The sequence below is a fragment of the Varroa destructor genome, unplaced genomic scaffold (assembly GCF_002443255.2).
Source record: "Varroa destructor unplaced genomic scaffold, Vdes_3.0 BEIS01000001.1, whole genome shotgun sequence".
In the NCBI taxonomy this organism is placed as follows: Eukaryota; Metazoa; Arthropoda; class Arachnida; order Mesostigmata; family Varroidae; genus Varroa; species Varroa destructor.
Window position 1 is genome coordinate 29,569,484 of NW_019211454.1, and position 72,089 is coordinate 29,641,572.

A 72,089-nucleotide genomic window follows, 5' to 3' on the forward strand; every position below is an offset into this window, starting at 1 on the left:
TGGTAAAACAAATTTTGGCAGTAATGTCAACGAGTTGACACCATTCCCTATACTGTCAAACAATAAGCATTCAGATTTCCTACTTTTTCTACGACACACGGTATGTATTTATAAAGATTCATAAGTTTTTTGATATAAAATTAAATTGAGATTCAATTCAATTTGAATATATGAGTAAGCAGCTTCTTTTCGAATAATCTCTAACAGGAATAATTCATTAGTAATGAATAACCTCTAGTTTGACTTTCATTAAATGGAACTAATTTTTAGTTATTTCCAACTTACTTTCTACTCAATCGTAGCTGTTTATCTAATTTTTGACTTTATTAACACATCAACACGAAAGGCCGAAATTGTGTCTTGAAGATTATCTATAAAATATTCTAAAATAGCATTGATGTTGGTCTTGGTTGTGTCACATATCTATTTTTTATACGAGTGGAGCAAACCCCTTCTAGCACGGGAGAATACACTCCCGTGAACTCTCGCGGCCATAACATATGTAATATGATAAAACCTATTTGTCCTTCGCGAAAAAATGAGACTTCACTGCGATTTACTCTGAGCTTCCCAGCGAAGCTTGCTCGGCAGGCACAATTATAATTAACGTCAAATGCTCCTGTACTTTTCCCCGAAGACCCTTACAATCAGAAGTTCAGCCAAATGCCAGTGTGAGACAGATCGAGTCCTCTAGCTCTTCAGCCAATTGACAAACTAAGTTTGGCAATACGACCTTAATTGGAAGGATAAAGCAGTTTCTTTAGGAGGTTTACAAGTTATAAATCCTGCATAGCTACCTGTCACAAGTAGAGTAAATGGAAAACACGAATATCAGTATAGTCGTAGTTTAGCGGTAGAGCCATCCTTAGTTTCAGAAAATAGGAGAACGTGTTATATTTGCTAAATACGTTTCCTACAGTGGGTATTCTAAGCTCGCAATAGTTTAGCTATTTGGAAGTTTCAGTTCAGCTGGCTCCAGTAAATGAAAAACACTATATATATATATATATATATATATATATATATATATATATGTATATATGTAAGATGGTTTTGGTAAATCTGGGTTTACCACTATTAAATTTGTGTGAAGCGATATTTTCAAGACGTATATTAGTAAGCTGTTATTTCATTTTTTCTAATTTAAAAAAGGTTTGTTTAGGAAATATGCACATGGCTCGAGAAGCACTCGAGTCAAAGTACGATTTCTTTCGGAGTCTAGTCATTCCCTTACCCATTGTACAATGCGTTACCCTGGTCCTGAGTCACCGGACTTGGGAACCATAAATGCGGCAATAACCTATGATTTCGTTTCATTGAGACGAGGATGGCAATTCCGACTCAACCTACAACCTGCATAGCTTGAGAGTATGAGGAAGCGATGTGTTCCTCTCATTTCTGGCCTGTTCTGGCCTTGTTCCATTCTTAGTTGAAGTTGAATTCAAAAAATCGTTTGTTACCTAGGATTTTACTTGATTAATATAACGGAAGACACCGTAAGCAGTAGCAAAAGCAGGGAGTACGCTAAAGCTAAATGAGAAAACACACTTCTCCATTACGGATTGCACATTGAGATGATGGCTGAGCTTATCCTGTTATATATTATGTTAAATATAGAATAGAGTGTTCGCGAATAAGCAAAGCAATTAGCTGAAGAAAAGCTCAACCTCAATCATGAGGACCAATTGTAAAAGATTGAAGACTTTAATGCCAGCAGCACGGCAGTTTTACCTTCGAATGTAGCCCTGAACATAGTAATGCAGGCCAAAGGTTGTCTCCGGCAAGTAAGCAATGACCAGCATAAAATAGCAAATACGAACCGCCATATGGAAACATAGTTGGTTCATAAATGTATTCGAACTTCGGTGTGAGTTCGCATTGAGATGAGAACAAATATCATCGTACTTGGATAAAGCTGAAATAATTATCGCTTGTGTATTCTTGGCAGTTTCTTTTACACTTGATCTTCATTAACGTACGTAATCTTTGGCTTTGTGTCGAGATATATAAACATGTTCAAGTTATTCACCATGCTCCATCTAAGTTAAGGTTGGAACCCAGGCTCCGGTTTTTGAAGCTGCGGATCTGTGAACATCCCGCAGAGGCTCCGTGCGATGAATGCAAAGTTTTGCTTCGAGGATCAACTGAGCTGGTCGCACAGAATTCACAGACAGTCAAGCAGGGCCTGCCGGCACCTAAAATTACTCGTCTGAATAGGATGTAACGCGATGCACCGAAAAGGGACAAGGAGGCTACTCTTGAATACGTAGCAAGGAATGAAGATGGGGAGAATGAACTCAGATTCAAAAGCTCAGAGCTGTCTGAATCGTCAACAGCGGCCGCCGTACAGAGTAAACGTGGATGTATCTGACTCGCTTTGCTGTAGGAGAAGTGATACCAGAAGGCTCAGAACGTCAGCGAATTGTAAGAGACACAAGTGAACAGAACGTAGTACTACCGACGATGTCATGTGTGGTTATGTAGTCTTATTGAATTTATTGGAAGAGTTTCCCTCGAATTGAAATTCATAGAATATGTTTTAATGGTACCACATTTAATATCGATACGTTTATGAATGAGTTGTCGTGTCTTCAAACGGAATATTATTTTCTTACTCGCGTCCTGCATCCTTGCCCACTAGGCTTGCTAGCCTTATTGACTATTAGAACGACTACAGTTGTGCCCTGTGGAGATATTAACAAGTGTAGGGAAATAATTATTAGGTCTTGGTAAAAACGAACTGTGAGGGTTAAATGCGTAAATCGCGAAACAGCACCTAAACTACAGTAAGGCTATAACTCAAGATAAAGTATTTATCTCACGTAACTGTTGATGATCGAGAAGGGACTGCTTCCTATTGAAAACAGGACCTGAAACCTATGCTCTTTTTCGGATTGATGCCACGCTTTGCTAGAAAAGAACCGCTGTATATAAACTCACAAAAGCAACGTTGATATTGAAATAGGATTAAAAAAAAACCCGCTTCGTTCAGAAGGGAAATGGTTAATTATGTTGCTTTAAAAACCCTTAACCCTTATGCATCATAACTTTCCATTTGCTTGATGTGTATCTGCTATGCTTCTGCCTTGGAAGGCCTTTAAAAATAAGGAACGACCGCTGAGCTTGATATTGTCAATGAAGGCAGCAGTGCGTTCATATGGGGATGCTCGATGTGGCATATGGTAGGTCTGCTCAGACCTTACAGTTACACTCATCCCCTTGCCGATAGTTTTTCTTCTTCGTAGGTACTTCGAGGTGAAGATCCTGCGATCACAGTGATAGTAGCTGCAGACGTGGCAAGAACGCAAGCAACGCTTGGTATTAGCTATCTTCGAAAGCAAGTACAATCCCAGTTGAAGGAGTCGTTTTGCTTGCCCAGCCATCGTGCAATAAATGTCTTACACCTAAACCTTTGATAAAAGGAAATCTTGTCACATAAATTACGAATTATATAAATCAGTCGATAAATCTTTTATGACTAAGATTTTCATAGGCCTGTTTATGAACGGACTTCATTCCATTGCAGCGATTACCTGAGCCTTGAATTATGACAGAATAACGTTTAATATCATTAACTTGAGATCGTGCCAGTGAACGCTAGCATTACGCTAGGGCTACCGTGTTATTAGCTAATCTGATTTTCAACGGGGAATATGAATCGACAGCCGATGAAACTTGTATAGTACGCATGTCCTTTGCTTTACCTCGTTGCTATTCCTCGTAACTACGAGTTCTAACTCTAAATTTAGGTCAGAAAACGAACGTTGAATAATTTTAGCTACAAAAGAGTAGCCACGCCCAACGAGTGTTACGACAATTATACGTAAAGTTAGCGTGAAACTGGATGTTACGGAAGCGGATTTGAACAAACTTTTTCGACACATTCGTTTATTGAATTTTAAAAAGTACCAAAAAATAATTCAGCTCTTCGCTCATATAGTGAGAAGACACTCTATCCGCAAATTAATGTAATAAATGAAATTAAATAAATAAATAAATAAAAATAAAACAAATAGTCAAAAGGCAAACTATGGTCTTTCTCTCAATGGCTGCAAAAAAGACTGGTTCGACAAAAAGCATAATATTTAGCTGCGTGAGACGAGCATGTAGCTCACGAGCTGTGAGAGATGAAAAAATATTATCGAGATAAACTGGCTTTTCGAAAAGGTTCATAACCAAATTCCCTATTGCAAATTTATGTCCCAGAACAGATACATATAGTCCAGGGAACGGTGAGGGTAGTTCATTTAAGTGCTTCGTAAGCAAGTATCTGCGTGCATCTATCTCTCTTTATAAGGATCAATTTCTAGAAACAACGGGAAGCCTTTTGGATAAAACCTCGTTTTCATCTCACAAGGGCCTGTGCAGCTGATGGACAAGAGATGTCGCTCCCCATGGAAATAATCAATCCTTCAGATGGTGCCATAGATTATAATTTACACATCAAGCTTAGAAGAAACATGTAGGCTCAACGCGCAATGAGGTTTTCCACGATACGAATGAACTCTAACGAACGAGCGAGCTTCCTGCATCCGACTGTAAATAGCCTGCAGCGCCCACTCGAAATAAAGCATTGTGCTGACTATGGGGAGGTGTTATCTAGATCGCAGATGAATGGCGTTTGCATGAAGCGTTGCAATGAAGCGATCTACCTTGTTGCGGACCTGTACGTGCACACCCGTGACTTACATACTGCAAATTCTATTCGTTCTACAGATAACTTAATATAGCGTCTGTGTTCGCTCGGTATACAACGTAGAGGGCATAGTTCGGGAAATGTACCGTAATGTATATGATATTGAGTGATGCTGATAGATCACGTTACATTAGTGGCCTCGTCGAGCCAGCGGCGTCATTACGGTTGTGTCATCGCGAGAAGACTACAACGAAACGTAGGTCTTTCTCTGCGTACATAGTTACAGAACATGGCTAATTTTCGAGAACGTAAGGAACATAGCTCGACCAGTGCTAGACAAAATTTAGTTTAGCAACCCGCCTTTACCATAATAATGTGCATTAACCCTTTCCTTACCCCAATGCTTCGTGGGCCCCATTTTTGACAGTATAAAAGTTTTATACTACTACAACTCAGTATTGGCGTACATGAGAAACGTTATAAATGATATTACTGTTGTTGGCTTCCCATTCGCCGGTAATATCCAAAGCACTCAGATACTCGTATCAGTACTAACGATCGTTAAACGCAAGATCAATTACGTTGTTAAGCAATTAAGCAGGGGCAACTCAGTATCGTCTTTATTCTTTTAGGGGTCTAACTCACTAAGAGCAGGCAGGAATCTCTGCTGGTCTTGCAATTAAGCTAGGCAGCACTTACCTCGAGCTGTCAAATAAATGAAACGATTTAAACAATTTTAAATTTAAAAAATAAGCTTCCTCTATTCGATTAGTAATTCTGGTGACTTCCCGGTTTATCTTTCCTTTCCATACTTGTGCAGATTCATTAATGCCTTCAAAGTTCTATGGTGATTTTTTTCTCCGTACCACTGTTCCGACAGCGAAGCACTCGCCATATGGGCATAATGATTATGATAGGGGCCTGCCAATGGGGCGCCGTGGGATAGTGAGCTAGACTGTAATTTCGTGTCCCGAAGAACGGTTTCGCACTTACTGTTGTATACGATAAATGCGAGTTGGATGCTACAAGGAGCGAAATTAATAGAAACGTCGCGGGAATCTTTCATCCTCATCGGTAATTCCTATTGTTAGTATGCTATTTTTTAGTATCGTACTTTTGCGTTTGTATCGGTTTTGAATCCATCTTGTTAAAATGTATCAGTTCATTTCCGGTTACGTGGTATCTCACAAAAATAATACATCATGCCCCGCTGAATAATATTGAATCTCTGTTCAATCCGATGCGTACAAACAAATGGTTGCTTGCCATGAGAGGCAAACGGTTCTAACTTAAGACAACTACGCACCTACTTGTACGAATTTGCTAAATCTAGAAATAACAAGCTTGTACGAATATTGGATCGAACCTAACAGAGGCAGAGAAACAAGTATGAAGCAGAGAGAGCTTCGAGGAGCGTTAAGCCCAGCTTTGGACAATACCTCGCTGTTGTGTAACGTGTATCAAGTGAAGAAGCGCAAGATGTAACGACAGCGAGTAAGTTTGGCTGCAAACGTGGACACGGTGCTAGCTTTGTGCGATCCTGCTAAAAGGAAAACGCATAGCAAGGCAAAATTTGAATTTATCTTTTCCCAAACATTTATCGCCTTTTCCATTCTACACCACACAATGCGTCTGACATCCCATCTCCACCCCACCCAATCCAGCCACTCGGCTCCCACATAGCAGCACTGCACAGCATACCCCTAATCTAGCTCATGCTCTTCTGCTTCCTTTGAGCGGCCGTATATCCTTTTTCAAAGAAAAAATCCTTCCTCACTCCAAAATCCTAGAATCGTTCTGCTACACGCACTCAAATAGAGAACGCTCTAACTTCTCAGGGTTTGTTCCGGCGCTTGGCCTCTTTTCTTCTTTCTCGGCAGACCAAAATAACTGTTTTAGCTGAGGGTTTAAGAGGATCGGGGTATCGCAAAATAATGGGATCAAGGGGTAAGGCACTCCTTTAGTGACAGCGGCAGCGTCTTGGCAAGTGCAAACAAGGCGAACAACGTTATGCTGGAACACGAGTGTATGAGAATGTAGGCCGGGTCATGGACGACAGTTGTTTGGTAGAGGGCTTGAGAAGCTCGGCATCTGTCTTCATTTCACTGGAGTCTGTCTACACTTTGCCTTTCCTTCAGCCATTTCGTCGTCTCCCAGCGCCTCCTGTTCTAAGTCGGGACAAAAACCAGATCCGTTGAATTTTGACTCGATAAGGAGGTCATGAGTCGAATACGTCACTCTTACTAGCTTCGAACAACTTCTCTTTTCGCTTGCTCAGTCGGATTTTAAGCCTGGTTACCCTGGCCGACAAGAAGGATGAGCGGACGAGGTGTCCACTGCCCCCCGCAAGTGTGGTTAAACATATTCTTAAATAAAATGTTCCGCCTTCGTACGTGAAAGCGATAAGCAACGGAATCATCTCCGTTCCGTCCATTGCCAGCGCCAATTGCTATACCGTTGATAATGCGTTCTCAAACCTTACCTGAACGTATATGCGCAACGAAACAAGTACAATGAAACCCTTTTTGTCGTGACGATACTAAATAGATGTTTTGCATTTTACGCCCGGTACTGGCGTTGCTTGAGAAACCTAAACGATACTACAGGTTTTCCTGCCCTGGTGCGTACGCACTGGACACACGAGGCCTGCAGACAGATAAAGAGGAAATTAATAGTGTTTTAGATGTTATTTTATATTTTACGTAATATTGATTTAAAATAGCCTTGACATTAACCAAACGAGACCGTAACGTTATAAACCATAACGAGCCGTTGTTTTGCAAAAGATACTTCATCGTGATCTCATTGTGAGCGTCTTCATTGAGCGTAACTGTATATAGTCGGGAAATAGTGCTGTATCTTCCCGTCGTTACGTTAGGAATATGGAAAGTATCGATAAGCCTAAACAGAGTCTGTATGAAAGACCAAAGGGGATACATCTTTATCTTGTTTGACATTTCTCCTTACAGATATCAGGATCAATTGTTACGCTGTATAGTATCGTTTCTCCTCACTTGTCCGTAATGTGACCACTCGAATGCTAGAAAAAAACCTAACCTATAAGCATTTTGCTTTTCTGGGCGTTTGTCTAATACTGATTTATTATGAAATCACATTACTAGATATGACCAGAAAATTTGTTAAGTCTCCTTCATATGGATGCAGGAATAACGCACCAAATTATTTGGTGTGGCAATAACAGTATGCAAGTACTAAACGCTACATAATAAACCACAAGAAAGAATGAAAGGGCAATTCAAATTTAATTTTAAGCTATTAAATTATTGGTAAGGTAATAAGGTAAATATAGAATTTGAAGGTAGCGTTGAGTGGCATGCATGCATGCTCGTTCATCGCATACTTTAATCAAGAGGGCAAACAATGTGCGATGCTGCAACAGTCAAACCATAGGGACTGATCTTTATATAGACGGAAATGCCTCCTTTAATGCCATATCTTTTATTCAGCTATCAAGGCCAGCGTGCTTCGAAGGCTTTTGGTTATTTTTACTACAGCGTCTTACTTACTATCGATTAAGCCTGTTTTTGGCCCGGTATTTTTCTAATCAGCGCAGTTGTGCAGGAGCTCACCTGGCTGAATCACTTAGCGCATGACTACCGTACTTACCAGGTTTCCTACTCAGACTCACACCCACCAAGCGGGGTTCTCTAGAGGCTATTTCATTTGGCACCGACCTGGGATGGCGCACTCACACTATTTATCCATATATTGATGATGATGTTACTGGTAAAATCCAGATATTGCTTGATCCCAACATGTTATATTATACATATATGATTGAAATGATAGGAAGGCCGTTTTCAGGCACATGAGAAACGGACGAGTATACAGCTTTCGTTTAACACTACGAAGCCCACAAATACGAATAGCAAATAGGTAATGGAGTAATTACTGTGTGTGGTGCGGACCGGTCTTGGCTTATGGGGCATGAAAAAATGCCATTATGTATGTAACTGATCAGGCAGAAGTTCAGATATTGGAATAGTATTTGTGTTAAATACTTAAGCTTTTAAAGCTACAATTGTTCCTCAGTGAGAAAATCTTCTAAAACTTTTGCGGATTAATTCTAAGTGACTACGCCAAGAACAAGACCATCTAGCTTTGATCGTCTTAAAATGAATTACGTTTAGTATGACTCTTCATCCATATTTTAATTGTTCACTGATGTACTTCAAAGTGACGCCATATGTATTCCAAACACTCTGCTCGTTTTCAGTAAGTGGCAACTACATAAACACGGCTGCTTTTACTTCTTGGCAAGATTTATGTTTACTAATCCAAATAAAATTTCGACAATATTGTATGTGCTCATTTCTAATAAAAACACGGACGAACTAGAGTAGCGTGTAGGGCGTCGCAACTTAATTTCGACAAAAAGTAAGGTGACCTTCAGAATGACCGATCAAAATTGAGAATTTTTTGTAGATCAATTTTTTATACTCTCCATAATTGTGTATAAGCTAACACATATTTTAACTAAACTTTGTGTTATTCATGAGGATCATGTTTATTCAATATACCCACTACCCACTGTGATTATAGCCCCAGCTCGAGACCCCTACTTCTAGCTAGTCATTTTCGTAGTGTTGACTCTTTATTACGCAACTAAATTTTTGAGAGAGAAAATTCAAAATTTGAAAAAAAGCGCAAAAAGTATTGAAAAGGCTAGTCAGCTAGAACTTATCTGTACAGTCCTCTGTGTCTGGAGTTCTACACCTTCAAACCTAGACCACAACGTGTCCCTAAAATTAGCAGGCAAATACGTTACCCGTTGAGCTTCCATGAGAACTGTGCGGTCCTATTAGGGATCAATACTCTTCTAGCTAAAACGGCCATTAGTTTCTACATCAAAAACTAAAATGTATCACAAATGCTCTTAAGCCGTGTTGGTCAATTTGCAAGTCTTTTAAATCTAAAGCCTACTGAGGATCTTCGATTTACTTAGGAGATTTAGCCTTGGATTTCTTCGAAAACGCATAAAAAGTGGTAATAACGTAGATTATCGATTTAAAGTGAAAAAAGAAATGTTGGAATTTTCTAGCGCAAAACTGGATAGTAACCCCCCAAAAAAATAACGCACTGTTGTTTGTCATAACGAACTTGTTGTTGTTACTTTCTTTTGATACAAAGAATCGCAGATGAATGCACACCTGCTACGTCATACAGCAAACATGTTTGTTCGAATTCAAATTTTCTACACTGCATTTAATGAAGTCCAGAGTAAATTGAAACACTTGATGTTTTAATTTTGTTTGTCAGTAAAAACAATGAATAAAGCCAAGTGCTTCTGCTTTGATCAGGGCTGAAGCTTTTCAGCATCGAAAACCCCCCTCGTTAAGAGTTCCCTTACTCTAGTGGTGCAATGAAGAGCGTTTAAAGCAATGAAGAACGACATGCACGCGAATGTACGCGGTCTCCTGGTATTATATTACTAACGTACATAATTCAAAACTATTGGTAATCGAACCCTATACGTCGTCATAGTGAGTCCTTCGTTGCGCGGCACAGTAGTACTCGATCCAAGAATATTTCTCCAGAAATGTTTGATTGTTATCTTCAATACACGGTACTCACATGAACGACTAATATGACGTATCCTTTAGGAGTTGACATACTTAGTCAAGTTCGAATAATCGATACGAATGGCTCGCACTCAAAGGGTTCTCTCTACTTCTGTTCTGCCTCGAAGGAATTATGTAATCATGCGTACCAGTTCTGCTATGTTTTTGCTCAACTGATTTAACTTAGTGCCGGCAAGTTAGTTATTCGATCTTGTGGAAAGCAGTGAACCTTTCTTTGGAAAGTCTAACAAAAACATGCCAACTTCCTTGTCGTCAGTGCAATAGATCTGTGTATGCGATCAGTCTGAGAGTCTTCGGACACAACTCAAAACTTCAACTATTAATTCAGATGTGAAATGGAGATTCGGTGGCTAAAAAGTATGTTAGAAGAACAGGGCAGTGAAAAGAGAAAATATGACTGACATAGCGTATACTCACAATGTGCTCAACCTTTCGTCTAGTAGGTGAATAAGAAAATCGACTGCGGTATAGTCTACCACATTGGTTTTACGCGTCAAACACTTACGACTGGCAATGTATACGATGGCCTGCATGCGCAGCAAACATTGAATACAAATAAAAACAAAATAGTGCTCGTATTTTACCGAAAACAATACTAAGAATAACTACGAAAAGAGAACTCAGGCTCAATTTCGAAATTAGTCTACTAGTTATAATGAGTGAACCTACAACCGAATACGTTTTCCCCATTAAAGTCAATAATTGTTCAATGGCTGATGTCACAGATTTTCGAACTTAAGTAATACATGTGCAACACGTCATATAGAAAAACCTAATTGTCACATCGACGGCACACGATCGAATATCATATATATATATATATATATATATTTGAGAAAACAATATCATGTCGATGCTTTTAGCGGTTTCACTTTCGAGATTAACTTACAGCCGTCAATTCTCTTTGGATTAATGCAGAAATCTGATTCGTCTGTGGTTCGCTTTTTCCGTTACAAATGAATCCTTCATGCTTATAAGACGGAACCCTTAGAGACGTCTCAATATAAAGCAAAATTTTCTTTAGACCAACTACGATTGTATTGAATGGACTCAACAAAGCGGAGGCATCTATTATGAAATTTTCTTTCCCCAATTATATATATCGATACGTATACATACGATAATATGTAGTAATTTTTACACTGATACGGTTAGTCAGTTCTTCAAACGCATAGTGTGCCAAAGGAGTGTGCTGTCCACAGTTGTCCGGTATCGCCGTTAGGCGTTCCATCAGACGACTGGCTCCAAACCCAAAACGAAGACAGCCTGTTTACTTATGCCCGGGTTTGAACCTAGACCTTAATCTGTTTTTAAACTTAGCAGCTACATACGTCACCCCCGAATCTAGAATAGCAAGTAAGAAAGAGCTTTCTAAGAGTAAATAACAACTACCCAAGGCTATTAGCGCTATCAAAGGCAGCCGTCTGCAACCCATGCGCTGTACTCATAGAGAAAAAGAGAAATATGAAGAGAAGGTTGCTTTTTCTCTTACGCTCGTGCCGCCGGTGGTGGACATGCTATGGCGCGCTCACCACGCATCACTGCATACTTGTTAGCCAAAATTATTTTCTGAGTACTTCAAACAATTCTAGTGGTATATGTGCGCGTGCGAGAATTGCGTGAGTCGACTAAACTTTAAACTAAAAGTTACGCTACCGGTAACATTCGACGCTACCCTCAGCCATTACTAGGGTCTAGAAAGCCTTTCAGATGATACTTTCTTTGTGTCTGACTTTGAAGTGCAACGTTGCACTTTACATCTACTCTGTCATTTGTAGGGCAATTCGTAACCATGGTAGACGCCTTAGCAGGACCCACTTAAACTGTGTAAGAACAAAGCGATTTTGCCTTGATATAAGCAGGCCAAATGTGTGTTATCGCATTATTTACTGACACGTCTGGAATTCATCATAAAAATTCAAGTTTTCTTTCCGGCATAACAGTTAAACTTCCATACTTTCGAGGAAGAGAGCAGCTCAAAGGTGATTGCACCGGATATGAGCAATGAAACTTACAATCAAGTTAAACATTCTTACTTTACTGTAAAGAACATAAAAGGCATGCATGCAGTTTCGCAAACACAGCAATTGAGCTAAGGTTTTGAGAAAAGACGAACAAAAGTCTAGTTCAATCTCAGAGACACGATAAATATCACCACTGGCGCAGGAAGCGGGGACTGTTAGGAGAAGGTTTGGCAGAATCAGGAAGAACAGGTAAGAGTACTCAGAACCTCATGACATCTTTCAAACTCAAACGATCTCGGGCGCGAGCAGTTGTGGATGGAGGACAAACACAGATACGAAAAGATGATTCACTATCGAACCTACCTGTCCAACTCAAATAGCAAATATCGGTTTGGAAAGTATAGCTGGGTGACTTGCATGGCTTGAATCCTATAGGTGTGTTTATAAAAGAAAAATGAAATAAGTTTAATTTTATAGTATCATTTATTACCGAACCCACGGGATATGCGAAAGCATATGCCCTTACGTCAGATTCAAGTTTGCCATCATAAAGCTTGTACAACAGCCACAACGGGGAGGGCAAACAATCTAAGTACCTCGGTTTTATGCGTTTGATGTCGAATGGCTTCACTCTTTTTATGCGTGTGTTATATGCTAACATGCAGTTATGCCGTTCATATTAATACACCGGTCAATATCTCTAGACTAGATCAATTTCGGTTTTATTTTTGTCCGGCAACAAAGGAAGCAAGGTGAAATGTTAGGCGACAATAAAAAAATCAAGGAAATTGATGTAGATGCAATAATTATTTAGCGCGCGAGTTATCTCTCTTAACCCACATCCTATGCGACTGTAATCTCAGATGTTCCCAGAATCTTCTGCTGCAAATAGCCTGAGCTAGAACTAAGCAACGCGCGAATAGCCCTTCTTAGCTTATTGACATCAGGGGCAGCATTAAAGAGAGCACATTCCTTCCTCTAATGGTCCTTTCGATAGGACGAATGCTCTTCCAGCCTTGTTAAGCACAGGCCTTGTTAAGTCATTACCCTGATGGTGTAGTCTACCTCAGATAGTAAGCGTAAGAAGCTGGAAGCAATATATTACACAAAACAAATGAGCTCCATGAAAGTCTGATCTAGATTAATTTATTAGTTAACATCTTAACTTTGTAAAACGGTATATGGCCATGTTCTTCGAGTCGTAATCGTCGGAATAAATATCAATCAAGTGGTCTAGTGAAGAGATCGAATCTTTCGTTTGAGCGATATCGTATTTTCGCATATGATCAACACCTATTATTGTTGTTATAGCTTTTCTAGGCTCTAGATTAAATAGTTACTTGGAAAATAAACGAATCAATGTGATACAGAACGTCACACATTGGCGACTTTACAATCGGTAAGTAGCATAACGCTCAGGTCGTTCTCGATAGGCATAACTTGAAGTGTTTGAGGAAGAACGTGACTGGCGTTGCGTTCAGCCGAAGTCGTGCGTACTGTCTTTTCGTTGAATTGATTTCTACAATGACGGTTACACGAATACTTCTGTTTTTATTCGTTTGCACATGCAGAAGTGATCTGATTGAGAAGTGAGACACGTCACGCGGAATAGGAAGACGATATTCTGACGCATGCGACGTGTTTGGCTTACTACAAAGACAGATGGGCAAAGGAGAATACGCGAAATTTTATTTCTGAGAACAACGAGACGTGTGAGAAGACTGCCAGCTGGTTGAGAGTAGAAGTTCGTAGGTAATCTGTCAGCTCGATCTTTGTCTTGCAGTTGGCGATCGCCTATTACGAAACAAAAACAAACGCATTGCAGTTTCGGTGCTTCACCCGGCAGCTGCAGGCCTCGTTCCAGAAACTAAGGGCATTTAGGACAATTTGAATACGTGGATAACTTTTGTTCACTCAGGTTAATTAGAAAAAAATGCTTATACATGCTAGTGAACGGATACTCTAGGAATAGAAGAGCATACAGAGTGTCACACGGCTCCGAAATGGGACAAAATACAGCACCCTTTTCATTTTTTAGTTATACTAGAGAACTATTATATTGTACGTGATCACTCTGCAGGCGGTGGTTGTTTTACGCAAGTGTCAATTTTAGCCCTTAGCGACACTTCTCCTTTTTTGCGCTCATTTATTGATAGAATGATGCGAGATATATCTAGCAAAATTTTGAAGTCCAGTTCTATAGCCATTGTTATCATCACAAACAATAGTGTCTCTCGAAGTCAGTTTGCATAGTTTTTCTTACTAAACTTATCAACACACGGTATTCTATATTGTAGGCCGGGCGAGCTTCGTTTCGTACCCGCCAAAACAGCCGTTCGACGTAATGCCGAATGGCTTGGCCGAAGTATCTGACGTAAATCGATAAATGCATTGTAAATATGTCCTTTAAGTTTTTTGATTGGATGCAACTTATTACTAGAAACACCTATTTTAAGGCAAAATAAGAGAAGTGCCCTATTAACGGTCTCGAAACCAAGCAGTCCTTCATTGCATTCAGACAAGCTGCTTATACTAATTTTATCTGACAGTACAGCTTTGACCAAACGCATATGAAGTGTAGACTGAGCTCGCTGAAGTGGAGGACCCAGAAGCCTGTCGCAGAACTTATTAAATAGCAGTGACCCTAGCACCAAGCATCGACTTGAGGAAAAATATTTTAGACGTTTGGCGTCAGTATCGTTGCGAACATGCTTTTGCATATGACCGCCGGAAGCGATTCAACGATACTAGAAATACTTGCTAAAATACTGTTCTTCAGAAAGCACAGCTTGTTGATAATTAAGGAAATATAATATAATAATGATAAAGCACAGAGATTGTGCTTAATGTTACCGCGACTCCTATTGACGACACGCTTATTGGTCATTTGTCTTCCAATTACCGATTAAAGTTGCAAATAATTGAATAAATAGCGCCATTAAAAGCTTGAGCAGAGTAATTGCGGGCCTGGCACCACAGACGTTAAAAAACGTCTGTGCTGAGTTTTCTTCACAAGACGACGTATATTGAATGAATTTATCTAGTTTGCAAGTTGCTGCTTTTTGGTTGTGGTTAGCTTCGTCTTATACTATACTAAGAATCACTTTATGCCGCTAACTTGAAGTATCCCTAATGAAAACGCAGCGCGAAAAGGAATACCTATAGTAAGAATTACGTAAAATACGGCTCATAGCGCTATGTAACAATCTACTCGGTCCATCAAGACAAACATAATACTAAGTTCCAACTTCCGTGAATGAACCGCGTGGATCGTAGAAGATGGATGGTTTTACTTTGTAATCGACTCAAACTTTCGCCAGGTCGTCTGTTCATTTCTAAAATGCAGTGATAGCTTATGTCTGCATATATGTAGTTTTCTCCATATTGTATGTGATATGTTCTAGACAGAATCAATGATCTTATACGGTTATTTAAATGCTAAATGTTCGTAGCATTCAAATGTAATCTTCAATCTTCGGCGCAATCGACGAACGTGTACAAATATCTTTGTAGATACATGATAAAATTATTCGAAATACTGTAGAGAACTTTTGGTTGGGTGCATATATATTGTAAGAAGGGTTGTCAGTAAGAAAAGAGTTTATATTCCAGCTTATAACTCTTCATTTCTTCTAACGGGAGATTATTACTTTTTTTTTCTGCTCTAGTACGCTAGGTTATAATGAAGTGCCTTAATTTAATGACTTATGTTAGCCTAAGCTAAATCTCTGGTTAACGCCGGAAGCGCTGGAATCAGGTCGTGTATCCTTTTCTGCCCTTTAGAAAAAGATCAAAACTACAGACTTCGTAGTGACTAAGAAACGTAGAGCTTTCGTAGTGAGATAGTTTATCAGGATGTAAAGGATGCGTAGCGAGAATAATAATATCTAATATCGTAAGTGAAGAAGTCGCAGATACTAGCGCTTAGAGGTGTGGTCGTCAACGATCACTGGATTTCGACAGTAACAAGAGACTTACATGAGCAACGCATTAAGCTAAAAACTTTTGTTGGATCTATCACCGGTCCGACGTCGATATTGGTCCTAGGCTTTGATAGGACGCTCCTATATCTTTCACACTAAGACTGTCCGTTATCGGTGAAATCAGTTCGTACCTACTTAAATAATTGATATCAGGTCACATAGTGTACTCCTTGCTTTGGGACGCTGACTCGAAAAAAGATCACTAAATATCTGATAGGGCTTTTATTTGTGTAATATAACTATCAGTACACATATAAACAACAGGGCCGCTGTGATTATAGAATTATTATGGCAGATGTTGTCCTTAATCTACTGTGGTAACTGATAATCACATTATTCTCCTATTAGACGTACTTATTAGTTAGGCAAGAAAGGTGATCCATTACGTAGGCATGAATAAAGGTGTTTGTCTTTAGCCTTTATGCTTTTAAGTTCTTCGGCGCGTTCATAGGCCATGTAGGTACACGTTCAAAACCCAAACGAAGAAATATAGGTTAAGAACAAACGCCTTGGAGCGTAACTATGTGAATTTACGTCGAATAAAAATTCATGGGTCAGTAAATTGTGCTCCCAAGCGTCTAAGCAAACATATTGATTTAAACAACTATCGTAATTTGAAGTGGTTTATCCGTTCTTTTGTATTTCACCCTGTTTGTCCGTACATTCAGCTAAAATATTTTTTTTTTTTGTAGAAAATAATGTAAAGTTAAAATCAAGAGCTTTGACCAATGCTAAGATAAGATACGCAAATGGCGATGGAAACGACTCTACTACTTGTGTGAAATAGAACTTTACTCAGAAGGAAGTAAATACATTTTGGGAAGCGATACAACGATTTAGATTTCTACACAACAAAAACCTTATAAACTGCGTTCATATGTATTATGTTGGGAAGCGTCCGCAATTACAAGTTGTAGACTTGTACAACAAAAAAAAAAAAAACTCTCTTTTTTGCTCAACTTATGTAGACAATGGGCAAAATAACCTGTACTATATACATCTAATAAAGTCTAAAGATATGGATAGCGTGGTTCTTAGACCCATGTGGGATACAGGAAGAGGATGCTGTGGAGTTGTTGACAAATGAGCGACAAGTACGACTAACCGACTATATCTCAGCCTTTCAATCAAACAGCTCCAAAGTCTAATGTATTTTAAAATTCTATCGTACGCTGCCTACCACTAAGTAAAAATTGGTTTTTCTGCCTTTACTAGTCAATATACTCGTTTTGTTGGTTTTAAAATAGCCACTATCTGTTTACTGACTCCCGTCTAATCGCAACAACGATTGACTCTTCAAAACCCATTCATGATTTAGAGCTTCTGGGTCAGAAAAATTGAAGACACTGTTTTACGCCGGTGTAACTTGGACGTATAATCATTGATTGAATTTTTTCATGTTATAGGAATAATTAGCTACCTTGTGTAAAATAAGTTCTGTGTATGCGAAGTGATGCGGGCTATTGTGCTCTGGTACACTGCTAAGTTTGTACATAGAGAGGCATGAAGGAGGAGTGCCTTAACGTATAAAGCTGATGCAACAATCAGTGTAACAAAGGCAGATTTAAATTTATTATAGGACATTTTTGTGTTCAGAAAAAGTTAAGGATGGCTCCACACTTATTAACAGAAAATAGTAATAAATACCACATGCGTATCAGAAGCTCACAGATCAGTCGCTCAAGGTACGATTCGTTCGCACTGCAACGATAGAAAAATCATGGCATTATTTACTTACGGGCTCAAAAACGTTTTCGCTGGATACATATCGAAATCTAATATTATAAATTAGAAAAAAAAAAAACGCCACTATGCAAAGTAAGCAAAGTCGACGTTAAGACAGCTAGGTATATCTACTACGGTTAGGCTATTGATAACTGAAGCACTACGACAGATAAACTTGCATTTGCTGGGTGACTCAATAATAATGTATTCGGATCTGCTTAATAACAGTCGTTATTAAGTCGTTAACAAATGATACTGGCTAGAGTCTATATAATAATAATGGCAGTAGTCAAAGCTTTATAGACTTCAAAAACAGTCTTATGTGGAGAGAATAATGAACCTGCAATGACAATCTGTATTGTTGTCAATGTACCGAAAGCTTCAAAGGTTCCGTGGACTTCATAGAAGTGGGATCAGCACGTTTATCTGTTCGTAAAGCACTTACATTTCTAACCTCACCTCGCTGTAAGCCTTTCTTCCCAGTTTTCAGGATTTCGACGACAACAACACAAATCACCAAAATCGGTTCGTTAACGCTATTCTATCCGCAGAGGACATCTTGCGTAACTCCTACATTGCCTCAAAAAGGCACACTGAATGCGTTCGAGTATGTCTGGTAGTTTCTGCGGTACAGGAAATACGGCTTTCTAGCAAGCTATTACCAAGGCTAATTAGTTCTATCATTTTCCACCACCAGAGAAGTAGTTTATTAAAACGGCAAGTTGTTGGTCGGAAAGGGATCTTGGAATGATGACAGTCCACACTTAGAAGGTCTCGTAACTCAATGGTGTGATCAAGTTCTATGTATACATCCTAATGTCGCATGTAAACCAGACGCAGAGGTCGCGTCTGGGACGCGGAGCGGGACCCTTATTGTTACTTCCGATCCTGACGTTAGCTATCTCTATAGACGGACGCATGTAAAGGTGGTAGTACGAACTAGAACAAAGCCTTTGTTACTACTGCGTCACGATAACTTTCACGACGAAAGACCGCCTTGACTTCTTTTGGACACGATTTAGGGATGATTTCACTGCAGCCCGAGAGCTTGTGCCACTGGTAATCGAACGAATCTTTTTACACTATAGTCGGGTGTTTCCCATCCACAGTCCGTCAAAAGAGCGTCATGGCTCCCTATGGATGGCTAATTACAGCAGTTCCTACGAACTAATTTACAGTTAGGCAGGCCGAGTGCTATTCAGGCTAAGCAGCTACGGATCAAGCTAGAAATGGTCATTAAGCGTGTATTTCATTTTGGTTAGGTTAGGTTAGGCGCGCTGCATTCAGAATTATGTGGCCTGTATTAAAGAGCACACAACACAACAACGAAAACAGGCCAAGTTGAATCTTCATGCCACTACTAGCTACATATTATTGTTTTTCTTTATTCAGTTACACCGATTGTGTAGTATATATGCCATTCACGTACGTTGGACCAATGACTCGGATTTCTTCTAGCTAAAGCCACCGCACCGACTACGTTGTTTATAGATAATTGGATGTGTTAGATAATTGGACAGAAACATTGCGTAGTGATAAAACTTCGGACGATTTGCAGAAGTGAGGTTTACGAAACTGCAAATTTTTTAAAGGATCGAAAAGGCTGTACTGGCAGTCATGTAACGGCATCGTGTTAACAATTTATTACAGCAGATAAATTAAGGAAGCAGAGTAATAAAAATAAGATGAATGCATTTGAAGAAGATACGGCTTTTATTGGCACTTTATGTACGTATGGTGTAGTGTGTATGTGAAGTTATAGAACGACCCAATCAACGATGTTCCAAGGGCACTACGATCACCAGATCTACCCGGGATTGGCGCTATTTGTTGAAACGAAACGTCCCCAGTTTCTACTAAACTGAAATAAATTTAGTTTAGATATAGATAACTAATCTTATAGGCAGCTGTCTGGAGGATCTTCAAGCACCTTAGATCTGCAGTATATTAGGGTTTTTACGCTGCTTTAAACGAACCTTTTTAAGATTATATTTTTAATGAAATCCGATAAAAAAAAAAAAAAAACAATGTATAGGTTCTACTTGATAGTACAGAATAAATAGATCGCTCTAATTAACGATTCTGACGAACACATGAACCTATATGCATACACATTAGTTGGTTTTTAAAGTTCGGTTTCCCTTTTCTCGTTATGTTGAAGCGTTCCACGACAGCTTTCCGCCGCCATAGACTTACTGGTATCGTTTTCTTCATGGGAATAACACTAATTACCACTTGTGCTCTAGGTGAGAGCCTTTAAAAACTTTCGAAACAATAGATTGTTCAATAAAATGGACTGGCAACTGGTCTGACTAATAGTCGGTTGTAAAAGAGAGCACCAAAAAAGGACACACAAGAACCTAAGGACAATTCAATTAGGGTAGGTTCTACAAAACACATTTCGTTGAGATGGGAGTGAATATTTTGAACTATCAATAGCTGGTTTAATGAGTTCTAATAGTAAAAAAACGAGCCTAATGATAAGGTGACAATAAAGGTGTTTCGAGATTTGTTTGGTTCTCAAATACTTGCGGCAATCAGATCCGATTTCCGACAGTAAAAGTGTGTCCTTAGACGAAATTCATTTTCTAAATATAATTACTAAATGGTTTCTGTCACATTAACGTGCGCATTGAAGAGACTGTGCAGGTAACAGTGTTTATCTAATTTTTACAAATCGATATCAACGCACGTTATCAGCTCGCCAAACGTCGATTATACGTAACTACAATTAGGGTCATGTTTATCGTTGGCTAACTTTCTTTTGTTACTTTCAGTCCACTCCATTCGTACAGAATCTTAAATGCGAAAATCCAATGGTAAACATACTACGACTGCTGCTGACGACGCAATTAGTCAGAGTTTATTTCATTTAGACATCTTTGTCTTTTGACCACTATTACGTCATATCTTGTTCGTACGTAAGCAGTAGCGTAGTTCCACCCGAGTGGAACGCTGCCGTGCAGTGGATTAGCGTGCATCGACAACGAAGTGTACCAAGCTCAGGCAGCGATGAGCGCCATTGCTGTTTTCATCTGGACAGCCTATTCCGTCTCTGCAGTCAATTGGGAACAAGGCGTATTTAATTGGACGAAAGGTGCGACCCAGGTAGAGGCTCACGAGTATCCATGGAAAGTGTCCATACAGGTACTTCAATCTTTATTCAACGCGTTTTTTTTTCTATTATTAATTACTGCTACTGATGAAGCTATTTGCCTATTTAACAGAAACATAGTTCGAGTGTACGATACAGAATTCGGTGAAAGACTCCAATTCATAGGTCTAGACGTCGATGTAAATCCGTCTAGGCAGTTGAAATCAGGCTTCCTGAACCTAGCGAATGAGGAGCCCGTTTCAAATTAATTTTGATGTCCATTATACCACTGACTTGTTCTGCTGGTGTTTGCTTTTTGCTTCGTTCGTACGAATCATAAAGACAAAGTTCAGCCTTTACCTTTGGTACATTTCGGAATCGCGATTGCGCTTCTGAATCAATTGGTGTTTGTTTGAAAACAACTGGACGCTCATGATATTTGTTGTAATCTACATACAATAAAAAAATATCTTTATTATAATACGTTATTGCTCTGCGAGAATCGTATACTATTAAAAAATAAGTTTAGTTTAGGCAGGCTACCGAACACTCGTTCCTCTTTATGTGCCTTCTTTATTAAACATGGATGATTGCTTGTGCGTTGCGCTAAGAAAAGTTGCTACGTTATGGGACCTTGTTTCCGTGATCGCCGTTCAGATTTTAAAGCTCTGTTTCGTATTCTGCAGCAGTCCGAAGAATACATTGCAAACGTCCCACAGATCCCAACAAAGCTGCTTGACAAATTAGTAAGTGAGATGTATTCTATGGTCCCCAAACCAGACGCTATCTGTTACCATCCAGAAATATGCGCTTGATGGTTTTTCGTCACTAGTGAACGCCCCGCCTCGAACGCGTTCATTTTAAACGCGGACTCCATAATTCACCTATACACGTTGAGCGAATAGGCAACCGCGTTTGTCGTATTTGCTAAAAGTACGTAAGCCTGCAATGGCAGCTTTGATTTAGGACGGCTTTAACAGCAGCTGCAAGAAAAACGCAATATAGTTCGAACGCACCTACTGGCAAAGGAACGTTTCCCTTTTTTAACTAAACAAAAACGTCTGCTAACCGCCACACTTTTGACGCTGAATTTGCGTTAAATAGCCTCATTCTACTCTACTGCCCCTCATGATCATTTTTCATCTTCACAATAAATACCAACAAATGAAGGTAGCAGCTGTACAAATATATATATATAAGGACGTCGAGACCTTAATATAAAAGCATTTTACGTAGAACGTGGGTTCGCTATCGTTATTTAACACAAGAATATCTTGAACAGTGCACACTATTATATCAGACTGAACACATCCACTTTGCGAGGAAATTTTTGTTAAAGAAGTGATTTTTTTCTTCAGCTTCTGCTTATCATATGTAATCAATGAGTGATATCTCCTGAGTTAAGTTGGGAAGCTGCTGAGGAATACCAGCTAGCCAAAATCTTGCTTTCCGTTTGTTATTATGATAATTATAACGCATAATAACAACAACAGCAAGTGTCTAATTTAATTTGTCGCGTTGCCGCAGAACAACGATTCGTCTGACGACGTTAATGTCGTGTAACAAATTTGCCCTTGAAATCAGAGGATATAGGGACGACTCTCCTTCTAAAGCGTCTTGGCAATTTTGTGACATCCTGATTTTGTAGTGATAGAAATAATAACAAAACGCATCTGTGTTTAATCAAACACAGATGCATTTTGTTTAGTCAAACTTGTACTGCTATCTATACGTGTGAACAACTTATAGATAGATGATCAGATCAGTTTCGGGCTCGGGACTGCTAACGTACCCTAAATGAAACGAGTGGAGAAGTCTTTTGGACGAAACAAAAGGATGACAGGTTTTTTACAATCACAAATCACAAGACACCGTATCTGATGTCGAATCATCTCGCACTAAGATGGGATTCGTTACCGCAAGCAGCGCTAGATGCCCATATATTCTCAGACGGATCCGAAGGACGGGAAGGTTTGCTGCAATCGAGGAGCCTTTTCGCGAAAGCAAACCGTAGAGTCTAAGGGCTTTGGTGGCCAAAATTGGGATTTCACATGTCAGGTGTTACAGAATGATAACTCAAATATTGAGAACGCGGAAATTGAGTAAACAATTGGTTCTCCGTGAATTCCAGGCCAGTCGAAGGCGGCTATGGTATATTTCATGTGCAATTTGTGGAACTTTAATCAACGAAGAATCCGCTTAAAGCCCGCAGTTGCCATAGACGAGACACTGTTCAGTCTTTAAGGCCAACTAGATAAGGATCAAGGGAGAGAATGGCGTCGCCTTGGGAAGGTATGGAGTACGGTGACAATGTCGAGTAAGTTCGGACGTAAGGTGCTAGCAGTACCTGCAATGGACACAAAGGACATCTGCTAATATAGGTTACTCGCCGAAAGTTAAGCAATGAATGCAGCCTCTACCTTAAATTCTTTGAGATTCATGAACCGTTGGCACGGCAACAGAAAGCACGCAGTTTGCTTATTTGATGACAACCCCAGTTTAATTAAACCCCAGAATTAAACAAAAAAGATATCCAACGTTAGGTGAAGCCCACTTATTCTCCCGATCCAAGTTTGTGATTACGGGGCTTTCGATAACTTAAAAAGGTCAACTGATGATCTTACTACGAATTTACTATAGGTACGCTTGGGAAGTAAAAAAAAATAAAGCAAGGTACCTTTAACACACATTAAAAAATTATCATTCTACCATAACTAGCCGAAGTTTGCTTGTAACGGCCATATACATGTTCATACAGATAAAATTTATATACTGAGTATTAGAGAAATGAACACGTCTAATTTGTCAACGATCTAAGAAAAGCTGCAAATTGAACTGCGCGGACGACATCGTTCTGAAGGATGTACAAAAGTTTTCAACAATTGTCCACGAGTCTATTTTCTTAATTTTTAAGTAATGACAGATAAAATATTGCAGAGACAGCGAGTGAATCTTAGTAATCTTAGTAAGCCTCTAAATTCTGACAAGAGATTAATATATTGCGACTCTAATGTAACTATAAGCTTTGCCTGTTAATAGTAGTTGGATTATAGATGTAGCTGGATCGAGAAGACATCAAGCGTTCCTACAGACAGATGTTTAGCTAATTTTCTCTTTTGCCAAACTAACCTCCGACATTTCTCTATACATACGAATCAAGAATGCATGTACTGGAACTGATTGGGTAACGGCGAAAGGCCGGCTCTTTTTTAAAACATCGTTCAACTCATGTAATATCTACTTTTTAACTTGTGAATACAAACGTGCATTGAGCGGTAAAGTTGGTTTTCGGTGATGAAGGCGTTGACCTGACACCGATATCTCTAGAAACACATTGGTACCGAAAGCGATGTAAACGATGCCATGGCAACAACAATTTTCCACTCGCAAAGGTCACCTATTAATCAGCCCCTCGCGCGAGACAAATGCAAGTTCTTCGCTCACCTCAGATCGACGATGGAGCGCATTACGGACAATTATCCAATTTCAGATGTAGCAGCAGCAGATTTTAGCACCGTCAAACGGAAAATCCGTGGCAGACAAAACAGTGCGGACCACGAAGGCGATTGATGCTACCCATGTGACTATATTTGCGTAATCACTGATGGTTTATGAAAACCTCACATGTAGCATATCATAGTCAAATAAATAATCTCTAAGGTCAAGGCGAAGGGATGTAATTGGTATCGTTTGTTTATCAATTTTGAGCAACATTTTCCTGACAAAAAATTCTCGTCGTTAGAAGAAAGTGCAAAAACAATGGCTGGCGTACTCACAATGAAAAGCGCGCACGAAATCGAGCGCGGCGTCTAGTGAAAAGAACGGCATGCCACTATACAATGGCTTCATCCGCATGATACAGACTATTGTTTATAATAATAATGTGTTAAAAAATGTAGGCCATACGTGTAGGTGATCAAGGAGATATTTGAAACGAATCTGTGAGCCGTTAAAGCTATAATCGAGGTGAACGGAGGCGACATTGGATAGCGGAAGCGATTTTATTGATATAAGTGTCTAACCAGCTTTTCAACATCGTCATAAGTAGTACACCGGCCTAAGCTGCTCACGCGAAGGCATTACATAAACTTGTTACTTAGGAAAATTTAAGGGTCCAGTGATTCTAACGCGTTTACTTCGTTCCTTTTTTTGTGTCTGAGCCATGACTTTTTGATTGATGGATGGATGGATGGATGGATGGATGGATGGCCTGACAAAATCACTCCAAGAGTTCAACAACTCGAATGCTCAGCTTGGTAGGCTTTCGTAAGGCTAGAATTACGGAAGCTAGAGGAAGCGTTGTGCAATCATTATACAACATTGATTCTACAATCATTATATAACAGGGTACAGCCGCGTATTAACAGGTCGAACCATATGTGAACGGAGCCTTTTTCTGCGCGCGTGCATTGGGCCACCCGTCTACAAATAGCTGACGAATTAAGTATTAATCTACTGTATTTTATTTATCTTTGTTTACTACATGTACAGGTTCAGCTGTTTATAAATAAACAGCTGAACCTGTTTCAATAGACACGATTTAAATCCAATTAAATTATTGCTACGTCATGAAGGACCAATACAAACTGGAATACAATGCTGTAAATAATATCGTAACATAGGCGTAAAATTGAACAGCAATTTCTATGCTAGTTAGCTCGTGTGTCCTGACTTAAATTAACTTACTCAGAATAGTCGGGATGAATTGCAATTTAGTTCTATAGGTAAGTGAATATTCTTTTTAGCAACGGTGTTTCCCTAATATCGGATAAAGTTTACTTTCGTTTGCCAAGCGCTGAAGGTCGATAAAAGGTTTGTACTGAAAGTCTGTTGGCGTTTGCACGCTCGACAGCAGGGGCAGGGCGGTCAATCTTCGAAAAGGTATTTCGGAGGAAACAAAATAATGCTTTTTTGTTTTCGATGACAGTTAATAACATCTCAAGCCGAAAAACAAAATGTCTATCGATCAGAGTTTCAGACAAAAATAATCGTTACAGAAGTGAACTAAGTAATTTCGCTGTTCTTCTTCTTCTTCAGAAGAAGAAGAAATCTTTTTCAAGAAATTTCAAAGTACTTAGCTAATAATTTAACGTGAGCTAGTAGAATATTGATTAGGGCTAGGTAAAAAGACTAGGACCTCTATGCATGTTTATATGACGTATGAAACTTTTATAATTTTTGACGAAAATTCTGATCGGAGACTACTTGCTCAAGTTCTAAGAGCGAGTAGAAAGATACAGAGGTATTATTATACACTATAGTACTATAAAAAAAAAAATAGCGAGCGTTGCGGCTTTTAGGCCAAGCGTACAAGTTCTTATGTACTGCGATCCTCGCAGTAACTTCCGCTGAAATGTTTCTCCAGCCCCAACTATCCGCTTGAACCTTATCAAAAAGCGTTCTGTCCTAGTGCCATTTAGGCGTATTTGTCTAATCATTTGCGTATCGTGCTCGATCCTTTGAGTGAAATCTCTGCGTCATACGCACTGATATGACAGCAGCAGGAGACTAGTCCTGCATCTTAAGATCATGCCCTTATCCCTCGTTAAACCTGTATTATGAGCGAACAGGAAAAGTGTATCATACATGTACAGGTTAGAATCTTCAAGGGCAAACAATTCTTATTATCTATTTAGTTTTTTTGTGCAGCAGCAAATATCATTTTAACTAAGTACACTTAGATAGCACACTTGATTTGGGTAACTTTTCCAAGGCAATCGTCTACAGAGATCTCAGTGCCTAAAATAAAACACAGCGAATTTTGACGTGAATTGCTAAAGATTAAAGTTACATATGTTGACGATTGCGTTATCGATCATTGAGCGTACTTTCCGACCGTTAGCGCGGACTCCGATATGTACATTGCCAAATACATACCTCCTGAAGTGCAGAGCGTAAGCGCAAAGCAGGTCCTTCTTTTTGAGCCAAGATACAGACCTCTGTGCCTATATCTAAAATTTAACTAGTGTCCAAGTCATAATCAGAAGTGATATCCTGCCAGAACCTGGTTAGGCAGGTTACGATTTCTCTATATACTTTTTGTTATTACGTTAGTTTGTTCGCTTGCGTAACCGCTTCATTATTACTACAGCTTAGTTTTACATTGTGTTGCAGGCAAATTATAGGCCAAAACAACAGGCATTCGATTGGGGCCATGAGTTCATGGGCGCAATCCTCAACCACCGCTGGGTTGTGACAGGAGGGGTAAACATAGTTCATAAATGTGTTAAATATTCACGCTGCAGAATTATTGCCGGGACTACCAACGTTTCCGTAAATACTCGCCACGGAACGGTGATAAACGTTGAAAAGGTGTACCCTCATTACACAAGTCGTCCGAACAGTACCGGGGTTGGTTTTCATGTGTATTTCTATATATGTATACATACATGTATATATGAGCGTGTGTGTATGCGTTAGATCACGTGCCAGTTGTCATTACGCTTTTCAAAAAGGATCTTCGGGATTATCTGGAGTATACCATTTACGTGACGTAAGACTTATTAGTAGTATTTTAAAAGGTAAAATATCCTGCAGCGACGAATAAGCTAGGTCTCTACTGACATGCCTTATGGTGCCTATAACTTCAGACCCCTTATTTCAGTCATTTTTTACTTCTGTTCTTAGAGACAACTAAGTGTCGAGCCAAATTTTAGACTTCTGCGACAAAAAGCGACAATAAGTTCCTACGATACGTGCTGCACCTGCTCATTGCTTTCAAACAAAATATGAAAAAATCAGGAAGGTTAATAACGCTGATCACCCTTTAAGATGAATTAAGTAAGATACGCTTTTAGGTTCGTATCTTATGATTCGGTAAGTGTGGCTTGCCTTTCAGGATTTTAACAATCCATAGGTAATAAAATTACTGCAATAAATGTAAAAATTAGTATAAGAGCAGTTATCGATAGTGCTCTACTTTGTCGACCAAGCAAGCACAAGCTCGCACCGGCATTTTAAAATAGAATGTATTAAATTTCTTGATCCATCTGTGAAAATTTGAAGTGACCAGATAAGTTCCTTGAGTAACGTTTGGTTCCGTAACACTAACTTATGTTTGCTTTATCCTTTGTGCTGTGTAGGGTGATATCGCTCTAATCAGAACCCTCGAAAACATTCCTATTGAGTCTCCTACAATAGGCATTATTTGCTTATTGCCTCCAACAAGCCAAGACGACACAGCATTGGTTGGAAAATCGTGCTTTACCATTACGTGGGGTAAATGGAAGACAAAACTTCGCGATGACATACTTTTCAAGATAGACCTGAAGGTTGTTCCCCAGTACGTTCATTTTTGGTTTATTCTTTCTCAGTTATAGTTATCTGACAAATGAAAATTTACCATAGTCTTGAAAAATTACATACCAATACAAATCACTTCTATGACCAATACTGAATTATATATTCTACTGTAATAGCTGTACGGAAGTATTCTATAAGCTAAATTGGAAAGATTTCAGCTATGTGGGTTCCAAGGTCCTGGATTAGCAGTACAACAGACAAAAGTACTTTAATTCTCAGTTTTACCACTTTTCGCATGTGTGTTGTTTATAGTATGGATTGCACGCGTAATATCCCTGGACTACCCAGAACGAATTTATGCGGATCCCGCACTGACGCGGGAAAAGATAAACCGGCCTACACGTGTACTTTGGGTACCGGCGCACCGCTCGTATGTAATATCAATGGCGTTTATAGCCTGATCGGTTTATCTTCATTTGGCGGTATCGACTGTATGCTTCGAGAACAGCCCTTTGTCTTTGTAAGGACGCAAGACTTTTATACCTGGATGAACGAAGCTATAGAAATTCACAACTATCAAGAGCAGGAAATAGAATTGGAACCAGAGGATAGAAAGAAAAGACGCTATTAATTAAAATGTGACACAAGTACGCCACGAGCATTAAATTATGGTTAGTATAGCGTTACGACGGTAATATATTTATGTATGCTTAATAAAGTTAATGTAATTTCACGTTTAATGTTAGTAGAAATTTTAGCCTCGAGTTATTCCTCCGAAGATGAAGAAAGCACGTCTGCGAAAGTCACACAGGACTGCGCATTTAAAATCCGAACTTCAAAGAACTCACTTTGATGTACGAAGCAGAGTGAGTGAGGCCTGCGGAAATAGTTACGAAGTGACCCTCTTATGTCGGATGATGAGGAAAGATCTGAAATATTAAATGGAATTACAAATGGTTTTATCGTTGCCCTATATGTGTTTTAGAGCGAAAAGACTTGGTGACCCATTGTCTTAGAATATATTTTCGACTTTCGAGTTCTAGTGCTGACGTCGATCATTGTTGCAGACGGCTGACTGCCAGGACGAAACGAAGTGTGTGTATGTGCATCTGGTTTGTCTCAGGATATCTGTTATGTTGTATGTAGGCATTATATATGTAATATTAAATGTGTCTCAGAATAGCTTAAGTGACTGAGCATCTTTGTCTAATGTCACTCATAAATATGAAGTTTGTGGCTTAATACGGGCGGTGGCAAACAATCTTTTTTCTTCTTGGAAACAATTACTCGGGTGAGAGTTGCATCAAATAAACTGAGGGCATTATCGAAAGATAGCCTCATGGGCTTGTACAAAATGACCGTACAGATATTTCATAGAGTGACTTCGTGTATGTATAGAAATAAGATTGCGGTTACAACGTCGTCATTACGTGTTGGACAAAATTATTCCTACACTGAACGAGCTCGTTGAACAATTGTAGATGTGCGGGTGTATCATTTGCGTTTTGCTTGCCGCTTTCACACAGTGGAAATCTTCCTCGGCTTAAAAGGAACGGCCCGATTAAGGTTGTGTTTGGCTGAATTCGAAAAGGGCGAAAGCGACATTGAGATTCAATGCAAAACGCCTCTGTGGTTGGTGTCATGAGATGAGGTATCCGAGAATCATAATGTATATGCTTCAACCTCACTTTCAGTTTTAAGTTTTTTATACTCCAATAAAATTCAATGCTTGTCGAAAAACTTGTATGACACATGATGAGCGTTTATCTCATAACAAAAAGTGAACATGCCCAGTGTTGTTAAGAAACATGCACAATGATGGCAGTTTTATATTCAGCAAAGAAACGAGAAATACAATGGATTATTTTTCCAGTGTAAACACTAATAAAAGATTCGCTTGAGGCTAATTTGAGGTGCATCTAATAGTTTACCGGCATCGGCAAAATGCCTCCCTCTAATTGTCCCCACGTTTTTGTTCTCCTCGCAGCAAACAAACATCATGAACAAAAAATCATCGTATAATCATTGGGCTTTTCTTAGATAGCGCATATATGGTGTTTGAAACCTATTCTGAGTAATCCTTTATATATGTATATATATGCGACGATAAGAACAAAAACGTGAGGACAATGTACATATATAATCCGTAGCCCAGCACTTCAAACTTTTTGATAAGCTGTGCTATTATTGCTTTGTTCGATTATTATAATTTTTATTCTAATATTTCAATTAGTCTTCTATTAAATAACAAATCTTTTTTATTCGCGGACGACTCTAAGCTTCTACCGCCCGTACATTGAACCCGCTTTGACTTGAATAATGGTAGCATGGGGCTCGCGTCGGAAGAGACTTACGACATTACTTAGTGCATTTCAGTCGTCCACCGAAACCTGCGAAGGGCAAGTTCACCTGGCAGAGCGTCAGTCTAAGTGTGCGTATGTCATGACTATCAGGTCTGTGAATCTAGCCGGACTTATCTAGATTTTCTGCAATAGATCTATGAAATCAAATGGAACACCACAGCCACCGTGTTCCAACGATGATGGACGCACGTTTATGGTTTACACTATGACGCACGCAACGAGCTACTCGTGAGATACTTAAATCAAGCCGCCCCTAGTAAAAATAACTATAATACGCTTAATATCACGATAAAAGGCCATAAAACGACATACACAGATTACTGGCGAGAGTTGCAGCAAAATAGCTGTAGATTCCTGCACGCCTTACGTTAGTTTTTGCTAGATTATTTTTTTCATTTAAAACCTACTATGGGCACGTTCTCCTCATTTCCGTTTAGTACTGCCATCGTTTTGCTTTATTAATGGAAGTACATCGTCGTACCTTTACAGATTTAGCTTCTTTTGCATTTTTACTGTGGCATCACGAAACACTTGCATTGCCTCGTTAGCCTTCGTATGGCTGGCTGTAGCTGCAGTTTCGGTTGCATCGAAAACATTTTAAAGAGTCGTTGTCAATGGCCCGTTTCGAATACAGATTGAAAAATTAAAATATTTATAATCGAATGATTTACTATTTATTGTTTACCGTAAGAGAATCCCGTTATTTTAAGTTTTTAGCAACTCCATAACGTCAATGCTTCAGCCATTCTCTATCGATTAGGCCTTGGCAGTTTGAATTCTTGTTTATGCGTTTAGCAGTTTAGATGCCATAGAACCAAAAGCAAACGAATGGTTTTAGGGTCTGAAATAGGCTTCGAGCTGAACCATCATCCTTAAGTAAGATTCCGAAGGTCAGAATTACGCCTGTTTTTTGCAGCTCCCTACTTTTGAAATCGCCGTCTTGTCCGGTCTTCATAACTGCTGAAATGTCAACTTTATGCAAATCATTTAGAACATTATAAACAGCGCATCCACTAACCCAGAACGTTCGGAAGAAGATGACCCTTCTCAGCATCAATGCTCGCCGCTATCTAATTCAGTTCACCTAAACGCACCTATATATTGTAGATTAATTTCTATGCGATATAACTTTCGTTGGCCAGCAATTTTTAAAGCTTCTTTCGTGTGTGGCCGCTGCTTCATTACCACGTTTTGTTTGTTCTAAGCTGGCGGGCAATACATTAAATATGACCGCCTAACTTTCCTTCAATATAGCAGATTGTTGTTGTTGAGGAAATGTGACGTAGAAAAAGCAATTGCATTCAGTGATTACTAAATTATAAATGGTGACCGCTCCTCTTCGTGTCCAGAGACAGTGATAATAGATGCTGAGGTTCAAAGTTAGATGATATCATGAATATGACCATTACAAAGTCCAGAGAAGTTATAGCGCGAGGCGGTAAGTGATTATTTCTAAAAGCAATGTTGGGGACGGCACGACGTCTCGTTGAAACACTGATATATTACCGAAGTCCATTGTTTTTCTGGATGGGTCAATATTGTTAGAATCATTATTGCTGTTTGAGAAGAGCAGGTCCACTCGGTTCCATTTTATCTTGCCTTAGTTTAGATCTTCAGCGAAAACTGCTATCTATGAGCATGAGCTGATTCTTGAAATCAGTGCTAGTTTATCGATTTGGTTACTACGGTACTTCTGGAGGTTCGAAACTTCGAAACACCTCAAACTTAGCCTTGCCTGATAATTTTGCAAATAGCTTGATATCCCTAAATTAGATCTCGGTGATTAATGCTAATTCAATTCCTTTAGGATTTATAAGTGCATTCTCAGCAATCTGAACCCATTCATGCACTACTTTTTTTTTCTTTAATATTTATTGGTCTTTTATTATTTACAATAGGTATCCAAATTACTATTTGGCATTCCACTGCGATGGTCAAGTGCTATGACCCCCCCCCCCCCAAACCTCCAAATTTGAAAGACTGATTTACCGCTTCAGAACTTAATTACGCGCTTTTTTCGCACGTATGTACTCATAGCGAGGGCCGATTGGTTTGTCTTGTTTCTGGGTATTATTGGATAGGAACCAAATTAGTACGTACAATGCGGATTCTGTTAAGAGTTCCAGCAGCATAAATCTGTTTCATCCCATCATGAGCTGTGCAAGTTAACTTTGATCTAAAACAGTACGTTTCCTTTACGACACAAAGTAGATAATATAATAAAAGGCGAATAAAAAAAGACAATTCATCTCCTCAACTTCACATCCAAATACCTGTAATTAAGAAAAAGTGCTTCTGCTTGGAAAAACCGTGTTACTATTTACCTAGAAGTTCGAGTAAAGCCAGTAAAAATAGCGGTAAAGTTTTAGAAAATGTAAGCGAAAGTGCTTCATCGTGCATGAAAGCGTAATAAGCTGATTGTTTGCTAGAAAAGAAACTGAATGTTCCGCCGGCCGGTTCGATATTCCGTACAAACGGATAGCTCTGCTAGATTCATCTTTAACGAAATCCTACCTGTCGGTTCTTTGAGACCGTCGAACGCCTGAAGGTGAGACACTCCGTCTTACAAACAGGGTCGGACAAGAATCTCTACGTATAGTAAACCGTCAAACTGTCAGAAGACCCCTGTCCCACTTCGTATAATTTCTTGCTTTGCGCGGATGTCAAAATATGCTTTTAGACAAAAACTGTGGCACTGAGCACGAGCTAAATTTCCATCTGCTATTCGTCTTTGATTTACTACTACGGTAAACACTGAACATAAAGGGCTTGGCAGCCATTAAATTTACCGCTCTTCGATAAAGCGAGAAGCATCAATGCTGCACACACGTTCCTTTCGTAACAGCACCTCATTAATAGCGTCTCACCTAATGAAACTAACAAGATGACCGGCTTAAGTATACCTGTTTATGAGTGTGGAATTTTTAACAAAAGCTTCTATGCCACAATATGATAGCTCTGCATTTCGAGTTTTATGCCCCAAGGCATTCGATCAGACGGCTGGCTTCCAGTACAAACCAAGTCTGTCTGTCTGTCTATGCTCTGCGGGTTCAAACCTAGACCACACAAACGAATAATTACTTGTACGAAACAGTTGTTGAATGAATATTTGCAGAAATTGAATGATGGATGCTCATTTGTGAACAGGCATTCAATATAGTCATAGCAAAGCAAACTCCTGCATTGCATAGTCGGCTGAAATTACTGTCTTAATTAATCACCGAACTATAACTTAAAAGATAGTTTTGCGCGTCGCCTGAATAACTAGCAATAATATAGATTTATAAGGTTTCCGCAACATGTAACACTAAAACTTACTTTCTGAGCCGTACGAAAGGCAGGGAAAAAAAAGAGCATTTGTGTACGAATAAATCAACACAGTAAGAAAATTAACTTCCTCTAATCATCTATTCATTAAGTTTGGGGTTTAAGGCACAGCGGAACATATGACGAAGGACTCGAACGAAAGTTCAGTGCCTCGTTTTCATTACTACTGACGCATGGATTGATTGTCTTCTTTCATCCAAATTTCTTTAGGGAAAAAGGGATTAAATGAATCCGTGAGTAGTGCCGCAAAATTCATAACGGGTATTTGTAAATTCATTACAAAAGCTAATTATAAATAATTTGGTCCTGCTACAGCAAAATGGCTGTTTAGCTTCTTACCGTGTTTTCATTCAGGACGTAGCAGGGATGCCAAGTTATTAGTTAAAATACCCTATATTAAACTGTTTTATAGTTCTGTAACTGTAGTAGTAGTAGTAGTAGTACTAGTATTATTATGAGACATCTGAACTTCAAAATAACACGACAATAATTCCGAAATTCAGTTCAGAAAAACCCTAAGAACTTCCAGGAGCAAGAAAATTTCTGAGGACGCGTCCAGTTTTATGCCGCTGATACCTACCCTTTAATACGAACCGGTTACCCTAATAGCAGTATCTATATAAGGTGGAGTTACACTAAATAACCGCGCTTAGTTCGGGATCAAGTATTACAAAAATGAAAATTCTTCGAGGGCATAATGCCAATGTTAGTATATCTAAATTACCCATTAACTTACAGGAACACTTCTCTCGAGTAGCTAGGAGTCACACGTTAAATAACAATTTGCAATGTTATATATATATATATATAATAAATGCAGCACGGGGCCCAAGCAAGGATATACCGTATGAAGTCCCTGGATTTCTATTGTAAGGCTCTCATCCCGAAAGCACTAAAGTCGTGCTATGATGACAGGTGAAAGGATGAGCGCAAGACCATTGAAAAGCCATCGTAGCAACTGCGTTCTGTCCGGAGCTTCTCCTGCAGTCTGCCGAGCCGGATCCGTTGAGCTCCGCTTTGAATGGGGACAGATAACAGTAGCGAATCACCAGAGCCGGCGATTCCCAACGAGAGAACCAAGTTGGCAATCCATTAAAAACTACAGTGATGTAAGACGCCAGGAGTCGACACAAATGACCACAGTTAGCACTACTAGTAGTTATTAGTTACCGGTATGCCGGTCCTTCACTGTAGCTGCCTGCGTTTTCATAACCTAGAGATATATAGAGGTACATTATAATTTAATATGGCACGAGGACTGGCTATCCCGTCTTAGTACCGATCCTGAGATTTTTCAGTGTGAGCACTTTAGGCGGTCCGCGAGATATTGGCGTAGCACCAAAGCCGCCTACAAAACGAGGCATGACCTCAGAATTTAAGTTTTCACCGTTAGTTAAGGTGTGACTATCTACTCTAGTCAAAGCTGTCAACTATCGATTTAGGGCTGAAATGGTCTGGGTAGCTAATACGGATCTCTTTGAGCACGTTGCCTTACTAACCGTAACTAATCAGTACGCTGCAACTCTAGCTAAAATTTCAATTTTAACCTTTCATTTAATTTAATAATAATACTATAGAAGAAAAAGAGTTCAGTACGATAAGGTATTATTATTCATTAAGGCTGATAGGTGCTTGTATGGTTGCTATGCCGTTTCATAGGCCTGTTGGAAAATCCAGCAATAAGGATAAGTTGTTGGACTAGTCCAGCCAGATCCGCTTTGGTTAGACTCCTAGTGCGGGCAAATTCTTGATTTTATCTTACGATTGAAAATAAGTGATGTCGGGGAACTGTTCACACAGGATGAATAATTTATAGCATTAAACAAAAAAGACCGTTAGGATCGGACTACCTTCGCAACTTCGCCTTGCATAGCTCTCGTATGTACGACCAGGACTGCCTCCGTTAAGCCGCGAACCAAGGATCAATTTGAGAACATTGCTAGATCAAGGTGATGACTGAGTCGGCAGCGAGGCTAGCCGATTCTCAATGCGTCATTTGTTCGACCGTAGACATTTGCGTAAAAGTGATTTTACAGAGACCTTTCTCACAAGGAAAGCATCTCCATAATGGGAAATTCCAGTGATAAATACACTCACAACGCCGGAAGGGCACGCATCGTGTGGGTAAGGAATCGAGCGCGCACCCTAGAGTTTTGTATTAATGTCTAAGCAAACCTTGGATTGGAAAGCTATGAGGTAGTTTGAAGTGAGGCTGAAGGTCGGCCAAGAAAAATGTTTTTAAACTCTGCGGTAAAGAACCGTGCCGCATTGCGTGTTGAAACATTTGATTCGTTAATGCATACCATGGTGTAGACTGTACCCAACTCGTCCTAAACATCCTTGCGCCAAACGCAGCTTACCACATGAGTAGTCATCTCGGCAACTGAAACGATAACCAGCTTAACAAAGACCATGTTAAATCCTTAAGAATATTAACTGTTGGAACTGCTTAAAAAGCATTAGCGTTCAAAATTACTTATATTCCCGTAGTAGATGCATTAACGATCTACGAAAACAGCCGTCAACAACTTTCGGAGTCTCAAGGATACGTAGAGATACTTCGAATTCATGGAACTTTATAACCGTATAGTGTTACGTATACATCGTAGCTGCCTGATGCAAAATCCTCACCAAGACACGCATTTGCTACTGCGGAGTAACAGCCCATCTGACGAAGCCGTTTTTGATCATCTTTCTTTGGAAGATTCGTACGGTATACAGCTGGTGAGGGCCCGAGGAAGGTTCCTGCCTAGTGGTCATCTTATCACTTTCAGCCTGTACCCGTTACTACAATAGCTCCTTGGATTGCTTTGGGCAGTCTTCCTGTTTCAAGTCTCTCTCTGCTGATCTGCCTGACAACACTTCATGCCTCACACGCCTCAGATTGATGCCAGCAGGCGGACACTCACACAGTCACCACTATTGACAAGCTTTATCTCATCTAGCTCATATATGACGCGCGACATGCCGCTTCGGAATCCCAAGTTGCCAAGGTTCCACAATGCTTTCCTTCACCGTTTGGCGGTTTTTGCCGTTCCGACATAACATAATAGCGAGGCTATTTGCAACGTGAAGACGTACTAGCGTACTATAAAGCGACATCAGTATGAAAAAAATGTGGAGAATGCCGTGCGTTATCTTGCGGCTTCGTCGCATGATGCGTTGTGATTCTAGCCAGTCAGTACGCGTGTGATGGGAAAGAACTTCAAAAATGAACATAAATAGGATGGAGGACCTGCAACACATCTGGTCGCTAACATCTGGACCATACACATGAACCGGACTAAGCGTACAAGAGAGTATGGCACCTAAGGCACTGTTCCACAAAGGAAACCTGTGGGCCAAGGTTTGGTGTACCTATTATCGTTCCTAAAAATAATGAAATTGTCAAGACTGTAATTTAATAAGAGTTTAGCTACTCGCGGAAGTTTGATTACTGCACTAATGTTTTTTTCTAACATGAGACTGCAATATTCACATGATGCTTTGCACGCTATAAATATTGCAGCATCGTCGCATAAAAGCGCTCCCTTCGGCGAGTTTAGTACGGACAAAAGGATTCTATACAGATCCGTTTCTGCTTAATTATATGCTCTTATAGGAGCGTTGCATTCGATACATTCGCGCAGTCTCGTGTCTCTAAATTCGTTTTTCCATGACAAGCTAATGAGACGACAAGCTTTCAGTTAGTGTGTGCAAGAGTCGGGTAAGACGATTTATATCCTAATTATATTAATCTATGAATGGTTTCAGGGGACGACTATGTCTTGTTTATATGGACGCGTACGTTTTTGCGTATCTCCTATAGTTCGCATCAGGAGGAAAACGCACTCAAAAAAACATGTTATATAAGAAAAAACTCAATATTGTATCTTTTATTTGGATGGACATTGGTTATTTCTGGGACTATTTAATTATAAGCTGCACAGAATTAATAGGTTCGGTATGCACATTATTGATTTCAGTTAGTACAGCATAACACAAGTGACCCCTTCAGACCAAAGATAGAAGGGTGACGTTTAAATTTTCTAAAAATATTCTGATACGGTGTGCAGATATACATGTGTATATCGATGTCTCATATAGTGTTTGCGAGTTAAGGCCACCGGGCCTCTAGCCAAAAGCCACCAATTAACTTTATCGAGGGTTTATCGAGCTGATCGGACAGTCCACATATTTCAGGGACCTCTCTTAACTAGAAAAATTTGTTGACTTCTTCATAAGACAAGGAATCTGAATCCTACATATGTAAATCAAAGCAAACCCGTTCCCAAGTCAACGAAACGTGGGCGTGTAAGATCCACGTCTGACTTGTTATATCACGACTGTGTTTATTATGAGCTTTATTACAAAAGCTACTTTAAAATCGAGACGTAATTGGGCATATCGACTAAAAGATTAACGTTTTTAGTGTTTAGGTGGATTCAGTAGTGCATCCGGAAAAAACATTCAACAACGAATATCAGCTATCTGCTATTTAAAAGGATTTCATTTATGAACATACCTGTTTCCGTCACAATATTGTCTATATTTGTACCGTATAGGTACCGTACGAAAAGCGAAGGACTATTGATAGAAACGTCCAAACAGATGGAGATATTTTGTCCTTCATAGACCGAATGTCTCCTGTAGATTCCTCGTTGAGTTTCGAATTTGTTATTTGTAAGGAACGAGTCGCCCATCTGGCCAGTTATTATCTTTTTTGTTCTTGTTTACAACGTATCCGCCAGCGAACAGTCTGTTGTCTAAATCGATTATTGCTGTTGCTGTTCTTGTGCTGACTGTCGTTACCCAGGTTTCGTGAGGTCCCAGGTTTGACAAACGGCGCTGAGGGCCGTCGGATGGCAACTATACCTATAAAATGTATCTGCTCAATCGAATGCTTCGCTCATCAGCGAAACGTAATACTATTAGACAGTGCGCTTCGTTCGATGCCGCTGCATTCCTCCTTTAGTGACAAACATCCATGTTACGACACCTTTACGCTGGCGGTACCCTGGCCGTCCGGTTAGCCAGTTGGTTTGTCCGTCGTTTGAAGGCCTTGCTGGTTCGTCTGTTTTGCGTTCGTACACTTGTCGCCATTGTTGTCGAGCGGATGGCGCCAGCGATACCCGCACGTCGTAAGCTTGCCGACGCTACGTTACTTGGATAGACGATCCTACTCCGCTAAATCCTTTCCTGTGACTGCCTCTGCTGTCGCTGCCAGTATGTCGCCGAGTTGACAGTGAGTGATCTACGAGGGGGCGTCTGGCGTTTCTAATGTCTAACACGGGAATCGGGAGAACGAATGTCCACCACCACTTCGTGGTGGTGGACATTCGTTCTCGGACTGGGGGGGCGTGGAAAGGAAAAGCGGGCCATTTCTGGACGGTCAACGTGCTGCTGAAAGGGTTTTGATTGCGCCTGTCTTCGCTTCTGCTTTGATTATGGTACGTCCAGCAGTCGACGATTGTAATAGGTCAAATTGAATTGTTAGTCATGATGACTAACAGTATTAATCTTGGTGAACTGAAGTAATTATGGTAGTGGAATGAGAATGATAATGGTGGCTATTGTCAGTCAGAACAGCGAAAACTTCTGAGCACGCGCCATATGAATAGACCTATTGGCTTTCGTCACTTAAATCATAATATCAACTTTTTGATTTTTTTGAAACAACATTTATGAACTAAAACAATTGTTACTATTGATAAACAGCATCGTTTAAGTAAAAAAACATCCTGACACAGCATTTTAAAAACCTTGAATTTTACTTTGTTTAACTAATTTTCATAGTACGTGATAATACCTGCATTGCAAGATTAGCCTTGTAGGTTGTAGCCTCTGATGCTGCTATGAGCGACAGACTACAGTCACCGATGTCGTTACTGATTTGTATTCAAGCTATTCTAGGCGACTAAGAAATGTTTTTTGTTAGTTTTACGCAATTATGACTGGTTGTCAATTTTTTCTAGCCTTGCCATCGTAACATCATTAGCGCGTCAACTTATAGCCCTTAAGAGAGAGAGAGAGAGAGAGAGAGAGAGAGAGAGAGAGAGAGAGAGAGAGAGGAAGCTCGTTGTCTGGAATATTAACCTTAGCTTCCAGAAATAGTGGGTCGTTTTTCTAAAACGGAAGTCTTACAGAATAAACTGTGCCGTATCGGCGCCAATTTATCACGTACGTACCTGCGGCAGTTGACGTTGTCTTAACGATGGCTCTGCTTCATAGCTCGCAATATTCTGAACTCAGCGGAGTATTTAATAAAATAGAAACAAATAAAGAGCTGTTGAATGAACTAGAGCGATGCTTCGTGGTAGGTCTGATTACCATGGTGGGGACGTTCTCCTACATTTGACATGCTGTTACCCATTAACAAAACGAAGGGTTATATTTGAAAATATTAAATTGACCTAAAAAACTGTCATGTGCATAGAAGGGATTATACACATATATTGGTTAAACACACCTCATGATGTTAATATAGGAACGCAATTATCTACACCCTAAACGTTACATAGGAAACCTGGAAAAAAACCACGTACAAGTAGTGCAGCTAGACAAGTTCCACCTTGCCAATGACGAAAAAACAATTTTTAATTCACCCACTAAATGGTACTTTTATATTTATTTGTTACATTGGTGTTTCTACAACTATTCTTCTCGAGATATGCCGTATTATGCTCTAATCTATATCTCCCGATATCAAAAATCTCCTTTTGCTGTTTTTATCAATACATAAGCCTACACTTATATATGGACATTTCAGCCAATTTGATATATGTCTAAAATCGATATCTGTTTCATCAATACACAACCACAATGTACCCATTCTTAATGTGAGGTTAGAAAAATTTTATTTACGTTTTTGCGAGATTTTTGTTAGCTGACATTGTTTGAAAGAAACGTAATAAACGATTATACAGATACAGTCATGTTTTCAAGTGATGCCAATAGAAATCAATGAATCTCTCTTTATTACAAGTTCTATGTATTTAAGTTTCTATTTAAATACTTTCTTCAATCTTTAGCGATTTTTAGCATATATTCGAATACGGTGTTACAGATATCCGCTCTACATTGCCTTACCGTCCATAAATTGTCGTACTGCACGTTGCTTTTTTAAAATGAATCGAACGAAGTTACGTCATAAATACCGGAGGGTTATTCGACGTGACCCCGCTCAGAAATCAGCCGCTCACCAATGTAATACGTTCGCGCTATTGGTTACTTGCAGGGATGGACATATTTGCTGAGGCCATATGCTTTACAAACTTTTTTTTATGTATATACACTGTTCTAAGAGAAAATAATTTTATTATTATGTAAATGAACACCAGAAACCAGACGGTTGGAATAGTGACCGTCTCATTTTAAGTTTTTAATTTAAAACAAGGGTAAGAATACCTTTTACAACTTATAAGTTATGAGCACAACTTCCACTAAAAGCTAAATATCGCGGATACACTAGAAGCTTTTCGTAGGAACTTCATTGGGTTAAAGGGCGAAGCAAAAGTAAACCTATAAGAGACGAGATTACAAATAGATAAGCAGTGAAACGGAACGCAACTAATCCTGCAATTATCGATAATTAAGCTCCTACAGCGGACTTCGTCCGTGCATAGATATTAATCTATTAATGACTATGCGTCTTCTGCCGTGTTCCTAGCGTGGTAAATATATGCCGGCTGTTTGCTCCAGGGTAGGCGAATATAATCTTCGATTTGTTTTTGTTTTTTTATCAACCAGTAAAACATCTAATTGAAAGCAATAGTGGCAATAAAATGTTGGAGTTATCGTTTCCTGAGCAGTAACACAACGCAACATAATTGGAAGCCCCATCAAAGACCCGCATAATTTGTAACTAGTTATTTGTATGCTAGGAAATCCTTCAGATATTACCGGAAAAACAATATTTCATATTTGAACGAAGCATTGGCAAGAGAAATTTGATTACGATATCTGCTGAAATTAGTGGGGCAGTTAAGAAATATATAGACGGTTGGCTTTCTAGGAAAATGTCAGGTGTCCATTTTCGTACGATCTGAACGTGCAGCCTGCCGCAAACATGGTCCCTCATTAAATTTACGGTCTGACATCTGCAATATCTAAATTTATACCGTCAAAACATTTTTTTGCGCCTTTCTTAAGTACCCCACCACATTAACTGCTTACGTTACTTGCAGTCCGCTTACGGTGGATAATGCAACCAGTTGAATTGGTCGTCTGATCCCTCCTCCTCCCAAAAAGAGTAAAAATGCCATTTACGAAGTTGCGGCAATACCCGTTACCCGTTTGCTTCCCCCATTCCGTTTAAGATCCATTTGCGACCGAATCTGCACATGAGCGACAGATGTCTTTTCCATGGTATATTCTTAGCTATTTGAAATTTCCCTAACGCTTTACTACGAAGAATAAGGGTAAAGGTCTTACGAGCTTTAGCATGTTGACCCTAAAGCAGCATATTCAACACCAAATGGCCTGTTGCTAGTGGCCGAAAAAACAAACGTTTGTTGTCTGCTTATGCAGATGGGACGTCTTTACAGTTAAGAAAAAAATGATTTTCTGACTCTATTAACAAGAGGGTGAATTATCGTATACTGCGGAAATAGTTCAAAGGCGTTAGCAGTCGGCATCTAGAAATCAAAAATATTTGTGAACCTTCTTTGAAAAACCTCGTCTTCTGAGTAAAATTTTTTCCTAATAATAGTGGGCTGAAATAAAGGCGTCCAATATAATGTCCTAGACATTCTTGTTCACAAATATACATATCGATGTTCAACGCTATTTTTACAAACTTCGTCTTCGATCACCGCTAAATACAGTTACTTACACGCTAGGCTAAATGCTAAAAATTGGTAAAATATTAGAGATATGTTAGGTTGTATCTGTACAGCCAACTTCTAATGGGAGTATACATCAGGATATTGAGCACAATGCTGCTTGAGTATATGTACAGAGTTTATGCGAGCAGCTTTCCCCTTAGAGGCTGTTATCCCTTGTAATACCAATTAAGTTAAATCTTTTCGTTATGTAGGACCGTATGCATGAACGAATCGCACGAACTCCATGATAGGACATATGCGCAACATGTTTCCCAGTGGTATTGACACAGTGGTAGGCTTACCAATAGATGTGCATCAATTTACACTCTAGTTACCCTTGTGCCATCAGAATTTTGTTTTTAACACGTATTGTCCTCCTGATTTACTCGCTTAATGAGTTCCCGTAACTTACGCTTAGACAGTCTAGCATAATATCCACCATTTGCTGCTTACATGCCAACCGGCCGCTGTGACAATGGTCCCTTGACGCTTGATGAAATGGACATTTTTATATATTTGACATATGTGCAAACGTTACACTCAAGTTTTTAGATCATTTTTTAAAACCCTTTTAGTAATACAAATCAGTTCCCTTCCATTAGCCCCATAACTATCCTACCTAAAAACAGCTGAAATATTCAAATAACTTAAAAACCTGCCCATCCTCGAATCTCTGTATTGGAACTGAGATACTTTGTCTCTTGTGTGAGAAACTCACTTTGTTTACTGCAATGTCTTGCATTGTTGTTCTGCAGTCAGGGCAACATTGAACAACGTAGGCGGTGCTTAGGCTTTCTCTTGGCCGACACTTGGCCAGGCGAGCCGCACAGCTTTTTGACTCTCAAGACCCCTAGGACAGGGTCACGGAAATCGTAGCCACGCGTGTCTCTCCGGTTAACGCTCGTAGCATCCTTCCTGCTGTAAAACAAATCTGTTCCATGCTTGGCAGGCCTCTGCCGACTTGACGCCTGATAGGTCATATCGAGTATTGTTTCTATATTTGCGCCTGCATCTTTAGTGGGCTTCAAGTTTATTTCTCTTTCTCTTGTGTTTTTCTTTTTTACTTTTTACAGTCCGAGTCGATGGACTGCAGCCGTTTTTTTCACTGTTCCCTTTGTTATTGCTTCTTTGGGCCTAAATTCTTCAGCCTGTAACTTGCGCTAACTATTTATTTCAAAGATGAAAATTACGCACTGGAAATAGCAAAAAAGACTAAAGGATAGCCTCAACATGCGTAATATTCTTAAAAACTTTCCATAGGTGCAAACATTAACTAGCGTGACATTTTCATAGCCTTCTGTTATTAAGTCTGAACATAATGTCTGTGCGAGCTAGCGCATAAAGAATGTGTTCTCAGCAATGGGTTATTCATTCCATGCGTATATAAAGTATAACTTTCCAAGTTTTATCTTTCAATTTTACTTTTAATTAACTTAACAATTTAAGTGTTAAGTTTGTTAGCGAGCATTATGTTGTCATCGCAGGCAAGCGTGCCTGCTACTCTCAAACTGTAATATTATTTTTACTTATAATGTATTACAGGTTTTCATATATTATAAGGTACGCCAAAGTTCAAGCACAATTTCAATCTATTAGAGATATATCTATTCAAGCTTTATCGCCATTGACCGAACACGCAGAGCTTCTCCCCATGCCTTAATTTAGGTTTTCACAAGCCGTATTCTGTATGTTTATCTATTTATGGTCCATCAGTCAGCATTACTTTTGTCCAGCTCATACCCTCTGAATTTAATGGACTTGATTTAAAAATTTTTTCTAATTCCTATTGTTTATAATCTAATTCAATACCTTATCCGCCGTGCGCAAAACGATCGTCTAGCATGCGCCATATTCGTCTATGCCTGTATTCCTAAATACGGTTGCCAAAAGTGTGCTCGTGTTTCAAACATTTCTGTCCGATATGTTTCCCTGACATCGTAGATCGATATTAGAAATAGATATTTGTGATATGTCGTTTGTATGGTTATTTTTTTTTTTGTCGCATAGTAAACATTATTTAATTTTATGAACGCAACGAAAATATATGAGATTAATCACGTTTTCTCCAAAATACCTTTACTTATCTACTATTACTTGTCTCTGGTGGTAGCGTAGTCCTGTGTCCGAGATAGTCATAATCCTTTAGGATTTTCTAAGGCCTATTCGTTGCGCTTCTTTGAACTCAGGCGACAGGAAAAGCCCAGATTACAATATTGTGTTCGACTAATGAACCGCTTATCTATTATAGTTACACTATTTTATCTATTATTATAGTTAGACTATCTGCGTCATAAGGACAGCCCTAAGTAGTGCTGCTAAAGGAAAGAGCAGAGTTTTTTTCCGATCGTCTTTTCTATTTCTTCAGTCTCAACTGCATCTTAGAATGGAAACTGTTGAAACATTCAAACCAGATCGAGCAAGAGAAAAATGCTTGGCTCAGGTGAAGGTGGCTTACAGACACGCTAAAATCACTACCTTTCACTCATTCAACGTCGCTGAGAGTAAGGCGTGTGGTAGAAAATAACGCCAAATCGTGCCCGTACATCAGGCCATTTTTCTCGCTGATAACTCCATGCACACCTAACTATTGAGGACCCTTCTGTTTGAAAATAATCCTAACCGATATAGACTAAACATTCTAGGTCCGGTGAACATTAGCGAGCACACTAACAGGTAGAAAATGAAATTGGTCCATCCTGGAAAAAAGAAATACATCCTGGAAAGAGCGTTCGAAATTACGTTCGTTCATTTTAAGATAATACGAACTATGCTAGCTTTTAAATTAATTAAAAAATTAGCTAGTTTTTTAAATTTAGATTTGCGTCAGTTTCTACCGTAGTTCTGCTAGTGCAGCGATTTTGTTTGTTTGTTTGTTTGTCTTTAGCTTGCATGGTTATTTGTTTTATTTACTTTTTTTTTGTGCAAGTACACCTATTGATAAATAACTGATTATACAGTTTATAATAAATGAGAAGTTGAATTCAGGAATAACTTATTCATAGTGAGCTGGCACTATATCTATACCGCTATTTCTCAATATGGAGTATTTCTCATGTTGTGGAGAAGACGAGTGCTGACGCTCAGATACGCTCACTCAGATGTGCTCATCGACCTCATCTAGCCAATACGTGCAACGAACGAAAACGAGGCGGATATTGATTTCAATACAGTTAGACTCTCATAGCTTCCAGAACACGTGAAATTACTCAATAGAAATGCTCTCATTCACTTCAGGACCGCCCACGAGTGGAAAAAAGATAACGGATTTCTTAAGAGTGTCAATAATTGAATTTTTTTTTTGGAGCGCATTTAGTATGTGCTGCATTCTATGTTTACAGAATTTGGGCCTTTTTTTTTTGGATAGCTCCTTAAGCGGTCTAAATCTAATTTCATTAATTAACTAGAATGTTTCATTTGTAAGAAAAAAAGCGGCTCAATTTAATGGCTTTTCCATAAATATGTGGTAACTGCAAGGACGGATGCGCCAATGATATGACAGATCTGTGATAGACTGATTGGGGCCACTTTCACAACGACACACGCTGGTTGTTTCCATTGCTTCTTCAATGTCCGAAATGGCACAGTTATAATAGAGAATCGCGCGTACAAACATATGCTGGCATTCACATACACAGTCTTTTGTAGCCGCAGAAATTGGCCTTTGTGACAGGTTACCGTTGAGGGAGATGTTGACAAAGAAGCGCAGACGGCGCAGAAGAGCCAGCGCGAGATGTGACGAGAGGACTAATTATGAGTTATAACTGGAGAAGACGTTTGCGTATGATAGTAGATCAACGACTAGCGGCAAGGTGATCTAGTGGTCTCCTGAGCTCCCAATTCCATACCTATAATGTCTAGAAGCTTAAATTTCCCCCCTCTTAATTACTAAAAGTTTATTACATGCCATGCCATGCCATTTATGTGTGCTGACATTATCGAGATACCAAAAAGAAGCCAGTTGTCAGGCCCAAGAAAATGCTAGAATAAATAGTACCTACCTGTGCTAGCCAATACAAGTGCGCTGATCAAGCGAGTCTAATGTACACAGAGATTCAATACTATAGATGGAATAACACAAATTCTATTACTGGAAATCGTATCTAAGAGACAATTTGTCGGCTAGTATCAACATAAGACGGAAGCTTCGCTTGCGGATCGGTCCTAATTTCGATAATTGTCATTTTCGTAACGAAAACAAATCTCATGTTGCTCGACTTAAGGCCACCTCTTTAAGGCACTGCTGCTTCTAAAGAATGACGCCTATCTATTTCCTTATGGACTGATGTCTCGTACTAGCTTTGATAGGTCAATGAAGAAGGCCGAATTTAGAGGGAAGGCACGATGCAAAGAAAAAGCAATTCCCCGAGCCTTCACTTTATTTCAGTTCACAAACCATTTCCTATACAGTCGATCCGTCGCTATAGCGTTAATAGTGGATGTAGATTACGCTACGCAATTCCTCGCGTATCTTCATTCATCAACCAGTGAGATATTCAAAATGTTTACACCTCCGCAGTCTACTCACATATAATAAAATCTCAGCTTTGGTCTCTAGAATTTCTCTATAGTTCACCTACTTCACTGAGGGTGGGTGTTTTTTTTGTTTGTCAGATAGGTTTAAGCAATATAGAAGTAGTACTTTCAGCTAAATAATAAAAACTTAGCGTAGTAATGGAGTGAAATACGGCAATTCTGTGCTGTGAGCGTTTGCTATGCACAAAACAGTACCACATAAGTAAACAGCGGAATCGCCTCGCTATGCATACGTAGAATTATTCATAGATCATATCATTCTTCTAGATACCTTGTTTACGTTATACAGTGATCCTGCAGAGCCATTCCTTTCAAGTCATGGGCAGATGCGCTGTGTACGTGCATTTATTGGCAGGCGTCTTCATTATTAAAATACCGACTGAGATAAGTTCTACAAGCTGAGCCGATTCTTACTTTCTTTTCGTATGTTTGTTTTTGTCTAGCAGTGCTTCCTTCGCCTGTCATTGGGACTCACTTACAATGGCTAATATAATGAAACCTAGTAAATGAACGAAGTTACTTCTCATCGCTTTCGTAACTGCTCAACTTTAACAATTTCCGCCACAACTCTTTTCCTACTAAAAGATGAGCTTTGCTTAATGAACTAGTGGGTTAATAGACAAAATCGATGGATTCTCCGGAGGGACATGTTGGCTTTCAGAGGTACAGCCGCTCACCCCATTGTATGTGGCATGCGCTGCGTCCATGCGTATTGGACTAGCGCAAGACGACAGAAGTGTTATCCTATTCGGGAAACTCATATACAGAAAAACGCAACCATACTTGTTGTAGAACTTCTTTCAACTGAATACCACTAAGTACGTCATTAAATTATGGACGTACCAAAGAGCAATTCGATTAGTCAAAGAGACAGCATATTGGCTGACCAATTAGTGTCTTCCGATCTAAATGATAAGTTGAGTCATTTTGAAGAGAACCTCTTTATTTATTATACAAATAATGGATGTGTATTCTACCACCTATTGACCTATTACTTTGCCAGTTTATAATGCTCGTTATTGGACTAACATTTGGGTTACGAACCTTTAGACCTTAGAACCTGCTCAATTAAATACATCTTCATGTTTATTCACTATAAACAGCATTCACTGCGCCTACAGCCTCAATCTTGGTCAATCTGAATCACTCGCTGAACATTTTTTCGACATATTTCCTTTTTAATAGGCAAATAAGTTTTTAATACTAACTTTGCGCGTGTAAACTTGCTAAAGTGAGCTTTAAATATGCTGCATCTAACAGTGCTAACGGAATTTTGTTTTAGGCCGATAGCAGACCAAAAGTCCCAAAAATGCAAAGGCTCAAAATGACCAAAAAGTTCAAAAGCTATAAAAAGGCGCAATATATGTCAAAAGAGTAGTCTAAAAGGTTATTTTAACAGTCAGACTTCAAAGTGATAGTCTCCTCTCCAGGATGGCGGCTAATTTTTGGATGTTAAAAACAACAGATCAGGTGTATCAAAAATGGTTTTTGAGCCATTTTTGGAGCTTTTTAAACAGAAAAACTATTAAGGATGTTTTGATCTGCCTCATGAGAGATTTTCCAAAAGTCGAGTGAACAGCAATAACCCAGGCCGCGGATTTTAGAAAAAAAAAAAAGATAAAGCATTTCACTTTGCTGGAAGTTTCTTCGACGCGCAAAGATTGAACAACAGCTGAGTTTTGCTCAAGTTCGGAAGACGATACGCTATTATTTATCACGATAAATTGATGGTTTTTAGGAGAAATTGGTTTTTATCTAGTGCAAAGGGTAGCGGTAACATACTGCTAAAGAAAGGTTTTTCTCGATTTGAACACACCGCGTTATATATTTTTATATATATCTTTGTACTGCATTGCCCTTTGAGGTTCGTATTTACTCAGACACTGTTTCAACAAAGCAGAACAGCCTGCCTGTTTTACGAGTAGTTTCTCATCTGCGTATTGCATGGAATTCTGTACTTACGAAAAAACATCTATTTAGTGTTGTGTATCGTTATTGGAAGGTCAGTATATGCAGCTTTCGATATGCTTTTATATATAAGTGCTACAATACGATTGCACGTGTTGACCCTCCTCTGCTTCGGGCGCGAGGTTGTTTGCAAAAAAACATCAGCCTGTATCTAACTCGTTCGTATCAAAACGAGGCTGATACAGGGTGATATTGTTCAAGGCCAGCATAACCTCTTTAAATTGTGGCTGCTTTGTGAAAGCCGACAAGACGAAGCGCTAACTCGAAGCACGCTAACGGTAAACTTCAAGTGAAGCTGGTAACTATGATCAGTGTCGCGCCTATGTTGCAGCTGACATCACACACTCTGCTCCTTGCACTCAATCATTTGTTATACCGACCAGTGTCCTGAAGTGTGGACAGCTTTAAGGGACTTCTGACTGGCACGTCCTTTTTTGCTTCGGTGGCTTCTGACATCTCGTTTAAGAGAAATATACCCCCCACCTGTAGCTAAGCTGACAAGGTTCGATAAATAAAAGTTGCAGGGCATAAAATTCAACCACAAGTTCTTTCTTCCCGGTTACTGCTTCCTGGACTAGGCAAGTATTAAGTACATTTGTCGCTCAATTGTTGTCTGTTATAGAACGAATAATCGAATAACCGACCCGAGACAGGTTGCTAGACGATTCTCGTTGCAATGAAAACACGTATCATGGCTAGAGAACTAAATGACATATTGTGCACTAGGGATCATTTGTAAAGTGGTCCTTTTTGGTTAAAGGTAAAATTCTGAGAGTGAGAAAATTCGATTTTTACTAATACAGTAACTAATTCATTCTGAACAAGAAAACGCCTGTCACACGATTAAAAGAGAACAGATATTCTATCTGTTTTTCCCCGAAATTGGTTATATATGAGGGATTATCGATATTAGTAGCCGTCTAGGTTCTATGTTCTACATACACTGAGTAACGCCGCCGGCATCTGAGCGTCGGGCCGTCTTCCCTAAAAAAATTCCTTCGCTTTGACAAGCACGTTAGGGTTAAATACAGACGTACCATTAAGTAGTATCAGAAATATGACCCCTCTTTTTAAATGCTAATTGGAGCCTTAAATTGCAGGATTTCCAAGCAGTTCTAATCTGCCTTGTCGACTGCTGCCTACTCAATGTACAAAGTGTCGACGATGTTTTGCATAGCTGCGTGCTATAGCGGCTATACATTTGTGCATAAATTTCACACTTTTGCTTGTAGCGACGGGAAGCGCGTCGAAGGACTTTCACCGACCGTTGTTTAACACACAGGCGCGTCCACCATTTCGTATTCTATCGTTTCCTTGCGTTCGCTTAGTAGAGTACAAGGCGACAGCCCGTTTCCGTTCATGCACAGATGGAACGTACGCATCGTGCGCAAAAACATCCAGTATTAGACTGACTGGGATCGGCTGAAACTTAAATTTAGGGTAAGAGAAGAACTAACGAAAGGAAGTGTGGTTTCAGGCTAATGCGCCAACCTACAAACAATAGATGATACTGGCATCAACTTTCACTGCAGCTAGGGATGACCGTAGGCCGTGTTGGCCGTATTAGGGATGCAGCCGCACTCACGGCGAAAATGGCGGTACCAGCTGAAGCGGTTGAGGATAGCTTGCGCTGAAACGACTCGGCCATCCACCGTAGGACACTACTAGGCAAACGACCACTACTCGCTCATTTCTAAGAACGTCGTGCCTCAAACTTTACCCTCCGGTTCAGTAGATGTTAGACGCTCCTTCCCGTTGTTCCCTGTTCGCGGGCCAATTTGGGCTTGCGAGAATATCACTAATGAGGATATTAGTCTCTTGTGGCAGGCCTGTGAACTACCAGCCGAACTGGCCACAATAACGCTGGTGGCAATAAGGATTGCGCACCGTGCCGAATCCGCTTAGCCTTTCTTAGCTGGCTCTGCCTTCACTCGCCCACCCTGACTCCTCGCCGATAAAAACCAACACACATATCGCGGTTATCGTGTAATCTTTTTCGTTCCCTCATTCACCTCTTCCAGCATTTTGCTATCTTTACAAACTTGTATGTGTTTGTCTGTATGTGCGATAAACGCACGCTTTTCTGAGAGGTGATCATACTGTGAGGTATCTATCCATTGCTCATATGCAATAAGCCAATGTCAAATTGTGCATTTGTTGCTTCGATGGCAATGTCGATCCTAATATAGAACTAATTATGTAGTAAGTTATTATTCTTAGACTTGAAATAAACAGTTATTAAAAAAAAAAAAAAAAAAAGCTGCAGTAAGACGTGTGAACGGAGACTATTGAGAAGTTAGAATGTGATCCTAAGTCACACAGAAAGCACTTATATATGCACCCGCAGATTAGTCGAGAAATTTTCCAACGCAGCAGCTAAACAAATAAAGTTTTGCGGCGTTCCTTTTAGCTATGTTTTTAAATAATAAATACCGAGGAAAAAATGTAAAAGTAAGAGTCTCCAAAGAGCTAGTAGAACGAAAACAAAAATAATTTTTTTTTACTAGTATGCTTTTTTTTTGTACGTAGAACAAACATTACCACGCGAATCGAAACAGGAATAAACGATTGAAAAATGATGCTTAACCCTCTTTAAAGAGCAATTATTATGATAAGGTATTGTCGGCAATGGCGTGGAACTAGCTCATTTTTTGTATCATAGGCCTTTGTCAACCGATTAAAATGTTGTCCTTTCCGCAAACCAATGGAAGATTTACGTGTTAATAACTCAAAGTAGTTCAGACGCACAAGATCTCCACGTCTTTTGTTTATATTACTACTGACGATAGAGTGAGTACGATTTACAAAACTGTAACTGCTCTGAAAAGTTGGGAACCGTGGGAACAAAACAGGTGTCCGTTAACAACTGCTCTCTGAATGCAGACGCTTGACGGGTGACAGAATACTAGCCACCCCCTCATGCGACATAGATCTTGAAGGACAAACTGAACATAATTCGTTGAATATTTTATATTATACCTATCAGAGTATTACGTTTAACAACGATTCACTCAAAACATCGATATTAGAGGTCACGCATCGCAGATTGATCTAGCAAACAGACGCGAACAATCTGCTTGAGTCAACAACTGGATATTTATATATAAACATTTCGCCAATCTGAAAACTGGTTATTGATGAAAAACCTGCCACTACAACTATTTACATTAATACTTAACTTATACAGAGTGGAATTTTCAGCTCATTTCATTGCCGAATGAATTTCGTTGACGCTTCGTTGGATCTGACTCCTAAGAAAATTATCGCTTTCTTGATAAATACTTTCAGAAATATCCCACCTTAAAATGTTTATATTTTGATTCACTTTAACATAGATATTAAGTAACTGCATTAATTTTATAGTTTAAGGGAGTGATGCCATGAAACAAAAGTCGTTAAGTAATTTAAATGTTTGGTGTGGCTAATTGACCGTAGGACCAGCTTCTGTGCCACACTGCTTCCGCGATAGCTAAATAGGTATTGCTTAAACAGTCTAGTTTGTACGGTAGGTACAGGTAGGGTGAGGCTGCACATGAAGTTTCGTGTATTTTGTAGATTAACACTTCAGTATAACCGGGCCGTAGTTGAAGTACTCTGTATAGCTCGGCGAACATCTGTACGCACCTTTTTCCATTGAACTCAGTTGTTTAGTTAATTGAGTGAACGTAAGTTACAGACGTGACGGAGAGCACGTTGTGGCGTCAGCTTTTTCTTTAGGTATTTTTAGCTAAAAGCTTTCTTCAAAGGAAAAACGTTCGACAGGACATTTTTTAAGCCTCGAATCGTGAGCCTGTTTTTGAGCCGCGCGTATCGAACGGTGCTACGACGATTCCGCTCCACCCGCCAATCGTCAATATGTACTTTGAGAGTAAAAACTGGAATAGCGGAAACATACGCGCACGTGCGTACACTAACCAGACCACCCGACGCGTAAATGGAACCGCTAAGATATGATATGTCTTTAAGAGCTGTAGATCATTGGTTGTTAAGGAAATTCCGTCCAGTGTATTGACTGAGCTATATATTGCCATGTTAACTGTTTCTGTTCTGATCGATATCGTAATATTTTTGGAAGGAGATAAAAGCGGTCTAGATTCTAATCCGGGCGTAGAAGCTTTTGACAATAAAAGAAAATCTTGAAAAGCCACGCAGTAGAAAAGGCAACGACGACAGTCATTCCCTCTACTCGATCTTCTCAAACTGCCTATGATGAATCTCCCACCGTGATACATATTCGAGGTTGTACTAAAACAGCGGTACCGAAACATATCGTAGAAGGGACAGCCAGGTACTGGTGAAGTTGAAGTGCCTCTGGTCTCCGTACCGTGAACACGCGCTTGAACCTAGCAATATATTATTCTAGCCTTTAACCTCAAACAACACTGGAATATATTTCAGTCCACTGTAGAACGATGTTCCAGAAACTCAGACTGTGTAGCCTGTTTTCAGCAGTTTCGGCTCATCTATACGTAACTAGTTTAGTTACCCGCAACACAGATATAGATTTGACGCGTACGAGTATTTTTTTACTTCACCTATTTTTTATAAGCTTGCACTCTGCACGAATTCATTTGTATGTACAACGCGGAATACCATCAGACAGACCCCTAAAGCGATAACCGTGTTCCGCAGACTACGATAATAATCTTGTATGAACAAAGACGTTATTCAAGTACAAACAAAAGCATTGCTTATATGTGGACCTTCTGAAGAGAACCAGTCATGTCATTCAATTGTAAGCGTTCTCTATAGAAAAACTAAGTAATTTACTTAGACTATAAATCGGTAAGTTTTTACCTTACTATTCGCTACAAATTAAGTTCTACCGACCCGGTGAAGGCCTTTGGCCTCTTTTTCTTTCTTTTTCCCATTATGGATGTGTATGCGGATAGCCAGGCAGCTCTAAGAGACACGTTTGCTGTCTCCTCCACCCGCCAGCTACTGATAGAGGGAACCTCATAGCGAAGAATACTTTAGAGAAGTAGACGACAGCCAAGCATCAGACACGACTCTGTAATGTGTCGAAAAGAGAGCTGTAAAGAGTCGGCCAAGCGAACGCGTGTCGCGTTCCGAAGTGCAAAACCTGTAACGATACTCCTCGCAACTCCAGCTGCCACCGAAGCCGTTGCACGAGAACTCAGCCCGACAAATGGGGCTCGGCTGCGTGAATAGATGCATAGATGTCGTTTCAGTGTCAGACCCCTAAAGGCACCATTTTTTGGCCCCCTAGTAGACGGGCGGACAGCGAAAGTACAACAAGTATAAACGTAATAGCCATTACGTGGGCCACTAGGAGAACTAAGGATTTACAGATCGAGCCGATTTACATATCGACCCCATTTTACAACAGCTCGCCCTAGAATAGCGGCGTGACTGGTTCTTGCAAGCCTAGTTCAATTTAGTTTTTGTAGAAATCCGCAACAAGTGGCTGTTGCTGGCGTTGACATGGCGAAAAATGCATCTGTATGAAAATGGGTGCTTGTGTGGTGTTCGCTTTTATGGATGCTGTTTCTTAAGGTGCCTTGACTTATCTAGATTGTGGTTCGCGGGAAGGTAGCGTAGCAATTACAATGGGTAAACACATCTTTCTTAGCGTATTCTTCAGGTCGACTAAAAATACTCTCAGTGAGATATAAATGCCGACGAAACATGGCTGCCACATTAATTTCAAGCAATAGACGGATCTTTATTTGGGCAACGCGCTCCCCTCGTCGGCTCGTTTTCTATATCGTTATGCTTTTTTGTGGTCGTATCGCTTCGGGGTATGTATCAGACAGTTTGCAGAAAATAGATATTGCTTGATTTCTAAAAATGAAGCTTGCGCAGTTTGAATTTCCAGCATCATTGTACTTGAATAGTAGATGTTCATCTACTTTAAAAAAAACAAATAAACATTGTCACAATGTACAAAATCAGTGCTTGAGGTTTGCAACAGTGGGCTATAAAGGCACCGTACAAGCACTCCCCATCGGTAAGAGCAGCAGTCGGGGCCACCACCAGCTCCAACAAGCAAGGAAGCAATAGGTTACTGCTCGCCTTTCAGGATATGATCAGAAATACGCGCCACCACTGTTTGCATCAAACAGAGCCGGCCGTAAGAAAGTGTTCAATGCTGTTTTTTTAGAAATATAGACGTATGACACAAACTGAATGAACATTGCTACAAGGATTGACGTGTTAGGGAAAGATATTTCTTTATACACACAAGATATAGGGAAAGAACGATAATAAGCAAATGCACGAGCTACGTGAAGCGAGTCAATTACATTGTTAGTCGATAGTCGTCAATCTTGCCTATCAGGGAACCAATTAAATTCACGCTTCGCAATATCGTGGTAATCAAGGAAGGCAAACTGTATCAGCTCGTAGGCGATTTTTCGCAAAGCACATTTACGGCAAGGACAATGGCCACCTGATATACGGTCCGTCAGGCCTCATAATTTTCCCTCGGGTTCGAAACATTCAATGTCGCTTTACCGAAGCAACCTTTGCGTTGAACAAGATAGAAAGCACGTTACAGCGCAAAAGAAAGGCCTAAGGAATTGTTTGTCAAACAATAAAAGGCGGACAAAATGTACGATTTCTAACACGGTTATTGGATATACGGACAACAATAAACAGTGACTAGCTTCATTTTAATTGCGCAAACTGGAAGCTTTTCGTTCACCGAAATACTTCCGTGCCCTGCTACCATAGTATATCCGTAGAGAATCTCCGGTGGAAAATTAAAATGGCTGTTTATTAGCAAAGCTATATTCACGCGAATTATTTTGTTAGCTTTAACCAGAACTAGAAAATGCTTTATAGTTTCAGATTGATTCCTCGACAGCGGGATAGATAGATAGATAGATAGATGGAGAGGTACATTTGAAACCCTCAGAATTCACAAGCTACCAGAGAGATACATGGTTGTTCATATCGTACTAGTGATTACTATTATTAGTGATATGGTTCATTATGGAACTTTTTTTTTTTATTAATAACGCTTATTGACGGGAAATAATCAACTAATATGAATATCCAACTGAGCTCTCAGAGCTAAATATCTTCATCCGACTCGTGTAGCAAGGTGGATGGTAAAGTTGTAGGAAAAAAGACAAACATTTTCATACATTTAGAAGGACAGTACGCTGTTCAATGTCTAGCTCTACTTGTTTTCTTCTGTTTATGGGCTGGGATGGTCATTGACAAAAAAAGAAGAATCTTCAGTTGTTCGGGGGATTACGAAGAGGGTAGGGTTTTCAGAGAGGGTAGGTAGGTAGGTAGGTAGGTGTTTTGACTTGATTCGACAAAGGAGTCAACGCTTTCTTGACTTTTGATCGTAGCCGATAAATTTGTTGGCATCTTGGCTTTTTCTCTGAATACCTGTCTATGCAAACGATTCTGGCCCTTCACCATATAATTAGCCCGAAACGGGTGCTTGCGAGTGTAGAACTGTATTGGGGCGGTCCTGCTAACTGTTTTGATTCGTAAATGAAATCGGCTTTACCTCAAGTGTACATAATGTATGTACGCATAAGGCCAAAATAGGTACCATGGACAACTATATGCTATGCTACTAACAGGTCATATATGTTATGCTTTGCTGCCTTATGCTCAATACAATGCTAATTATTAAACGAGTCTACGAAACAGCGATAACTATCCGATTCTAGTCAGCAACCAAAACTAGTGCCTTCACATATATGGCTGTCCTATGCTAGCGAGGTGTTCTATATGCTCTATATACAAGAAGGTAGTGCGGTCGAAGGCAAGGTAGTTAGCTGTTTGGATAATGGCCCATCAAAACTAATGGGGCGGACCAAAAGGCAAATTTATGTCGTACTGAAGGAACGAGACCCAATTGTAATCCTCGATTGTATTGAGTTTCTTGCTTGTCCATTAGTTACGACAGGAACAGCTAGTAATTTCTGGTCTCAAAAGAAATGTCATCAATGACGTTAAGTAAGAAACTTTTCACTCACAATTTGTATTAAAAACACATTATTGTATACGAAAAGTTTCATAGTTCTTTTTCCTAATTCGGAAAACATAGAGAGGATGCATTAATTCTTTACTATATAGCTAGTAGTACATATAGATTATTATTGAAGATAATAAATTGTTATAACGTAATTAGGTCCATGTGCGCAAATTAAGGTTTTTTTCAAGAGCAAATAGGGCGCTTGTATATAATTTCCGAGTCTAAGAAAATGAGAAGTATCATATCGTGGCAGCTTTGACAATTTAGCTTATCTCTATAGGAAAAAAGATGTTTTCCACTGAAATGTTTTAACCGCTAAATTATATCTCACTGGCAGTAATCGAACACATGCACAAAGATGAACGTAGATATGCTTCAAATTCTTTCCCTTTAGATTTAGAAACCCTTTTGTGATTAACTCCCTGAGACATCGCTAACAAACAACGCGTACCTAGTCGACTGTATCCAAGTGCTTATTACCCGATTGTTATCTATTCAACCACCGTGGCCATTTATATGTCCTACTAAATATGTTATTCTCGAAGTACACTGCTTAATCTTGTCTGTCGGCGTCGAAAGATAGGCTCTCAAAAGCTGATTCTATGGTGTAGTAATAATAGAAATTGAATAGAACTTTTATTTGCGTGAAGGAGGACGTGTACCCGAGGAGGAGGAGGGGAGGAGGAGGAGGAGGGCAAGCTCTAACATATGTATTACTTCCTATATTGTTTCGTGGTATCCCAAATTGCAGCATAAGCATCGAGTACCGGTTCATTTGTAAACGGCGCTCGAAGACTATAGTTTAGCAGAAATATTGTTAATGTCATCTTTAAACGTTATTCAGTGGTGAAGTGGCCCAGCTTTGGCAGGTTAAGACTCACCTATTTTTATCCGAATAATAATGCATAGCTGCATTGCGCTTCGTTAACGTTAGGCTAGGAAATAAAGATTCACAAGTGATAAAATGATACACAAACAATGTCTACATTCAGTCTAAATGTAAACATTGTTTGTGTATCATTTTTACCGTTTTGCTGTTCTCTACTCACGCCAGTACGTCATTCCTATTCATTCACGAATTTGTGAAAGATTATCTTCCTCATTATGTCTCGTTCGACGGCCTAAACATTTGTAGGCCATTTACTATTTTTCTATGTTGCAAGGCTTACGCTCGGCGTCGCCGTTTGGAACTTCATCATAGGCCAGGCTTCCTCCTAACGCGACCAACGCGTGTCCATACCCGGGTTCGACCACAGCATTTACGTACAAATACGTTACTCGCTAGGCTATTACAAGGCACACAATGTACTCGCTCCTCTTACCCGAGGTACAGTGATTCTAAATGATCTGAGGGGTACAAGACAAAGGAAGGAAGTATTTGTGACAACTTGCTGCCCCCACACCGATGAGGTATTCGCTTTCGGCGCGCGAATTTTAAATCTGCAGTTAGGCTATGTAATTTATCCAACTGAAGGTACGTAATTGTTTATGTAAAGACAGCAAACAACCGCAAACGTTCCCTTTGTTTGCTTTGTGTCGTCTCAGACCATTTAGAATCACTGTATTTCGACTAAGAAAGCCGGATTCCTTGCATGCCTCCGATAAGTGACGACACGAAGGGGCGCGTCTTTGCGACAAAAGTAATCGATTACCCTGGGCATTGCTTCCGTGCTCGTTCACGAACCACCTGCTATCGTATGCCTATTGTGTACTTCTGTAAAAATTTCGTGTTGATAGTCTGTTAATAGAGAAAGTAATAAAGAAAATTTCGTAGATTGTTTACGGATTACTCAACAAGATACTTCTCTTTTAATAATATGACGCGATCTTCATATGACGTGCCCAGCAAAACGACTGACAATAAAAACGGCTCGTTTAAAGCAGAAAACTATTAGCCACAACGAAGCCAATAAGGATTTTAAAACATGACAAAGTATTGCTCCCGGAAACCCCGAGAAACACTGAAACTTTTGCTCACTTGCTTTACTGTACACTACACCCTAAAAGAAGCTCGCTTATAGAAGTACTGTTTTAATTAACAAAAAAAACTACATGGAAGTTCATACGTTCATCAGGCCAACAGGTGTTGCCGTAATGTTTCGCGTGTTAAGGAGACTCAGGCAGTTCGCCTTGAAGGCCGATTTCTTAAAGTTTTGAAATCGCCGCTAAGGTGATAATTGCATTGGCTCGCACCTTGTCGAATCTGCATTCAGCATTGACACTCAAGTACATCTGTCGGCTAGCTCTGCCTCTGGTTCTAAAGTACTAACGTCGATTAAGCGCTGAAACGAAATTAAACGAAAACAAAGGGAAAAATTAGCTTGCCAGCGATACGTCAGGTTCACAATGCGAATACCGCGGAATAATATCTTGATGACCTTGATGAAAATTTAGATCTAAGCGTTGAACTATCATCCCCTTCTTTTGCAAAAACGGATTATTTTTCCAAGAGGATGTGATTATTTGGCCCTTGACGTTAGCAGAAAATCTATCAGGAAAACTTCGACAGCGGTAAGGACAACAGTTAAAATAAACAATGGTACTACCCGACCAGAGTCGTGGAGAATTAGAGAAAAAGAATCGCTGAAATCGAATACGAAGATCAGCTACCTAAGCCAGTCTTCTGTATATTTTCAAGGCGTCTTTCTTTAAATCGTATGGTTCCTGGGGGGCTACCATGCCTCTAAGCTATATTAGGGTATACCAACCTTTGACATGGTAAATAATAGACGTACTTTGTCTAAACGGAGGAATAAAGTTAGAACGGAATAATTATTGCAACTGAATATGTGTTTTTTTTAACTAGAGAAGAGGTAGGTGTTAAAAGTTCTTGCTTAAAGGGATGCAACCCATTTTTAGATTATTTTATCCATTTACGTATAGTATCTGATTCATCCAACAAGAACCTCTGATCAAAGAGTATACCGTTCTAGATATCACATATCCAACATTAACAGTATTGTTAGTGCAGTGTATATGCTACGCAAGAAACGTTACCATTGTTCCGCCTCCATCCATTTAAGCAACTTAGTGTAGAAATCCATGGCCTGACGGCAGCGAGGCTTAACAATGCTTATTAAAAGGTTAACGTCAAACGTAGTACCGGCCATCGCCCACTTGAACTTGCACGCAATATCGGCTAGATATTTCGTTGGTATGGTGTATCAGGATGATTAAGCGGCGGCCTGGCTTAGTTACTTGTCCATTTGCAATACGAGCCGCAGCTGTTGGACAGACGTTCCAGCGCGTCTTTGGTCATTGGACCCTGTACTCATATCGTGTGTCCTGCTCGGAGCACAATCTCATGCGGGAAGATAAACGAGACTAGAACCATGGACAGCGTAGAATGGAATCTGCATTTCCACTACGTTTCGGTCTTTGGCTCCCATGCAACCCACCGAATACGAAAATTCATTTATAAATCGGTTTAAGGCTGACATGTAACAAGTCGCATTTGTCGTTACTAGTACGGGCTGCTAAGGACATGCCAAACGCAATGTAAAGCTGGGCCCAGCTTTAGGACACATGTAGGCCTTGCAGTCGAACAGTAGGTCATGGTAAAGAAGACGTCTGCACTTACAACGACGAGCTGATGTTGTTCTCCCTTGATTGGTCACATTTTATGATTCGTAGAAATTACTGGGCTCTATAAAGGCACGAACTTGTTGGGTAATTCGTTCATGACTAAAAACACGGAATGAATTTACCAAATCATGATAGAAGAATACATTATCATTAGTAGAACCTGTTAATAGCCAGTTGGCAGAAAAAAAAAAGCTGTCCTATTTTTCTGACAAACATCCGACTTATTAGAAAAGAGAAAGTGGAATATAATACACGGTATATCTACAAAAATACAGGCAGTTTACGCAATGTAAAACTGCAATTTTTGGTATCGTTTTTTTAAATCAATACAAGTAATGTTAGTAACGTATGTTTTAAAAACTAAAAACACACACAGAAGTAAAAATAAAATTGTTCTCTCTGTTTTTATGAAGCGCTCTTTGCTATGTAAATACTTATTCACAGCGAATAAGTAAGTAACACAAAATGAATAATTGCACGAAGGATTACATTCGAAAGCATAAACATTTGATTTGTCCCCCGCCGGGCTTTATATGTTTATAAATATTCTATATATTGTACACAATGTAGGTGGGTAACGGATCAGAATTTTAAGTTATCAATTTCAACACACTGTTTCAGGTTAGTCAGAAGAGTTGGATGTAAGTAACAAAACTTCCTGCAAAATTCGTATAATTCAATTCATGTCGGTACGCAGGAACTAACTGTTGTACACAAATGTGGCCACCACCAAGCCATGGTTCAAAAATAATGCAAAATGTAGAAAAATATTAGTATGTACACAGAACCTTTTGACGACGTAAGAAGTAATATATATATATATATATATATATATATATATATATAATATATAATAATAATAATATATATATAAAAATAGTAAACAAAGATAAAATAATCATAAGGGAAAACATTATTAGGGTCCGAACAAATGCATATAAAATAGACACAAGAAATAAACGTCTACATAAAATAGGGTGATTTTTTTGAAGAAAAATTTTTGATGAACGTGATTGAACAGATCAGCAAATCAAAAACGATATCTTACTAGAAATGCATAAACTGCCATTGCAAATCTTAAATCATCATCGACGCGAAAAGGTGCAGTCAGAAAAATGTTTGATCTCGCTGACATCACAGTGGCTCTAGCAGATCCGTGGTTTTAGTTCGGGAGCCATGGTTGTTTCGAAGCCCACTATTCAGCCCCCATACGCATATTCCACTACCTTACACAGTCGATATGAAATAAGCATGCGTGTACCTTTCTCATTGATCGATAGAGCTGACTGTGTTTACTTGGGACAGAAGGTATGAAAAAAGCATGATTTACCACGAAATATATTTCAATTGCTTTTGAAGCGTAGCCAGACCCCCGCGTCAGCTAACAAAGCTTGACATTTCTCATACTAAATAATATTTGTTTGATGCAATAGTTTCGGTATAATTTGACCAGGACGTAAAGGGCAGTTACAAAAGAGTCGTTTGAACGTCGAACATTTTTTGGAATAAATCCGAAAAAAGAGGAAGCTTTTAGCTGCTACATTCCTGTGATGATTTATTTAGCCCAATCATTTGTACGTAGAACGTTAAGATGAGAGAGATATTTCCTATAAGATCGCTTATATTGTTGTTATTTATTAATTATTCCTTAAAAATTGACGTTTTTATTTACTGTGAGTAAGTGACTGTAACACAATGAAAAGAAAAAAAGGGTTGTATACCTAACTAAATTTTCATCGTTAAGGTACCGGAAAGTACGAGTCTAACAGTCGTATACTTAAGCCCAATATTCGACTTGTTAACCCTGAACAAACTAATTTTATGCGTTTGGGTTACTAATGTTCATTGGCCCTTTTCGGTGCGAGCAAAGAAAAGAAAACTGAAGTCGGAAATCGAAGGCAAGCTATACACTAATAAAGGCTGTCGCTTTGGGCTCCCTTTTATTAAGTTTGGTTGGATAACAATTGGGTCGGATACAATTCAGTTTGTCTAACTAAAACTGTTGATTGTGGTTATAGCGCGGATTAAGGGTGCCGCCTTCATTCATACCAGTTATTTGTACAAGGTTCAACTCTCGTAGTGCAGCCCTGCAATAGTGCTGGTGCCAGGAGACTACAAGGCTAGTGCTGATATGTCTTTTAGGATATGAATGACCGAATAGACTGACTAAATCGAATAGGTATTCCAGGTGTCGACATTATTATCTAAGAAAATTTGGGTTACCCTATGTAAATTAAATTAGGACCAAACACAACGCACAAAATACTAAAACCATCCTTTCGCAACGACTCGGGCGGCCTTTGTTCGAAAATTTATAAATTCTAGTGATTGTGAAAGCTCGTCGTGAATTGTAACCTACTTAAGCTCGACATGTTGCTACTTCTGAGGTGAGGCGCAGATAATAATATTAATAAAAATAGTTATTATTATGTCGCAGGGTGATGGTAGGTTATTACCCGCTCGCAACAAGCACATAGAAGCAGCGTAAATGGAAGCCTGACGTAATTCCCCAATTCAAAATGGTGAAAGATGGAACAGCTGCTCTAATGCTACTTATAGAATAGCTAATGTCTTCTTATTTTACCCATAACGATAACATATAAATGAAGACACATAACGTGATTCGAAGTAAAAGTAGCCGCAAAAGTATCAGCAGTAGCAATTCCAGCCTTTGTATTCGAATTAGAGCGCAGCTTAGCATGCCTGCTAATTCGGCCTGTGCCTGCACAACAAGGATCTTGATAGGTTCAATGAGCAGTCCTACTAATAGCTGCAGGACCTCACTCCTCCCAGCGGGGCAACACGGTGTGGGGCACTGTTAGTTTTGTTTTTCGGATTGTTCCGTTTGCGCGATGGGAAATGAAGAGCTTGGAAGACTTAATAATGTCCATTTTCTCTTCGTAGCACCAGCATTGACATGAAGGGAGAGAGCAGGTTAAGTGATGGCATACCAAAGCTAACATTAACTCAGGCTAGAAGGGATTTTTAAAATATCATTTCAACATTGCCAACAAAATATCAGGCTCTAACAATGCAAGTAATTATACAACTCTACTCAAGTAAAGCCGGTTCGCGTAACGTGTCTAGCCACCTCTTGGTCGCTGTTATTATCATTTTCGAGAAACTGAATTTAGACTAAGTAGGCGGTATTACTACGGTATTGGTAAATTTTTATGCGGATAAGTACCGCCAAGATGGAAGAAATAAATAATCCCAAAAAACTTAATCCAGGAAAATGTATGTAGCCAATACATCCGCTAATTAATTAATTCCACGCTTTATTTTTCAGAGTTACTCAGGTAAATAAATGGTACAACACTTTAATAATCTATACTGGTCTTATATACGCATGTAAATCAACTGGACGAGGTATTTCTGTAGGCCAGTGGGAAACATTTTGCACAATCGCACTAGGGTGAACAGTCTTTTGGGTCAAGTCGAGACGTTGGCAAAAAAAAAATATACTTCGACCATGTTTTATCCATCCATAATAACGTGGTTCTCACTTCATTAAATTAGCGCGACCATTTCTTTATGGAACTTCTTTCCTATATGACTCATATGCAGATGCACACATTAGTCCAAGTAACATCCGTAGGGTGTAACTTTCAATACTATGGCACTGCGTTCAACGCGTATATTATTTGTGCTACGCTAGACGGCATTAAGTGTCTGCATGCATTGAAAACGATCATATTTTATAATATAACCCATAGATCCGATTGTTTAGCCAAATGGAAGCAGTAGCTCACATTCAGATCAGAAAATTCCCTGGATAGCTCACGGTAACTTGTGTTAAGTTATATACATACTAACATCTACGCTTTATACAATGTTACGTTCACATGCATCCTATGCGTTCTCTGTCCTAGGATCTACAAAACGTCGTCAAGTTAAAGAAGTTGACGTTCGGTACTTATTACCTAAAAACTTATAAAGGACCCCGTCATGGCTAAAATTCAGTCAACAGTCCAACAATTCACAAAAACGAATAACACAACTATTTTATACGTAGCCCCTGACGATTTATGTATGTACTCCATACTCTACAAACTACGGCCTGTGTATAGCTCACTCTACACATCTCTTGAATCGATAGTACTATTGCGATTTTTCATAGAATGCCATTGCTGGGCGCTTATGGCCAGCAAACTGCTTCAGAAAAAAACACCCTAGTCTGTATGTAACTCAGGCCTGACCAACCTCCGACCTTCGGCTCGTCTCACACTCGTCCGCGCCTTTTTCGCCTGACTTTTTTGCTTCCGCAATAGAGCTAGAGTCTACAGCAGCAGCGCTAATACCAACGACGGCATCGACATCGTCATCGATCTTTGAACGGGTCGTATGCTGTCAAAAGTTTGTAGAGAAAGGGTTACCTCCAATCCCCATGAGAAGCACCAAAATCAAGAAACAAAGACGTCGTCGGATGATCTGAGGGGCCTGCTGTCGATATTTACCTTTTCTTATTTTTGCAGGCTACCTTACAGAAATCGCTACTTTTCCCTGTTGGGTGAATAAATCAGAAGCAGAAAATTTTTCTGGAAGTCCCTTTTATACGAGCGGTTTTTAGTTGTTTCTTTTTATTCTATGACATAAGTTTAGAGGGTTTAGATAGAAAAATATTTATTATGAGCATTTTGTTGACATCAGTGAGTAGCGGCAGAAACGTTTTCGTTAATTATTCAATAACAGATCTGCCTGGCTAACGTAGGGTGGCGCAAAAGGGGCTCACGTATTTTTTTTTAAAGTAATTCCTGTAGCTTTTCGATAAATTTGCGCTATCACGTATGGCACTTCAAGATTTTTCGTGCCGCCTTATTATTGACGACAACCGTACGTAGTATCCATGAAGAAGACGACACCAAGATCCGACCTTGGAAAGTATATAATTGGGTACGGTATTGAAGGACTTAGCCCTAATACAAATGTACTGCTGGAGGTGTTTGCGATAACTGCCCACCTAGACTGATTGCATTGGTAAGGGATTTGACGCCTTGTAGAGTCGCCGTAACTACCGTGAAGACAAATTTAAAGCAAACATTTTATATTTGAGGTTGGAACGTGTGAAGAAGTCTACTACCTTTAGTAGTTCAATTAGATCTAGATATTCCATTGAGATGAAGATGTCCGTGGCTGCGACTTTATTAGATAGCCGAGATCAAGGAACCTGATCAATCAAAAACATTGATCTGATTATTCCGGAATGATCTGCACTACAGATTCAAAGCACAAATACATATAGAAATGAAGGAGTATTTCAATTATAGATAACGGGTTTTTAACACAAGTGCAGTTCATGCCTTTTCGCAAACTGTTCCAATTAAAAAAAAAATAGTTCTGCAAAATTAATTTTGATAGGCAATACATTACATCTAATATGGTAGAAGAAGTGCGTATTTAGCCAATACAATTGAGCTCAGTGTTTCGTTGTTGGTAACACCATTGCAGAATAGTACAGAGAAGAGTACAAGAAATTCCTGCTGGGATTTTGTCATAAGGTAGAGAAAGAGATCATTTCTGTATAGCGTCTGACGGATGCGTCAATAATGCGACTCCTCTCCTGTTATACTGTATTAATAGAGTAGTCATTTATTTAGCTATATTTCTGATTACAGTCTACCCGGCATCGCCGTTGTTCAGTCTGCGATATTGGTATGATTAGTGGGGCAAACTTCGAACGGGAGGGTGTCCCTACAACCCAGCTTCATTTCTCATTCCGTCTTCCCACACGTGCTATACTATGCCCTCCGACACGTGATAAATGCGTGGACGTTATAACGTATTTAACCCGTATTTTTCCATTTTTTATGTGTTCACTACCTTCCATTGTTACCAACACATCGATCATCCGTCCGGTTAGACTAAAATGCATATGAGAACCAAATACTGCCACGAATGGATGTCTGTTTGATTGCAAACAGAATCACCGATGTATAGTAATAATAAGTGCGAGCGACCAGTAAACTCTAACCGCTGCTGACAGTCTGGGACAGTTAGAAAGGCCGCTAAAAGCAGAAAATATGCTTTAGCAACCCATTTTCCACAAATTGATGTAGAAGTAATCTGAGCACTATATTTTGATTCGCAATTATTTTAAAAACATATAGGTCTCATAATTTATTACATCATATAAGCGAAATCGGTCACTAATGGCCAAATGATTGTAACTTTTGATCGACTGCGTCCTGTTACATCTCCGACCATACGCCGGACCCTCTGGGAAGCATAAAGGAGCGATATGTTAGCCAGCAGAGCTAAATGAAAGGTGAACGTTACCTCTTGATACGTGTTTCGTAATATTTCGTGTATCGGTTCAGGACGTTTTCGTATTCTGCACAAAACGATGCGTCGTAGCTGGAATTGAGTTGATTTTCACAACGGGATGCTGATGGTAAGCAGCGCTCCTAATCAATATGTTCTTTGTTCTGTACTCGTATAGTCGCCCTTTTAGTACCTAGCGCATTTATGTATATATATATATATGTATAAATGTCACTCTAAATAGGCTGCGCTCTAATGCAAAACTGAGTCTTCTTTTTGTTGTCAGATGTCAAATGTTCCCAACGGTGCTTCTACCCCTTAAGCTGTCGATCGTCTCCCGGATTATTGGCTTGTACATTTACGGACGTGGGGGCCTCTCTATTCGCTGAAAGCCATTGCTTCGGAACGTCAATCAACGGAATCGAAACGCGCTAGTTGACTCCCTAACTCACGCCTGTTGACCAATCGTGCGTAGCGTACGTAGGTTATTGGTTTTCGTTTTTCGACATTGTTACAACTGCGTGACGATAAATGGCCGCCATTACTTTGTCTGTCGATGAACCGTCTTCGCTTTGTCCAAAGCTGGATTCACTTTTTGCTCGCGTCGACAAACAGACAGGCAGGCAGGCAGGCCGTGTGCTCCATGCCGGGAACCTACCATTTGACGAAGTGCTTAACGCCGATATTGGACGTGGAACTGGCAACCTAACAGTCATTGCTATAATTTCAGAACCGTTATGGCGAATCCGGCTCACATCGATGATTATTCATCGACGCCGAAACCGTTCGACTTCGGTTTAACTGTTTCGATAGGGCTTCAGAGAGGTTCATTATCGTGAAGTCCGAATTTCTAGCCAATAAATGACAAACAGTCTTACCGTCTATCAACGGCTATCTAACACTAATAGGTTTTTTTTCCGAGATTATTGATTACAGCGACTGTAGTTTTTGGCCGTCCCGCACGCTCATTACTAACTAAGCGAACACGGCGACGTTCGGATTCAACTACTCAAAATTCTAAAATGACCGTTCAGTAAACAGAGTCTAGCATTCCCGCAGGCAGATCGTGTTTCGTATACGAAAATTCAATAGCTGCGCGATATCCACCATTTTATATTTCTATAGGAACACTGCATAGCGATTAAATACGTTTGACGAGTACAGCCATCTTAATGTTGAAACTGAAAACTTTCCTGGCTACCGCTTATGTAAGAGCGATGTGAAAGGGGGTGCACTGGATACTCTTAACGGATTCGCCCGTTAGGCACTTGTTCCATTTTCACCATTGATACTCAAAGCGTGGCCTGAAATCGAATTCGAACGGCAGGTTTTTTCACACTGTCCGGAAGGAAGACAGCGATCACTTATAATTGCAATTCTATTGTATGAACGACCGCGTCACACCAATTTCCGAGTAGAACTTGTAGCTAGAAAAGCTGTTGGCAGTACCCGTAGGAGAAACCGTGCGGGGTCCGAGTGACATTTTTGCAATGCGGTAGTTTCAAATCAAACGACGCTTCGTTTTTCTTACACAAGTAGTATGAAAATGTCGGATACTATATCTACCTGAATGCCAGGATGAAGCTAACTTCGAAATAAAAAAACAAGTGAAAGTCCACAAAACATATTGTTTCAAAGCGGTTAGCTTCGCTTAAAAACTCACCAATCCCTGACTATCGAACGAAAGCGTTGTATTATAGACTATAATCGTTGACACTTTTGTTGCATTTATACTTTGTCATGTGTTTTACTCACGTTTGTTCAAAGATAGAAAGAAAAAGTATTGCCTGAAGGATTACCTTTTAAGGAGAGCGTAAAGCTCCGGTTAGAAATTTACCGAGCTACACAGTTCCCCAAACACCCTATGGATGCTTTGGTTTGATGTATGGCATACATCTCATACTCATATTTTGTTACTTGAGTTTCGATTGTTAATCGGCCATCGGGCCACCAGGTGTCATCGGGAACACCTCCCACAATATAGGGGTTGACAGATCGTTGTAGGTAGAATAAGGGCCCTTAAATTCAGCTGTAGCAACAGTTTTTCGATACTATTTTTGATCCTCCGACAAACCCTAGCTTGCTAACATATAGTAGCGAAAGCTTACGTACCTTCTGCTAGGACATACAACTGTTGATTTAATTACCCAGTTATATATACAATTGTAGGACTGGCACCCTTACAGATAAAAATGCATGGACTCAGGCCTCCTTTTTTAAGGCACTGAACTATTACCCGACGTGTTCACATTAGCTAAAAATGTTACATTTGCCTTTAAATGAATACATACATTTAAAACCTCTATCATTTATCGTCTAGATACTTCCGGAAACATTTTGTGTTAGCTATATTTCCTTGTATAATTATGATGCGCGTGGCGCTCGTGGGAGATAATCTGTCCACAACACCTATATTAAAGATACTAACCTAATTAACCATTTCTTTATGGTAGCCGTGTTGAAACATAGAGTGATCATTTCGTCAGTCGCCTCAGGAAGTCAAAGCAATACAATTCTGCTGCCCACTTTACTCACGGAAAGACAAAGTTTTTTTGTTCACTAGCAAGAGCGATGGCTTTGTTTTCTGGGGTAATTTATTTTCACGCGAACCAACAGACCTTTGGTAGGTTATCTTCTACTTTACTAATAACAATTACTTTACTATCATTATTATGCGCAATGGCACCGATAATATCGATGGCCTATCTCAAAATTGCTCATATGCTGTTCATTTTCATTAGCTAAATATATATCGGAGCACGATTTATCGTGGTAGATTTGGCTCGCGAGCGTAACCCTATTGACGAAATATGACTTTTTTTCTAACTGTCACTCGTTCCGTAACGCTTTATGGCGAGCTGACCCTAGAATTGCTGACAGATCTATATAGCGATCAAAGGCGAACCCCATCCCCCCTAGCCCCAAGAGTCACTCTTAACGTAAGCAAAAGCATCTGCTAGCAACTCTGCATTATCCTAATTGGTGAAAGGGCAAGCTCTTGGAGGATTTCAGGAACAGACGAATCGAACAGCGAAGAAATTATCGCAAGCAGGAACTCGACCTACGGTTAATCGGGTCAGTGTGCGCGTCTGTACCATAGTTTAGCGTTGTTGTACGAGATTTTCTTACTTGGCCATGGTTAGTGCTTACTTAATTGCTCATTAATTCGATTGATCCGTAGCTTTTAGCTATTTTTCAGTCACAACGATCGAAATTAAACATTTTCTGTTAATGAATCAGAAATACCCTCGTAACGATATGTTTTCTAACACGAATAATAGGTAAGTGCGGGTAAGTTTTGTCGGCTGAAGATAACTCGACTCGTATGGATGCGGGTCGTTAGTATTTATGTCGAGTCGTGACGCTATGTACTCCATAGTACAAAAGCACATATATCATTTGAAAGAAAAACTGTTTATCCACTACAGAAACAAAAAAAAAAATGAATGAAGTTGAGAATGATTATTTTTTGGTGCTTCCACTATCGGAAATATTCAGCTGGTCAAAGACCTTATTTGCCCCACGTTAAATACAAGCAAGCAAGCAAGCAGAAGCTGTGCCTGGTATTGTTGTCAACACTGAGCGCATACGAAAAATTTCAAACACTTCTATGAACCTCGTAGAGGGGGACCTGAACAGCATGATCGATGGTTACGATTGTAGAAAATGCTTATGGTTAGGGAACTATATAACTTAAAGATCGTAGCACTATAAACCTATTTTAACAATTTCTATAGTACGAACTGATGGCGAGGTGTAGCTTATTTCTATCTATTAGCGTCTTATTTACTGGCATATCGGTACTACATGGATAGAGACTTGAAGTCGGATAGTGCTTTCAATTAGCGCTACAGAATCGGTCTTTAGCATGAAACAGAACGGGTCTCTATGCCTTATTTCAAATGCAGGACACTTCACTTGTTTCCAAGGCTGATAGGTCGATACGTCGCCACTGCACAACCAGGAAAGCTTACACTACCTATATAAACTTAAAGCTAGCTCTTGTGTCTATAGATAGTTAACGATAGGAAATAGTTATAGATAGAAAAATATCTTCCGGAATATAATGAAGCAAACGATCTTTATTCCATATGTCGTAGGGCAGCTTGCATTTAATGTACAGCCACCGCGTAATGAGTCAACAATGTTTATATTGATTCCTTTTATCCTTTCCTCCTTCCTGCGCCGAACAAACACGCTGACAACAATTGTACTAAACTTCTGACTAGATCACTGCTTGATTCTCCGTCATCCGCGAAATGATTTCCTATCAAAGTAAGGCCATTGCGTACTTTTCTGTTTAGGTACCCGGCTAACCGTGAATTAGCCTGTAGCTAGGTAAGAGTTGATTAAATTAATCAAATATTAGTGGCTTTATTTGTGTACAAAGGGTATCGTACTGTACAGGATATCCGACCCGTATTTTTTGTATTTGAACTTTTTTGATCATTGCTGCACAGAAGACATCTGGTACAGGTAATTAAATCGAAGCTAGGACTCGCGAAGCTCATCCTGGGAAAAATCCTTCGCCTTCTCGAAGATTCGAACAAAACAGTCAAATCGATTCGCAAAACGATGTTATTGCTTGGCCGTTTCAATTTGGAAGAATGGCGGGCATGGTCATTACGAAGACTGATCCTTAAGCATAACTCTGTTATTTGAATCGGGGCATCTTTAAGATTTTATGCGCATAATAATATAGTCACATTTTAATATCGTTATGGGCAAATCGATTCAATGGAAACTGTAAAACGAAACGCACGTGTCACAAGCAGCTGTCTTCTCGTCCGAACGAGATATAAAAATATCCTGGTACATCTTATAGAGCGAACCGCGGGTGGCCAACGCCGACGACACCGTCGGTGACGAGCCAGACCGATGCAGAAATCAACGGCTGTGCGACCGAAACATTAAGAAAGAGCTGTAACCTTCCCAAAAGTTGATCACCCAAGTGATGTGTAGGGTGATGGCGTAGGAATTGCACCCCTTCTCCGTTTGATCGTTCTCAGTGCTTTCCACGCAATCTGATTACTTCGAT

General features: G+C 39.6%; 1 protein-coding gene and 1 long non-coding RNA gene across 4 annotated transcripts in view; one reads left to right on the forward strand and one right to left on the reverse strand.

Moving 5' to 3' along the window:
• Positions 1-10,821, reverse strand: part of LOC111243049 (uncharacterized) — a 25,573-nt gene extending 14,752 nt beyond the window's left edge. The window contains exons 1-3 of one of the 2 annotated variants that reach the window (XR_002670283.2): positions 10,657-10,821; positions 7,119-7,282; positions 1-6,799 (exon numbers count right to left, since the gene is read on the reverse strand). The exon at positions 1-6,799 is cut by the window's left edge and continues 344 nt beyond it. This is a non-coding gene — a long non-coding RNA (uncharacterized LOC111243049). Of the gene's footprint in view, positions 6,805-7,118; positions 7,283-10,656 lie in introns of both variants that reach the window. The other variant, XR_015325133.1, reaches the window with a different exon arrangement.
• Positions 10,822-20,213: 9,392 nt separating this feature from the next.
• LOC111251367 (chymotrypsin-like elastase family member 1) lies at positions 20,214-29,004 on the forward strand. Of its 2 annotated transcripts, none has more exons than XM_022807877.2 (5): positions 20,214-20,291; positions 20,689-21,058; positions 27,120-27,356; positions 28,088-28,287; positions 28,560-29,004. In XM_022807877.2, the coding sequence occupies exons 2-5, from the start codon at positions 20,924-20,926 to the stop codon at positions 28,876-28,878; spliced, it is 891 nt and encodes a 296-aa protein (XP_022663612.1). In that variant the 5' UTR covers positions 20,214-20,291; positions 20,689-20,923; the 3' UTR covers positions 28,879-29,004. The 2 variants fall into 2 exon arrangements, with proteins under 2 accessions (XP_022663612.1, XP_022663618.1); XM_022807883.2 differs by lacking the exon at positions 20,214-20,291 and adding an exon at positions 20,465-20,560.
• Positions 29,005-72,089: the final 43,085 nt, after the last annotated feature.

What these genes read in the sequence shown, in the direction of transcription:
- LOC111251367 (XM_022807877.2), top strand. Translation starts at nt 20,924, where the DNA reads ATGAGCGCCATTGCTGTTTTCATCTGGACAGCCTATTCCGTCTCTGCA. An exon ending in CATGGAAAGTGTCCATACAG is followed by an intron (nt 21,059 to 27,119) that starts GTACTTCAATCT and finishes ATTGTGTTGCAG; the next exon opens with GCAAATTATAGGCCAAAACA. An exon ending in GTCGTCCGAACAGTACCGGG is followed by an intron (nt 27,357 to 28,087) that starts GTTGGTTTTCAT and finishes TGTGCTGTGTAG; the next exon opens with GGTGATATCGCTCTAATCAG.